This window comes from Nicotiana tabacum, chromosome 2 (assembly GCF_000715075.1).
Source record: "Nicotiana tabacum cultivar K326 chromosome 2, ASM71507v2, whole genome shotgun sequence".
NCBI lineage: Eukaryota > Viridiplantae > Streptophyta > Magnoliopsida > Solanales > Solanaceae > Nicotiana > Nicotiana tabacum.
Genome location: NC_134081.1, coordinates 84,365,018 through 84,437,106, shown reverse-complemented (window position 1 = coordinate 84,437,106; position 72,089 = coordinate 84,365,018). Strand labels below are relative to the sequence as shown.

Sequence of the window (72,089 nt, the reverse complement as noted above, 5' to 3'; positions counted from 1 at the left end):
CCTCGATTTCTCTAACAATGTGCTCCCCCACGTTCACAAGTAACCCATCCATGATAGCAACAATTATCAGTGCCCTCTCTGGTGTCACATCAGTGTCATTTGTAGTAGGCAAGACTCTTGTACAGATAATAGAGAGCCATGTCTTTGCCTCTACCGTGAAATCATAAGAATCAACTCCCTTGTGCACTGTCATCCACTTTGGGGTCACCCCATCATGTAATTTGTCCACTAACCACTGGTTTCCTCCTGCTTTAGCTCTGTCTCTGTAGACCTCATTATCGGCATTGGGAAGGCCATAAATTCTGTCGATTACCTCAGGGATGAAATGGACTTGCACACCCCGCACAGTAGTAACTAAGGTACCTTGGAAGTCGGTCCTCGAGGTGTTTGCATAAAATTCCAAAACTACTGTATGATTGGCATCATTTGGTTGCTCGGCAAAACAAATCCACCTGCTTTCTACCAATCTTGTGTAGAAGCTTTTTAGCTTCAACCTTTTCTATATTTATGCCTCTTTCCCGGACGATGGTCTTTGACAAGAGTTCATCATATTTCCGCTCACATGCTGCAGATAGAAACCGGTCATGATCAAAGGGTTCCTTTTGTTCAGCTTCAAGGACATGTTCTTGCTCAATTTCATTGTGTACCAGATCCATTTTATGCCCAAAGTACCTACAAAATAGACCAACAATGTTAAAAGCTCATATATACACTTAAAACAATGTATTAGGAAGTATTTAGGCCGAAGAAATTGGCGAAAAAGGTCCGAGGCAGAGCTGTGCAAAGTTACTATTTTTCGCCAATTTAAGGACTGCCAGTGATTGCTCTTCACGTTCGCGAGAGAACAATCGCGTTCGTGAAGAGTAAATTTTTTTTGCCCAGATTTAGGCCTTCGCGTTCGCGACCGTACCATCGCGTTCGCGAAGGTCAAAAAAAAATTTGCCCAGAATTTGGCCTTTGCGTTCGCGAGCAGACCATCGCGTTCGCGAAGGTAATCTTCTTTGCCCAGGCCTATTTTTCGTTCAGGCATTTCGTCAAATAGTGTGTGTGCCCTCTTTTCCTTCTCGTTTTTCAATCAACTTCAGCATACATCTTGCCCAAAATTTTACACTAAAAATCACACACACACACTCAACCAACCTCACCCAGCAAGCACAACCAATTTCACACACGAATTTGACATTTAATACTCAAAATCTGAACCCTAAGGACCAAACAACCATGGTTGTTCTTCTATTGTTTTACACCAAGAAAGAGAAGAAAGAGTTAAGAGACAAGAAAGGAAATTACATACCTTGTAAATGAGCTTGAATATTATGGACTTGAAGATTATGGAGAATTGATTTTTTTTTGAAGGTTAAGGAAGAGTGAGAGTTGTTCTTGATCCAAAAAGGGGTAAAATTCTTCGTTTCTAGTGTTTTAACAATTTTAAAACTTACCTGACCCTACGCGTTTGCGAGGGTTTGGTCGCCTACGCGAAGAGTAACTCTGGCCAATAGTCGCGAACGCGAGTGGAACCACGCGAACGCGAAGATTTAGAAAAGGCCACTAGCCGCGAACGCGAGGTTCTATCGCCAACGCGAAGACCTGTTTCTACAATTTCCCAGCAGCTACTGGTTTGGACTGCCTGGACCATGCCACCTGCTCAAAACAACTCCAAAAAATATGAAACTTGGCAGATTAGTCAAAAACAATATACTAAGCTATTCTAAAAAAGAAAATTTCAAAAACGACTAAAAATTTTGAAAACGATGGGTTGCCTCCCACCAAGCGCCGTATTTAACGTCGTGGCACGACGCGGATCAACTTTACCATTTTTTTTGCCACTTGGACGATATGAATTGGGAACCTAACTTGGAATCAAGCTTTGACCACGAGCAACGGGAGGTGGTGGTAAGTAAATTATCAAGACAAACTTTAATTTCTTCATTTTGCGTTTCTTGGCTTTCATGTGAGGAATGTCATTTTGCCTTTTTGAATATGCAAATTGCAAAATGTATGGCTCTTGTTTTTCTTCTTTGCACTTCCATATGGATTCGCACGGCTCAATTCCCATATCACCATGAAATTCCAAGGTTGAAAAATGCTTGGAATGCAACTACAAGCCTTCAAATTGCAAATCTTCCCGGATTTTGACATTATCTTTTTCCCCCGAACTTGAGTCGACTTCAACCATATTTTCACTTACACCGGTTGACTCTAATTTCATTTTTTTCTTGGCATCATTAACACTCATGGAGTCGGTTGGCGGAAGTTCAATACTTGATTCCTCAAAATAAAGCTCACTTTCTTCCTCGATGTCGGACTCTTCTTGATCTCTTTCCATACTTTCAAGTTGGTGGGCATAGTGAGCCTCAACCAGTATTTTTATTTGATTTTCCAAGGTGCGGAAATTATCATCATTTTGAGTTAGTACTTGTTTTACGTCCTCGAGTGCCAAGCTTTGCTTCTCCTCATTTTCAAGAATGGCCTCCAACATGAGCATCATCCTTTTATTTTGAGCATTTGAGAGTTCTTCTTGGTTTTGATCAAGTGCCAAGGAAGGATTTTTGGCTTCCACATCTAAGGAAGGTTCTTGGCTATCATCCACTTCCGAGGCTTTTTGGACCTCTAAAGCTTCAAGTATCTCTCCCATTTGTAAGTTTAACCTTTCAAGCACCAAATTATTTTGGAAACTATTTTTTAAAATCTCCTCCAAGGCATTTTGCTCTTTGTTTCCTCCTTCAAGTAGGCATTCTAACATGAGATTAAACTCTCCATTTTGACCATGCTCCATTTCTTCCACTTCCATATCCCTATAATTTTCATCACAAAAGTAGAATCATCATAGCGGGGGCTTGGGGAAGGGAAGGACAAATAAGCACAATCATCCTAATGATCATTTTGACGACCACACTTTTCACAAATATTCCACTCGTGGGTTTGAGATTATGCGCACAATCCACCCCCGGGAGAATTTAAATAATTTTTCCACGAGTGTGGTTCTCCACAATAAGGACAAAGGTTATCAAAGTATGAACAACTACTATCCGACCAATTTTTGTTATATGATGCCATTTTTTTTCAAAACTAAGAAAATAAACAAGAAACAAACAAGAAAAAAAATAGACCAAGGTAAGAATGATAATTACACAAATATTCACAAGTTTGGACCAAATCACTTACGCTTATTTCTCAAATAACCTAAATTACGCCAAATTATTCCCCGACAACGGCGCCAATTTTGATGACGTCCAAATCCACTACTAAAAAGTAAATGGACACGGTCACATGCAATATAATTTACAAAACTATGAGTCGGGGTCGAATCCCACAGAGAACAATGTATAGGTGATTAGGAATTTAAGAGAATTATCACTTATTATGCAATGCCAAACACTTAGAATGGTGGTTGAGAAAATATTATAGCTAAATGCGAAAACTTAAACTAACCTAGAAAGCAAGTAAAATGATCAATGGCTACAAGCATGGGTGCATCGGGATTTACACTCAAGTAACGATCCAATATATTTCACAATTTTATAAATATGAACGAGTTTATTATTTATTAGCCTCGGATAATAATTCTATATTAGCTTCTCTCGAAGACTAACAAGACTTCCTAATTGAATTATTCCTAAAACAATTAAGAGATTAAGCACACCCGAATATGGCTATAAGTAGTTCATTCCTATCCCTAGGTAGAATCTATAAAGTGGGGGTTAACGCCTCAAGTTTTTGTTAATTAATCTTTCCCAACCCCAAATTATTTTTTCCAAAATTAATCCGAAGTGAATGGGTGAGTCCTAGGGTTGGCTAATCCCTTTGGAAACATTTAAGAACAAGAATAATTAAAGAAACAACAACTCGCTTCATAATAAATAAAAATCGTTCAATACATAAGTACAACAAGGTATTTAATCTACACTTTAAATATGAATATTTCCACAAACAAGATTCAAGTAATGGAAATAAATATTACACACTTAGATATATAATACAAAGCAAGAAAATGAAGAAATGAGCAATAAGGAGTAAGAAATTCTCAACCAAAAGCTTCAAATCTTCAAGACCCAAGTTTGTGTGCAAGAACCCTAGCTTCCAAAACTTGTTGTCTCTAGTATATGGACTGAAAATAAGCCAAAGATGTTCCAAGATAAGATTAGATTTTCCTACAAATGAGTTAGGTCGTGTATTAAATAGTTTGGGGTCAAAATTGTGAAATTTCAAAACTGCCCAGTTTTTCCGCCCAGTTTCTTCTTCGCGTTCGCGAACAATACTTCGCGTTTGCGAATGTTTGATTTCTGCTTCTTTCGCGTTTGCGAAGGTTTGTCTCCTGCTTCATCGCGTTCGCGAAGGTTGGCTTCCTCCTTCTTCGTGTTCGCGTAGAGCATCTCGCGTTCACGAATGCTTGTTGTCCTGATGCTTCGCGTTCGCATCTAACCCTTCGCGTTCGCGAAGGGTAATTCACTGGGCAGATTTCCTTTGTCCATTTTAGCTTCTTTTTGACTCGTTTTCACTTGGTTTCTTCACCATCACTTCTAAATCACTTGATACCTGAAATATGCCAATAAACCTCAATAAATGCCTTAGTTTCTCAACAAAATCATACAAAAGCCTAAGTATCAAGAAGAGATAAGTGGGTAAAATACCAACTTATCAAGGCTGCACGCCTCAGCGGGTATGGTGCATCGCTGAGTGTTTGAGTGTGCTGAGTATAGTGAGAGAAAATGCGAGACAGTGAGATTGAGTACTCTGAGAGTGTGAGTACATGAGCTCATCATCGAGATGCATTGTATTTGACATGCGTACTTGAGATATATGCATAGAGGTGCATTTCCTTCTGCCACACAGTTTTGGGGACATTTATGATTTTACATGTATCTTGACATGTAGGCATAGAGAAGTACTTTCCTCATGTTATCTAAAAATGAAACATCTTACTATTTGTTGAAAGGTGTTTTGGGAAAGATCACAGTTTTCAAACTTACTCGTATATTGGCATTTCGGTAAAAGGTTTGGATTTTCACTAAGATACTTGAAAAGAAATGCCTAATTTTCTGGAACTGTGAACGAACTGAGCCTTTTATTTCTGAGATACTCGTTTGTTACTTGTACTATTCTGTTATAAACTGTTGTGAAATATTGGTGTTGGACCCGACCCCCTTTTTGTTAGCTCGACACTACTTTCAACCTAAGGTTAGGTTTGTTACTTATTGAGTACATGGGGTCAGTTGTACTCATACTATACTTCTGCACCTTGCGTGCAGATGTTGGTTGCTGATGTTGCTGTGTTCGATGGGAGCTGGATTGAAGATGTACATGCATTTCGGTTGTAGCTGCTTCTTGTTCGTGGTAGCCTTAGATCTATAAATCTTTGTTTATGTGCTTTTCAAACAGACTATGTATTTATTTCATTTCGGCTTTGTAAACTCTATTCTTAGAAGCTCATGATTTGTACTACCAGTTTTGGGGAATGTATTAGATTCAAATATTTCTTTACTTAATTGCTTTATTAATTATAATTAGAATTGGTTAGTGGTTAATTGGCTTACCTAGCTGGTTGGGTTAGGTGCCATCACGACTAGTCGGATTTTGGGCCGTGACACGTACATGGTTTTCAATCACACAATTTTCACATAAGATTCAATGTCTAAGGGAAAATTTCCCCACATAAGGTTAGGCAAGATACTTACCTTTTTGAAGTTAGGCCGATATTCCAAAATAGCCTTCTTGCTTGAATTGACCTCCGGACAGCTCAAGTATATCCAAATTAATTGTATAACTTCATTAAAATTCATCGAAAATAATTCCAGACAATAAAACGTCGACTTAAAATTTTATTCTAAAAAGTCAATACGGGGCCTGCCTCTCGGAACCCGATAGAATTTTCACGAAATACGAACACTCATTCCGATACGAGTTCAACCATACTAATTTTATTAAATTCCGATAACGAATCGACCTCCAAATCCTCAATTTAAGGTATAGAATATTTCTACTATTTGCAACCCAAATCACTAATTTCATGATAAAAACAGCAATAGATTCATGCATTTTAACCAAAATCGAGTTAGGAATTCTTACCCCAATGTTTTCCTTGAAAAACTCTCAAAATATCGCCTCACCCGAGCTTTGTTCACCCAAAAATGGAAGAATGAGATGAAGTCTCATTTTTTTTACTTTATTCTGCTGCCCAGGGGTTTGTTCTTCGCGTTTACGATAGACAAATTCTTCAACAGCCATTTCCAAACTCTTCATAGATTGCCTCTAGTATAATTGTCATAACGTTTTGTACAAAATTCCAAATTACATATGGTTTGACTTTTTGAAAACTAGACATAAAGTGCTACAACTTTCATGCTCATCTCCCAATTCTCTATAAATTTGGAGATATAAGCTTCCAAAGTCAGACCTGTGCAGCAAAAATTTCTTTTTCGCGATTTCCAAACTCTTCCCAGATAACTTGTAGTGTATCTACCATAATATTTTTGTACACAACTCCAAATGCCAAACGGTTTGATTTTCTTAAAGAAAGACACAAAGGGCTACAACTTTCATTTTTGGATCATCTCCAAATTCTTTATAGATTGCAAGATATAAGCTTCCAAAGTCGGGTGACGGACAACAGGAATTCCTTCTTCGCGAACGCGAGCGTCTCTTCGCGAACGCGAAGAACAATATCCAGAAGCCAAATCCTTCTTCATGAACGCGAGTGGCTCCTTGTGAACGCGAAAAACAAAACCAGATATCAGAAAACCAACATCCAAAGTGGCCCAAAATGATCCGATTACACCCGAAACACATATGAGCCCCCCGGGACCCCAATCAAATAAACCAACAAGTCCTAAAATACGATACGAACTTATTCGAGGCCTCAAATCACACCAAACAACACCGAAACTACGAATCGCACCTCGAATCAAATTTATGAGTTTATGAAATTTCCAAATTCTATAACTTGTGCCGAAACATATCAAATCAATCCAGAATGACCCCAATTCTGCACACGAGTCATAAATGACATAATGGACCTGTTCCAATTTCCGGAATCAAATTTCGACCCCGATATCATTAAAGTCAACTCCATGTCAAACTTTCTAAAAAATTTCCATTTTCCAACTTTTGTCAAAAATGCGTCGAATTGTCCTATGGACTTCCAAATCCAAATTCGGACATGCGCCTAAGTTTGAAATCACCATACGAAGATATTAACTCCATCAAAATCCCATTCCAGAGTCATTTGCTCAAAAGTCAAACTCTGGTCAACTCTTTTCATTTAAGTTTCAAAAATAAGAATTGGTCTTTCAATTAAATTTCGAATCTTCTGAAAATTAAACTCGACCACACACGCGGGTCATAATATATATTATGAAGTTGCTCAGGACCTTAAATTGTTAAACAGAATATTAATTCTCAAAATGACTAGTCTGGTCATTACACATGCATTACTTGCAAATATCGTATCAAGAGGTATGATGTTGTTAGCAATAATAGCAAGTGGTGTACCAACAACAATTTTATTGTGAGGCTACTTACTTTATATTTGATATACCTCTTCAAAAAAATTAAATAATCATCACAAATATATTAAAGCAAAGCAATAATGCTAAATTTATAAGGAAAGCAAACTTGATAAAATGGGATGAAGCACTTATGGCTAAGTGTCAAACGATTGAAACAATTGCCCGGAGTTCTAGAGATATATTGGTTATTAATGAACTGTTTGGTAAAAAAATAATGGTTTGGGAGGTGATTTCGGTCAAGTACTACCCGTAGTTCCAAAATCGACAAAATCAGAGATTGTAAAAGCTAGCTTGCAAAAGTTATACTTCTGGCCTCAAATGAAAAAGATTCAACTCACAAGAAATATAAAGTAAGAACATATCCAGTATTTAGTGTCTTCTTGCTTCGTGTCGGAAAAGAAGAACAACATCCAATAAAAGATGATTTGGTTCTACCAGAACACTTGATTATCAACCCCAATGATAATAGTAGTGCATTTAATAAGAGAAATCTTCTATCACTAGATTAAAATGCAATTCGTGCAAATCGCATGACAGAATTAAAAAGCTATCTTAGCTAGCATAAATGAATATGATGATCAACTAAATAAAAGGTTGATTGTAAAATTTTATAGTAAAAATAAAATATTTTTCAGTTTTTGACTTGGCAAAAAATAATACTAATAATTACTACCAAGAAGAATACTTAAATACTTTAATATCAAATGACCTTCTACTCAAATGGCCTTCTACCATACATGTTTGTTGTCAAGTTTATTATTTTTTATGTATGTTAGTGTCATCGTATATATAATAGACTAAATTAAAATTGATCTTGCATTGTAGTATGCTACAAAAAAACTTATATACGCCGAATAGCTTATATAATAGCACACATATGGTATATAGAAGTTTTGACAATAACGCCATACATGTAAAAATTATGATACTGGTCAATGTGCTTCTAAGTATATTCTTATCCCTGAATTCAACTTTGGTCTTTCGAAACTAAGGATTATCCTTTTGAATTTATGTGAAAATAATTTTTAGTATGTTTATATTTTGCAAATATAATAAATAAAGTACAAGGAAAAATATTCTAAATATTGGACTATATTTATTGTAATATATTTTCTTGCACGAACAACAATATGTTACACTTTCAAGATGGATATCAAGATCGACAACAAGAGTTCTGGTTAAGGCAGAGTAACCAAATCATTAGGAGGAAATATACCACAAAAATATATCGTCCATAAAGAAATGTTCGGTAAACAACCATCACATTAAATACTTTAAAACTATACTCCCTCTAGTCCACCTTAAGGTTAATATAGTTAATTATATTGTTAATTAATACTAAAAGGTGAATTTCTTAATATGTGTGAAAACAACCAAAAAATTACTTAAAGTGGACTAGAGGAAGTAATACATAATTATCTAACTAACATGAAAAATTGATCATTTATGTAAGTTTTGATGATGTCCTTTTATTTAAATAAATGTATTATGCTAATGTAATAATATTTTCGGCATTAAGATGATTGTTGTATTATTATACATAAAATATTTCTCATTAATTAAGTTTTATTGTTCCTTCATATAATTAAATGTTTAAACTATCACGCACCATTATTAACGTACAACGCACGTTCATAGATACTAATTATTATAAAAGCGTGAATACAATATCGGTTTACAAAAATAACCTTATAATATTAAGCATAATAACTCATAATAAAAGGATATAACCGGAATACTAGATATTAACCTTATAATCCTATTAGTTTTAGGACATAATACTACACGTTAGGAATCCTACAAGATTACCTTTAGAAATTCTATTAGTATAATTACTTTCGGGATGTCAAATTCATATAAAATTGAGCAAGTAAATATCTTTAGTCATGTAATCCTATTACTTTTTGTCACGACCCAAAATCTATTAAAGGTCGTGATGACGCCGGACACCACTGTCAGGCAACCCAACCATAAATCTTCAATGTGGTTCTCGTTTTAATATTTTGAAACCATATTTTTCCTTCCATTAAACAGTAGAAGATAAAATTTACAGAGTAAATGATAATATTTTTAACAAATTGCAATACAAAACAACTCGAAGTCACCCCAGAACCCGGTATCACAAGTGCATGAGCATCAACTAGGAATGTAAAATAAAATACAGCATCTGTCCGGAATACAAATTTCGACAGGAGAAATATAAATCTTTGAAGGAGACTCTGCCGGCCGCGGGTCATAATGTGGAATGCAGCTCACGTAAGTTCCCGTATGCAAACACGCCTCTGCTCTCACAAGGCCACTAGTCACATATGTACCTGCACAAAAATGTGCAATAAGTGTAGCATGAGTACGTAAGCAACGTATACCCAGTAAGTATCTAGCCTAACCCTAGAGAAGTAGTGACGAGGGGTCGACATCGACAGTCACTAGTGGTCCAACAACATAAGGTACAGTAAAAGAGTTAGCAAAAATGAGGCAGAGTAAGTAAGTGAAATAAACAAATATAGATCACGTGGTACAAATCCCCTCTCTTTACGAGGAACTCAAGCTCTTCATTAGAAATTCCCTCCTTAACCGGAGCATATATATAGGTATAGTGAAACTCATCAAGTGGCTACCATAATTCAAATCCGGAATTTACAGATACGCTGGCTTCTTGCCAAGTTTTACGCACGATTCCATGGGAATGTGATATAGGAAATGCCGAGGCGTATGACCCGATCTAACATAATAATAAAACTATACACTGCCGAGGGTCGAACGGCCCGAACCATATGATAAATCAATTAACCTGCCGAGGCGAATGACCCGTTCCCATGAGAGTGTAGTTCATAAATCCTGCCGAGGCGAACGACCCAATCCCATAAGAAGTGAAATACAAATTCCTGCTGAGGCGAACGACCTGATCCCATAAGAAGTGAAATACAAATTCCTACCGAGGCAAACGGCCCGATCCCATAAGAATAAGAAGTTTTAACGATTCCTTGACTCAACTCACAAATAAACGTGTGAGTTGTAATTCATTTAAAGAAAACCTTTCGATGAAACATATATGTATATATATACTGGAGCCATGCCGTAAGAGGAGGAATATTATCTGATAGCTAATCATGAACCCATGAAGTATCTACTATAGCGAGTCTAGTCTCAAATAGAACATAAAGCAGGGGAATTAATAAGCGAGAGACTACTCAAATAGTACAGCTATAGTATGATGTGGAACTAAGTCTACCCGGACAATAACATGAATGTAGCTACGTACGGGCTCTCGTCACCTCGTGTGTACGTAGTCCCCACAACAAGTAGCACACATCAAACATATCACCTAGGGGTAATTTCCCCCTCACAGAGTTAGACAGGAGACTTACCTCGCTCCGAAATTCCATAACCGGTTCCAAAGCCTCTCTAACACCTCAAACTGATGCCCGTCGCTCCAAACAAGTCAATTAAGATGCAACCCAATCAAAATGTATTATAATACTCATAATTAATCAACTTATAATAATTTCCAACTCCGCTTGAAAAATCGATAAAGCAACCCTCGGGCCCACGTGCCCGGATTCCGAATTTGTTTTTGAAGATAAATACTACCCATAGCATTACGAACTCCAATATATAATTTATTCTCAATTTCATGCCCAAATTCGTGATCAAATTTCTAGGTTTTTCAAATTCCAAATTTCTACAAATTTTTCATGTCTAAATCAGTATATAATCCAAGTATTTAACTTGCAATAGGTGGGAATCACTTACCTTGACATAGATGACGAAAATCTCCCTCCCAAGAGCTCCAAAAATTGCCCAACCAAATGAAAAAAGGAGGAAAAATGGCCAAATCCCGTCTTTAAAACACTCTGCCCAGCCAGGCCCTTCTTCACGTTTGCGATTTAAGCCTTGCGTTCATGAAGGCTGCACACACCACTGTTTCGCGTTCGCGGCTGGAGCTCCGCGTTCGCTAAGGCCAAACTACTCCAGGCCCTACTCTATTTTTTTCTTCTTCGCGTTCGCAACCCCTGTGTCGCGTAAGCTCCCTTAGGCAACCCTCCGTGTTCGCGACCTCCGCCTCGCGTCTGCGAAAGACAAATCCCAGCTGCCTCAAATTCCTCTTCGCGAACGCGGGACACCCTTCACGTTCGTGATGAAGGAAACCAAATACCAGCAACAACAGTCCAAAAACAGCCCGAAATGATTCGAAACCATCCCGAAACACACCGGAGGCCCCCGAGACCCCGTCCAATGACACAAACCAGTCCCACAACATAACACGGACCTGCTCGATGCCTCAAATCACATAAAACAATATCGAAATCATGAATCACTCTCAAATTCAAACTTAGTGAACTTTGAAACTTCAACTTCTACAATCGATGCCAAAACCTATCAAATCACGTCCGATTGACCTCAAATTTTGTGCATAAGTCATAATTGACATTACGGACCTATTACAACTTCCGGAATCGGAATTCGACCCCGATATCAAAAAGTCCACTTCCGGTCAAACTTCTCAAAAACCTTCAAAGTTCCAACTTTCACCAAATGACCCCGAAATGACCTACGAACCTCCAAATCCACATCCGGATGCGCTCCCAATACTATAATCACCATACGGAGCTATTCCCAGACTCAGAAATCCCAAACGGACATCGATAGCATTGAAATACAGTCCAACCCAAATTTATGAAATCCATCCAAAATGCCAACTTCCACAATAGGCGCCGAAACGTTCTCGAGTCATCCAAAACCCGATCCGGACATACGTCCAAGTCCAAAATCATCATACGAACCTATTGGAACCTTCAAATCCTGATTTCGAGGTCGTTTACTCAAAAATCACCCTTTAGTCAATTCCTCCAACCTAAAGCTTCCAAAATTAGAATTTTTCTTTCCAAATCAACTCTGAACTTCCCGAAATTAAATTCCGACAATGCGTACAAGTCATACTACCTGACGTGAAGTTGCTCATGGTCTCAAACCGTTGAATGTCGCGCTAGAGCTCAAAACAACCGGTCGGGTCGTTACACTTTTATGATATACTTCTTAAATTTTCTTATTACTAATTTAATTTGAAAACGTATTATAATGTCATATTACTAATTTAATTTGAGAATGTATTATATTGTACAAATTTATTTAGAAAAAGGAGAGCCTATATTATTATAAAAGTATAAATGCAATATTAATACACTAAAATAGCACTAAAATATTAAGCGGAAGAACTCATATGGAAATGACATAATTTTAATATACTATTTTTGTACTACAATACCTTTTATGCTAATTTTTGATTTTTAAAATTTTAAAATTAATAAAAATTTATCTATTAAACTCTTATTAAAAATATGTAGGAAGGTTTAATAAAACTAACTTCTTAAGAATCCTCCGTATTGGCAATACATTACCACTCTATAATGTCCAATACCAAGAAAAAATAAAAGTAATATTAAATGGACTGCATAAAGAGTTGAAATTGAGAAAAAGATACCCCCACATTAATATATTTTTATTTTATATTTAAACTATTTTTCCACTCAAATAATATTTTTTATTAATTTTTCGTGTAATATTAAAAAATACCCAATTATTAAAAAACAACTAAGGAAATATTTAAGAATATAAATGTGTGAGAAAGAGAAAAAAATATTTGGTAAGAGTCAATACCACTAATGATTCTACAAACATAACGACTTAAAAGTGAAATATCATATCAATTTTTTACTCTTTGAAAATAAAATTTATGGTGGATAAATTATAATTAAGATTAAATATTCAAAAAAAGAGATGAACTAATATTAAGATCTGAAACAACATAAAATAAATTACTTTTATGTTAAAACCAAATAATTGAATCTTTTAATTAATTATTTAGCAAGTGAATCCAATTTAGTTATTTTTTAAAATCATCATACGAGTAAAATTCTTATTCAAGTTAAAAACAATCTTAGGGTACATAAATTTATTTCATAAAAAGAGCGTTAGAACACAAAGTAAAAAGGATAGTATATTATTAAGAACCAAAATGTTATACAAGTGTCTGAGAAAGCATAATCAAAACTAAATCCTAATCAAGAATAAGTTTTCATGACTATATTATAAAGAGTCGAGTCTGGTATAATGGGATTATTCTCTGTAGATGCATCTGGCGGAATCGAAATAGTATTTCTATGTCATGCATTACTTGCAAATATCATATTAAAATGCATGACACTATTAGCAATAATAGCAAGTGGTGTACCAATAATAATTTTATTGTGAGGCCACGCACTTCAGATTTGACATACCTCTTCAAACAATTTAAATAACCATTAAGGAAAACAAAATTGATAATATGGGATGAAGCGTTTATGGTTAAGTGTCAAACGATCGAATTAATTGTCTGGAGTTCTAGAGACATATTGGATATTAATGAACCGTTTGGTGGAAAATTAAAGGTTTGGGAGGTGATTTCTGTCAAGTACTACCATTCCGATGGTTTGGGAGGCATTACATCGCCGACTATGTAAAGCCTCGAATGGAACCATCTCGATGCTAGACTGATAACTTTTGTTGTAAGCAAACTCGGCCAAAGGCAAGAACCGATCCCACTACCCTCTGAAGTCAATCACACATACTCGGAGCATATCCTCCAAGATCTAAATTGTCCGCTCCGATTGCCCGTCGGTCTATGGATGAAAGGTGGTGCTGAGCTCTATACGGGTCCCCAACTCATTCTGTATTGCTCTCAGAAAATGCGAAGTAATCTAAGGGCCTCTATCTAATATGATAGAGACAGGCACACCATGCAACCGAACAATCTCCTGAATATAAATCCGGGTCAACCTCTCTGAAGAATACGTGGTCACAACCGGAATGAAATGTGCCGACTTGGTCAACCTGTCGACAATGACCCAAACAACATCAAACTTCCGCAAGGTCCGCGGTAACCCAACTACGAAGTCTATAGTAATGCGCTCATATTTCCACTCAGATATAGTCATCTGCTGAAGTAGGACACCTGGCCTCTTGATCTGCTGGCAATTTAGACATCTCGCAACATACTCAACTATGTCCTTCTTCATCTGACGCCACCAATAATGCTACCTCAGGTCGCGATAAATCTTCGTAGCACCTGGATAAATAGAATACCGAGAACTGTATGCCTCCTCTAGAATCTTCTCCTTCAAGACATCAACATTAGGAACACATAGGCGATCATCAAAACCCGCTCCGGACATACACTCAAGTCCAAAATCATCATATAAACCTGTTGGAACCTTCAAATCCTGATTCCGATGTTATTTACTCAAAAATCAACCTTGAGCCAACTCCTCCAACTTAAAGCTTCTGAAATTAGAATTTTCTCTCCAAATCAACTCCGAACTTCCTGAATTTCAATTCCGACCACACGTACAAGTCATAATACCCTAAGTGAAGCTACTCAAGGCCTCAAACCGCCGAATGATGTGCTTGAGCTCAAAACGATCGGTCGGGTCGTTACAACACCCTCGTCCTCTACCACGAACTGGAGCCTTCCCTCGACCTCTAGCAACAAGGGGAGCAGCTCCTCTATGGTCTGGTACATCCGCTGCGCACGTTCTCACCATCTGTGAGAGAATGAGTGAAAATTACTTAGTACTACATCAACTGCACGATAGGAGATGAAGAAAGACTAGTTTCCTAACACTCTATAGCCTCTCGAAGATAAGTACAAATGTCTCCGTACCAATCTGCAAGACTCTATTAGGCCCGCTCATAACTTGTGAGACCTAAGTGAACCTAATGCTCTAATACCATGTTGTCACGGCCCAATTTCTCCTATAGGCAATGATGGCGCCTAACGTCGCCACTAGGCAAGCCTACGATGAATTTACTACGTGATTTCTTCTTTTAAACAATTTCCAAGTATTTAAATCCTATTTCTTTTAGAAATTTGAGAAATAGAGAGTCAAATAATTAAAATGAAAGCATCTGAATGCAAGAATAAATATGTAAATACCCCAAAACCATAAAGGCTCTAAGCGTTGCAGAACGACTCAGGATGCAGCTCACCACTAGGCCTCCGGGTAACGAGGGTGTGCGTCGGTATGTCCACTAGATGCACCTGCCTCAGATTCTGCACGGTTAGCGCAGAAGTGTAGCATGAGTACATAAACAACATGTACCCGGTAAGTATCAAGTCTAACCTCGAAGAAGTAGTGGCGGGGAGTCGACATCGACACTTACTATGGGCTATAAATAAAATGCGGAAATCATAAATAAGCATGGATTATGTAAGCAATTAATACAACATATTAACAAGTAGTGAATAATAATTTCCTTCACTAACAATAAATTTCGAATCAATTCATTTCTTTTAAATAATTATAACCGCTCAAGTCATAAATTAAATCAAGTAAGAGTTAGGCTCTGAGTATTGTCATGCACGATTTATGCTGAGGTAGTACGGCCCGATCCATAAATATACTGTGTACTGCCGACGGTCGAACGGCACGAACCATAGATGGATCTAAACCCATGGTTTCACAAATTTTACATGTTAAATCTACCCCTAATCTATGTATTAAACTCATATTGCATAGAAATTACTTACCTCAATTAGCTAGGTGGAAATCCCCCCTCTTTGAAGCTCCAAAATCTCCCAAGTGTGAAATAAATGAACTCAAAATAGCCTAAGTCCCGTTTTAAAAGAATCACTCTGTCTCCAGAGATTCCGCACCGGCAGTCACTGGGCCGCATCTGCGGCATCGCCTCTGCGGACCAAGGTCCGCTTCTGCGAAAGTGCCTAAGGCTGGCTGGTTCGCTTCTGCGGATGGGATTCCACTTCTGCAGTCCCGCTCCTGCACTTGTTTCCCCGCTTCTGCGGACCACAGGCCAATGCCCAAAGCCGCTTCTGCGATCGTCTTCTTTGCACTTGCGTCTCCGCAGGTGCGATCCCTTTGCCACTTCTGCAATCACTGGGCAGCCTGTGCTGCGCCGCTTCTGTGAGCTCACACCTATAGCTAGCCCTCTGCAGGTGCGATTACACCAGAAACCTGGTGCTTCAGATGTCCTTCCAAGTCCAAATGAGTTTCGCGCCTCGTCCGATTAACACCTGAGGCCCCCGAGGCCCTACCCAAACATACCAACAAGTTTGAAATCATAAAACGAACTCGCTCGAACCCTCGGAATGCATAAAACAACATCAAAACTAAGAATCACACCCCAAACCAAATTGAATCAACTTATGAACTTTAAGTTCTTCCAACTTACTCCAAATGCGCCGAAACATACTTAAACTACTCGGAATGACACCAAATTTTGCGTGCAAGTCTCAAATCACCATACAGAACTATTCCCAGGCTTGAAATCCCAAACGGACCTCGATAACAGCAAAACCCACTCCAAACCAAAGTTAAAGAACTTTAAAACCTTCAAGGTGCCAACTATCAATATTAAGCACCGAAACGCTCCCGATTCGTCCAAACCCCGATCCGAACGTATGTCCAAATCTAAACTCATCATACAAATCTATTGGAACCATCAAATACCGGTTCCAAGGTCGTTTACTCAAAATATTGACCAAAGTCAAACTTAGCCTCTTAAAAGTCAACTAAGGAATTAAGTATTCCGATTTCAACCCGAACCCTTCCAAATCCCGGACTAACCATCCCCGCAAGTTATAAAATAGTAAAAGCACATATGAGGAGTCTTATTTAGGGGAACGAGAATCTAGAAAGCGAAACGACCGGTCGAGTTGTTACATTCTCCACCTCTTAAATAAATGTTCATCCTCGAACGGGTCTAGGATCATACCTGAAGTGCCGAATAGGTGTGGATATTTGCGCTGCATGTCCTCCTCGGCCTCCCAAGTCGCCTTCTCGACTTGGTGTCCCCTCCACTGAACTTTTACCATAGAAATCTTCTTGGACCTCAACTGGCGAACCTGCCTATCAACAATGGCATGATACCTCCGGAGGATAGATACGTGGAAAACCAGATGAACTCCCGATAGACTGAGAGACCTGCCCAACTCGTCTCAATACCTCAAATGGACCTATAAACCTTGGGCTCAACTTGACCTTCTTTCCGAACCTCATGATCCCCTTCATCAGCGAGACCTTCAATAGAACTTTCTCGCTCACCATAAAAGATAAATCACGTGCCTTCTTATCCGTGTAACTCTTATGTCTGGACTGTGCTGTGCGAAGTCACTCCTGAATCAAATTTACCTTTTCCAAGGCATCATTCACCAAATCAATACCATACAACTTAGCCTCACCGGGCTCAAACCATCCGATGGGAGAACGACATCGCTGACCATATAAAGCCTTGAATGAAACCATCTCGATGCTGGACTGATAACTGTTGTTGTAAGAAAACTCGGCCAAAGTCAAGAACCGATCCCACTACTCTTAGAAGTCAATCACACATGCTCGGAGCATATCCTCCAAGATCTGAATTGTCCGCTCCGACTGCCCATCGGTCTGCAGATGAAAGGCTGTGCTGAGCTCTACACGGGTCCCCAACTCACTTTGTACTGCTTTCCAAAAATGCGAAGTAAACTGAGGGCCTATATCTCATATAATGGAGACAGACACACCATACAACCGAGCAATCTCCTGAATATAAATCTGGGCCAACCTCTTTGAAGAACAAGTGGTCACAACCAGAATGAAGTGTGCCGACTTGGTCAACCTGTCGACAATGACCCAAACAACATCAAACTTCCGCAAGGTCCACGACAACCCAACTACGAAGTCCATAGTAATGCGCTCCCATTTCCACTTAGGTATAGTCATCTGCTGAAGTAGGACACCTGGCGTCTGATGCTCATACTTGACCTACTGGCAATTTAGACACCTTGCAACATACTTAACTATGTCCTTCTTCATCCGACGCCACCAATAATGCTGCCCCAGGTCGCTATACATATTCGTAACACCTGGATGAATAGAATACCGAGAACTGTGTTCCTCCTCTAGGATCTTCTCCCTCAAGCATCAACATTAGGAACACATAGGCGACCTCGAAGTAGCAGAACACCATCATCACCAATAGTAACATCCTTGGCACCACCCTATAGTACCGTCTCTCTAAGAACCAACAAGTGAGGATCATCAAACTGGCGAGCCTTGATCTGCTCGAATAGTAAGGACTGAGCGACGATACATGCAAGAACTCGACTAGGCTCTAAAATATCCAACCTCACAAGTCGGTTAGCCAAGGACTGAATGTCCAAAGCTAGTGGCCTCTCCTCCGCTGAAATGAATGCCAAACTACCCATACTGTCTGCCTTTCTACTCAAGGCATCTGCAACTACACTTGCCTTGCCCGGATGATAAAGGATGGTAATATCATCATCCTTTAGTAACTCAAGCCACCTAAACTACCTCAAGTTGGGATCCCTCTGCTTGAACAAATGATGTAGGCTGCGATGATCCGCGAAGAGTCTTATCTAGGGGACTATCCATCCCCGCAAGTTATAAAACAGTAAAACCACATATGAGGAGTCTTATTTAGGGGGAACGAGAATCTAGAAAGCAAAACGATCAATCGGGTCGTTACATTCTCCACCTCTTAAACAAACGTTCGTCCTCGAACGGGTCTAGAATCATACCTGAAGTGCCGAATATGTGTGGATATCTGCTCTGTATGTCCTCCTCGGCCTCCCAAGTCGCCTCTTCGACTGGTTGGCCCCTCCACTGAACTTTTACCGCAGAAATCTTCTTGGACCTCAACTGGCGAACCTGCCTATCAACAATGGCCACTGGCTGCTCCTCATAACCCAGGCTCTCATCCAACTGAACCGTGTTGAAGTCTAAAACATGCGGCATGTCGGCATGATACCTCCGGAGCATAGATACGTGGAAAATCGGATGAACTCCCGATAGAATGAGAGACCTTCCCAACTCGTATCAATACCTCAAATGGACCAATAAACCTTGGGCTCAACTTGCCCTTCTTTCCGAACCTCATGATCCCCTTCATCGCGAGACCTTCAAGAGAACTTTCTCACCCACCATAAAAGATAAATCATGCGCCTTCTGATCCACATAACTCTTCTGTCTGGACTGTGTTGCGCGAAGTCGCTCCTGAATCAACTTTACCTTTTCCAAGGCATCCTTCACCAAATCAGTACCATACAACGTAGCCTCACCGGGCTCAAACCATCCGATGGGAGAACGACATCGCCGACCATATAAAGCCTCGAATGGAGCCATCTCGATGTTGGACTCATACCTGTTATTGTAAGCAAACTCGGCCAAAGGCAAGAACCGATCCCACTGCCCCCCGAATTCAATCACACATGCTCGGAACATATCCTCCAAGATCTAAACTGTCCGCTCCGACTGCCCGTCGGTCTGCGGATGAAAGGCTGTGCTGAGCTCTACACGGGTCCCCAACTCACTCTGTACTGCTCTCCAAAAATAAAAAGTAAACTGAGGGCCTCTATCTGATATGATGGAGATAGGCACACTATACAACCGAATAATATCTTGAATATAAGTCCGGGTCAACCTCTCTGAAGAATGCGTGGTCACAACCGGAATGATATGTGCCGACTTGGTCAACTTGTCAACAATGACCCAAACAACATCAAACTTTCGTAAGGTCCGCGACAACCCAACTACGAAGTCCATAGTAATGCGCTTCCATTTCCACTCAGGTATAGTCTACTACTGAAGTAGGACACCTGGCCTCTGATGCTCATACTTGACCTGCTCACCTCGCAACATACTCAACTATGTCCTTCTTCATCTGACGCCACCAATAATGCTGCCTCAGGTCGCGATACATCTTCGTAGCACCTGGATGAATAGAATACCGAGAACGATGTGCCTCCTTTAAGATCTTCTCCCTCAAGCCATCAACATTAGGAACATATAGGCGACCCGCGAGGTCGCATAACACCATCTTCTCCTATAGTACCGTCTCTCTAAGAACCAACAAGTGTAGATCATCAAACTGGCGAACCTTGATCTGTTCGAATAGTGAGTACTAAGCGACGACGCATGCAAAAATTCGGCTGGGCTCTAAAATATCCAACCTCATAAGTCTGTTAGCTAATGACTGAATGTCCAAAGCTAGTGGCCTCTCTTCTGCTTAAATAAATGCCAAACTACACATACTCTCCGCCTTTCTGCTCAAGGCATCTTCAACTACATTCGCCTTGCCCAGATGATAAAGGATGATAATATCATCATCCTTCAGTAACTCATTCCATCTGCGCTGCCTCAAGTTGAGATCCCTCTGCTTGAACAAATGATGCAGGCTGCGATGATCGGTGTAAACCTCGTAGGACACCTCATAAAGATAATGCCTCTAGATCTTAAGAGCATGAACAATCGTGGTCAACTCTAAATCATGTACAGGGTAATTCTTCTCGTGAGGCTTTAGCTGACGTGAAGCATATGCAATAACTCGACCCCCCTGCATTAGTACACAACCCAAGACAACGCGTGAAGTATCGCAATACATAGTATACATCCCTGAACCGGAAGGCAACACTAACACTGGTGCAGAAGTCAATACAGTCATGAGCTTCTGAAAGCTCGTCTCGCAATCATCAGACCATCGAAACAGAGCACCCTTTTGGGCCAATCTAGTCAAAGGTGCTGCAATAGATGAGAAGCCTTCCACAAACCGACGATAATAACCTCCTAACCCTAGGAAGCTCTTAATTTTAGTTGCGGTGGTAGGACAAGGCCAACTCTGAACTGTCTTGATTTTATTGGGATCAACCTTAATACCCCCGCTTGATAATATATGTCCCAAGAATGCCACCGAATCTAGCTAGAACTCACACTTGGAGAACTTAGCATATATATTCAAATCCCGCAAGGTCTGAAGTAACACTCTCAAATGCTGCTTGTGCTCCTCCATGCTACACGGGTAGATCAAAATGTCATCGATGAAGACAATGACAAACAAATCAATATATGGCCTGAACACCATGTTCATCAAATCCCCAAATGCCACCGTGGCATTAGTCAAGCTAAAGGACATCGGAGTCACGAATCTTCAGCTGATGGTACCCCAATCTCAAGTCAATCTTAGAGAACACCCTGCAACTGGTCGAACAAGTCATCAATACGCGGCAACGAGTACTTTTTATTAATGGTAACTTTGTTCAACTAACAGTAATCAATGCACATCCGCATAATCCCATCTTTCTTCTTCACAAATAACACTGGTGCACCCCTAGGCGATACACTCGGTCTGACGAACCCTTTTGCTAGAAACTCCTCAAGCTGCTCCTTCAACTCTCTTGGAGCCATGCGGTACGGTGGAATAGATATAAACTGGGTACCTGGAGCCAAATCAATATAGAAATTGATATCGCTATCTGGTAGCGTGCCTGGAAGATCAAAATGGAATACATCAGAGAACTCCCAGACTACGAGCACTAAATTAATTGTCGGAGTCTCTGTGGCAGTATCCCGAACATAGGCTAGATAAGCCAAGCAACCCTTCTTGACCATGTGTCGAGCCTTTAGAAAAGAAATAACTCGACTAGGTGTACTGATAGATGAACCCTTCCACTCCAATCTAGGCAACTTTGGCATCGCCAAGGTAACAATCTTGTCATGGATATCAAGGATGGCGTGATATGGAGATAACTAATCCATGCCTAGGATGACCTCAAAGTCGGTCATATCAAGCAATAGAAGATCCACTCAGGTCTCATAACCACAGAAAGTAACAATGTAGGATCGGTAGATCTGATCCACAATAATAGAATCGCCCACTGGAGTGGACACATAAACAGGAGTACCCAAGAACTCCCGAGAAAGACCCAAGAAATGAGCAAACAGAGATGAAACGTACGATGGATCGAATGGTACCGAAGCATCCCTATCGCAAACAGAAATAATACATGTGATCACAATATCTGATGTCACTGCATCTGGTCTGGCCGAAAAAACATAGAATCTAGCTGGAGTGCAACCTGACTGGCCTCCTCATGTCTGGCCTCCACCTCTAGGACAGCCCCTACCCACCTGCCCTCCGCCTCTGGGCTATCGGACGACTGGTGTGGTAGCTGGTGCTGTAATCATAGGCTGCTGACCTTGCTGTACTGCCTTGCCCCAAAGTCTGGGACAAAACCTCTTCATGTGGCCAGGATCCCAACACTCATAAAAACTTCTCGGAACGGCGGACTGCTGACTGGAAGCCTGACCTTGATGGCCTGAATACCCACCAGAGGAACCCTGAATGGCTGGTGGACGGTAGGAACTCTCTGACATGGCGCTAAAATAGGGTCGCACTGGAGCACCCTGAGGAGGCGGCGGTGCTGGATATGTATGCCTGCTAGACTGACCCCTCACGATCTGACCCCTGCCCCCATCCAGGGCACCACTGAACTCTCTAGAATGCTGAAACCGCTTATCCCTCCTAGACTGCTCCCGACCATGCTGATGTGCACCCTCGATCCTCCGAGCTATCTCTACAACTAGCTCGTAAGAAGTCCCCATCTCAACCTCTCGGGCCATAGTGGCCTGGCTAGCTGAGTGCAAACCTGCAACAAACCTACGCACCCTCTCTGCATCGGTCGAAAGTATCATAAGTGCATGGCGAGAAAACTCCGAAAATCTTGCCTCATAGTCGGTCACCGACATCTGGCCCTGCTGGAGCTGCTCGAATGGAAATCGCAACTTTTTCTTCTGAGAGGATGGAATATACATGTCCAAGAAGAGGCGTGTGAACTGGTCCCAAGTCATGGGAGGAGAACTTGCTAGTATGCCGAGAAGATATGACTTCCACCACCTACGGGCCCTACCCTCCAGCTGGAAGGTAGTATAATCCACCCCATGGGACTCCAATATCCTCATGTTATGCAATATGTCCCTGCACCGATCAATAAAGTCCTGGGGGTCCTCGTGTCGCTCACCTCCAAAGACAAGAGGCTGTATCCTAGTCCATCTGTCTAATAGCCTATGCGGATCACCGGCCGCAGCTGGTATAGGCTCAGGTATGGCTGTTGCAATTGGCTGAGCTCCGTCCACGGGTAGTGCACCCGGGGTCTGATATACGACAGTTGCGTTCCCTAAAGCCTGAGCGGTAGGGGTTTGTGCTCCCCCTCCCGCCTGAGATATGTACTGGAAATTAACCAGCCCGAGTCATAGAATCCATGAACTGTAGCATACGGCCCATGACCTCCTAGAATCCCGGTACGGACATGAAATCCACTGGGGTTGGTCCTGCCGCAGGCACCTCACCGTGCTCCTCAATAACGGGATCCTCTACTGGATTCACTGGTAGTGTAACGGGAGCAACTCTAGGATGCCCTCGTCCTCTACCACGAACTGGAGCCCTCCCTTGGCCTCTAGTAACAGGGGGAGAAGCTCCTCCATGGTCTGGTACATCCGATGCACGCGTTCTCACCATCTGTGAGAGAATGAGAGAACATTACTTAGTACTATATCAACTGCATGATAGGAGATGAAGAAAGAGTAGTTTCCTAACACCTTATAGCCTCCCGAAGATAAGTAGGGACATATCCGCACCGATCCGCAAGACTCTATTAAGCCTCCTCATAACTTATGAGACCAACATGAACCTAATGCTATGATACCATACTGTCACAACCCAATTTCTCCTATAGGCCGTGATGGCGCCTAACATCGCCGCAAGGTAAGCCTACGATGCATTTACTACGTGATTTCTTCTTTTAAACAATTTCCAAGTATTTAAATCCCATTTTTTTAGAAATTTGAGAAATAGAGAGTCAAATAATTAAAATAAAAGCATCTGAATGCAAGCATAAATATGTAAATACCCCAAAACCACAAAGTCTATTAGAGTGTGCCAAGATCTGGTGTCACAAGTGTTTGAGAACTAGTAGAATATACAAAACTCTAACTACTGTATGAAATAACATAGATAGAAAATAAGTACAAAAGAAAGGCTCTAGGTGCTGCAGAACAACTCAGGATGAAGCTCACCACTAGGTCTCCGGGTAACGGGGGTGTGCGCCAGTATGTCCACTAGATGCTCCTGCCTTAGATCCTGCACGGTTAGCACAGAAGTGTAGCGTGAGCACATAAACAATATATACCTAGTAAGTATCAAGTCTAACCTCGAAGAAGTAGTGACGGGGGGTCGACATCGACACTTACTATGGGCTATAAATAAAATACAAAAATCATAAATAAGCATGGATTATGTAAGCAATTACTACAACACAGTAACAAGTAGTGAATAATAATTTCCTTCACTAACAATAAATTTTGAATCAATTCCTATCCTTTAAATAATTATAACCGCTCAAGCCATAAATTAAATCAAGTAAGAGTTAGGCTTCGAGTATTGTCATGCACAATTTATGCCGAGGTAGTACGGACCGATACATAAATATACCGTGCACTGCCGACGGTCAAACGACACGAACCATAGATGCATCTATTAACCTGTCGAGACAAACGACCCGCTCCCATTAGAGTAGAGGAAATTTTTACTTCGCTCGTGGAATTACTTATGACGCGAGTGAACATAGATTAATCAAAGTTACTATAAAATTCTTCCATCATTTCCCACACATAAGAAATTTTAACGGGAGACTTTAAATCTTAGAATCCTTAATCTCATCTCTAGTTAGGACGATTAATAGGTACGACCAACATAATAGAGACTTACCTCATTCCCAAGCTCACTCTCGATCCACAAATATGCTTTAAATCATCAACATGTTGCCAAACAACCCGAAACTAGTCATATATTATATAAATTAATCAATACATACTCAAAAGTTCATAATTAAACTAATAGAATAATTACCCAACCCAAATTGGAAGATTCATAAAATTCACCCTCGGGCCCACGTGCCCAAATTTCGAAAACTTTGGAAGAAAGTCGTTACCCATAACCTCAAGAACTCAAATATATAGTTTTCACTCAAGCCTGTCATGACCCAATTTCACCTATAGATAGTGATGGCTCCCAACATCACCGCTAGGCAAGCCAACTAGTGAATTAAACATATATTTCCTCCTTTAATAAAATTATGAGTAATTAAACTTTCCTTACTTGCTAGACTTAAGAAAAATAGAAGGTCTAAATAGATGAAAAATAAAATAATAATTTCAAGACCACAATTCTATTGGTGTATATGCCAAGACCCGGTGTCACAAGTGTATGAGTGTCTACTAGATTATACAAACTTCTAACCACTGTCTGAATATGAAATTGTTGGCCCAAGAAAGAGGATAGTTTTGAAGATTGACAAAGGAACTCAGATATGAACCAGGTCCATCACTGGCAGACATAGACACCGACAGACTCAAGGCACGTGAGGTACACATGCATGAGATAAGCGTATTCTGGTAGAATGAGATATCTCCTGATTGAAAAGATTGCAAAAACGATAAGGAGAAGGACTCCTTATTTAGTAAGAACAGTATCTAAGATAAGGAAGGATTTAGGAGTTGAGTTTAACTAGAACTCTTCCACCAAGGAAGAGTAGCATTAGGATTCTAGTTAATTCTTTATCTACTAACTCCTATATATTGCAGAATATTCTTATTGTACAGCAACGCACAAAAGCAGAAGTTAAGCAAGAATTGAGAGCAAAATAGCGAGGCAATTTTGCAAGCAGTTCGAGTGATATTTGAGTGTGTGAATCTGACGCTACTTGAACCAGCTAGAAGAACCAGTTCCAACTATTGTCTTTTAGCCTAGTTATTTGTAGTAGGTGGTTTTAGCTTGTACCTTTTCAGCTTAATCTAGAAGCGTCTGTAATAGGTACTTTGTGTTTTCAAGTTAGAGTTAACTTGAAGTTTGTCGCAAATAGCTAGAGGCTAGTTTGCTACAAGGGATTAAAGGTAATCTTAGGTTTACAAAAGAGTTTTTGTAAAGGCTGTGTTGGCTCACTGATTTAGTAAAGAGTTTTGGAAAAATCCTATTAGGAAGCAGGTCGTGGTTTTTTCACCTTTTGAGCCAGGTGTTTTCCACATAAAAATCTCAGTGTTATTTATTTTCTGTACTTATTATTCTGCAACAGTAGTAGTTGGAACACATAGAAGAACCAGGTCTTTCTATAATCTTTGCACGCAAAACATTGGACACCACACAAATCACCCCCCTTCTTGTGTGGTATTGACGTATAAAACATCAATTGGTATCAGAGCGGGTTATCCTTGAAGAGGCTAACACCTTAGGAGAAGATCAAGATGAGTGCACCACCTGGGAACTGGGAAGGACAATCAACTGCTAGGCCTCAACTCTTCAATGGCCAGTACTACTCCTGGTGGAAGAAGAGAATGAGAGACCACATAATTAGAGAAGACTACGAGCTATGGGGCATTGGTACTGATGGTCCTTTGGCTACCATGAATAAGAATGCTGAAGGAGTAGATGTGCCAAAGACGAGCTGACTGCACTACTGAGGACTTGAGAAAGTGGGAGAAGAATGCTAAGGCCAAAAAATGGCTTATGTGTGGACTTGGTCCAGATGAGTACATCAGAATTCAAAGATGTACTACTGCTAAGGAAATTTAGGACACCATGCAAGTGGCTCATGAAGGAACTGCTCATGTAAAGAGGTCCAGAGGTACATTACTATATTCTCAATATGAGAATTTCTCTATGAAGGAAGGAGAGACTATCCAAGAGATGTATACAAGGTTCACCACACTGACTAATGAACTGAAGTCTCTTGGAAGGACTCTTCTTGAAGAAGACAAAGTTGAGAAGATTCTGACTAGGGTTCTACCAGTTTCTTGGAAAAGCAAAATTACTGCATTTTAGGAATCGAAGAACATTGCAACTCTTAAACTGGATGAGCTGATTGGAAATCTCACTACCTATGAACTTAGAAGGCAGACCATGAAGATGGATGTGCCCAAGAAGGAAAGGAGCCTGACACTCTGAATCACTGAAGGTGCTGATCTGGAGGAAGATGAAATGGCTATGATCACCAAGGACTTCAAGAAATATCTTATGGGAGGAAAAGGTTTTTCAAGAGGTGGAAATTACAACAAAGCAAGGGTTCCTGAAAAAACAACCAATGAAGGCTGCTACAAGTGTGGGAAGACTGATCATCACATCAAGAACTGCCCTCAATGGGAAATTGAATGGAAGAAGGAAATATCTGAACAAAGGAATAAGAAGAAGGAACATGCTCATCCCAAGAAGAACAAAAGATCAACAAAGGCTATGGTTGCTGCTTGGGGAGAAAGTTCAGATGAGGAATCAGATGATGAAGATAGAGATGAACAAGCACTTATGGCAAATAGAGAATCAGATGGGGAATCTCATGAGGAATCTGAGGTAAGTATAATTCATCTCAAAGACAAGATTAAGGTTTTGTCTAAAGAAAAACTCTCTGAATTATTGCTAGATTTCATTGATGAATCTGAGGTAATAAATAAAGAAAAAGAACAGTTGTCTAAGGATTGTGTGATTTTAAAAGCAAAGTGTAAGAACCTCGAACTCAGAGTTAGTGCGACTGTGAGTGAAAATACTGTTTTGAAGAACCAGGTTCACACATTTGAAGCAAATGTTCTTGAGTTAAAAACTGAAAATCTAAAACTAAAATTAGGAACCAGTAAGAAGACAACTGATTGCACACAACTCACTTTAGAAGAAAATATAGGCAAACTGAAAGATGAGTTGTATAGGAAGGATGTGCAGGTAAAAGTGCTAAAGGAGGATCTAGGCAAGGTCAAGCATGAACTAGACAGAACTAGTAAATGGAACAGGTTCTCCGATGCTTTGTCGTGGCTACAGGAACATCACAGTAGCAATAGAAGAGGACTTGGCTTTGGGAATCAGCTACCTAAGTGGGATCCTAAAAGCAAGTACCTCACTCTTCCTGAGAGCAAGATTTGTACTCACTGTGGTAAGACTGGTCACTATAAAAGTGAATGTAACGCAAAAGAAAAGGCCAGTCAAAAGAACAAAAATTTTGTTCAAGGGAAGAATTGGTTACCAAGTTGGGCTAAAAAGAATTTAATTCATCCTTTTGCTTATAGAAAGGGACCCAAACTAGTTTGGGTTCTTAAGACTAACCCCTGATTTCCTTTTGTAGGTTCAAGTGAAGGGGAGCAGCCAAATATGGTACATGGACAGTGGCTGCTCAAAGCATATGACAGGAAGCAAGGACCGGTTCCTTTCACTTGAGGACCTCAAAGAAGGAAATGTCTCCTATGGAAATGGAAAGAAAGGTGAAATCATTTGGGTTGGTAAGGTAGGTAAGGATGACCCTCATTCCATTGAGAATGTCTACTTGATAGACGGCTTGAAGTATAGCCTAATCAGTGTGTCACAATTGTGTGATAGAGGTAACTTGGTAGCATTCACCTCTACTAAATATTTTGTGATAAATCTTATCACTGAAAAGATTGTTTTGCAGGGTAAAAGAGTGAATAATATATATATTATAGATCTGTCCACACTCTCAGAGAATCTTAAGTGTGCTGGATAGTGATCCCCTCCTTTGGCATAAGAGGCTTGGACATGCAAGTCTAAGTCAACTCAACAAATTAGTCTCTGAGGACTTGGTGATAGGACTGCCTAACATTAAGTTCAAAGAAGATAAAGTTTGTGAGGCTTGTGCAACGGGGAAGCAGGTAAGATACACTTTTAAATGCAAGAAAGTGGTAAGTACCACCAGAATGATGGAACTGGTTCATATGGATCTCTGTGGTCCAATGAGAATATTAAGTAGAGGTGGTAAGAGATATGTGATGGTGCTTGTTGATGATTATTCTAGGTTTACCTGGACACTATTTTTAACATCTAAAGATGAAGCATTTGACACGTTCACTTCCTTTGTTAGAAAAATTCAGAAACAATTAGGAAATCAACTTGCGTCAATTAGGTCTGATCATGGTAATGAATTTGAAAATGCTAAATTTGCTGAATTTTGTGATGTGCATGGCATATATCATAATTTTTCTGCCCCTAGAACTCCACAAAAAATGTAGTAGTTGAAAGAAAGAATAGGACTCTTGAAGATATGGCCATGACTATGCTTCTTTCTAGTAAGCTGCCCCATAGCTTCTGGGCAGAAGCTGTAAATACTGCATGCTATATCATAAATAGGTTCATGCCAAGACCTCTAGTAGAAAAGACTCCCTATGAGTTACTTAAAGGGAGAAAACCAAACATATCCCATCTTAGGGCATTTGGACGCAAGTGCTTTATGCACAACAATGGTAAGGACTCCCTAGGTAAGTTTGATCCCAGAAGTGATGAGAGAGTATTCTTGGGATATTCTTCACATAGTAAAGCTTATAAAGTTTATAACAAAAGAACTATGTGTGTTTAATAAAGTGTACATGTGATTTTTGATGAAACTAACATTCTTTCTGAGAGACATGAACAAGATGATGAAGCAATTAGGCTGGTTAAACACTTAAATGAAACCACAGCCCAGACTGAAGCATCTCTGGAGGAAGGAACAGGTGATGGAACAGGTTCATCTATCCCCCGTAACATGACAGGGGGAATAGAACAAAACAATTCTCAAACTTCAGTGGAACCTGTACCTGAACCTGTTCCACAACAACAAAACACTGAAGGGAACATCAAGGGGTAACCAGTTGGTTGTGAAAACTTATAGATATCAAAGTTCTCATCCTATTGAGAACATCATTACTGATTCAACCTCTGTAATCAAAAACAGATCTTCTTTAAAGAATCTTTGTGCTTTTGATGCTTTCTAATCTCTTATCGAACCTAAAATTGTTGCTAAAGCTTTGCAGGATGCAAACTAGGTAAATGCAATGCAAGATGAACTCAACCAATTTGAAAGGAGTTAAGTTTTGCATCTGGTACCAAGACCCTTGGATAGATCAGTAATTGGCACTAAGTGGGTCTTCAGAAACAAACTTGATAAAGATGGAACCGTTACAAGAAACAAAGCAAGATTGGTGGTTCAAGGATATAGTCAGGAGGAAGGCATAGACTATGATGAGACTTTTGCCCTAGTGGCAAGGCTGGAAGCTATAAGGCTCCTCATAGCCTTTGTTGCCTACATGGAATTCACCTTTCACCAGATGGATGTCAAGAGTGCCTTCCTAAATGGCTATTTGAAGGAAAAAGTGTTTGACAAGCAACCTCCAGGGTTTGAGAACAAGGAAAATCCTGATCATGTGTACACACTTGACAAAGCACTCTATGGACTCAAGCAAGCTCCAAGAGCATGGTATGAAAGATTATCAAAGTTTTTGCTTGAGTATAACTACAAGAGAGGTAAAATTGACAGCACTTTGTTCTTGAAAGAAAAAGGTAAAGATCTCTTGGTAGTTCAGATATATGTAGATGACATAATCTTTGGAGCAACTACTGATAAACTAAGTAAAGAATTTGCTAAACTAATGGGGAGTGAATTTAAAATGAGCATGATGGGTGAGCTTAATTTCTTTTTAGGCTTAAAAATTAAACAAAATTCAAATGGAACTATTATCCATCAGCAGAAGTATGTAAAAGAGTTGCTTAAAAGGTTTGAAATGGAAGATTCCAAAGAAATCGACACTCCTATTGCAACAGCCACAAAGTTGGATATAGATGAACCCGGTTCATCTGTTGATCAGAAGTTGTATAGGGGAATGATTGATTCATTATTGTATCTCACTACTAGTAGACCTGACATTGTTTTCAGTGTAGGAATTTGTGCAAGATTTCAGGCAAATCCAAAGGAATCTCACTTGACTGTTGTAAAGAGAATCTTGAGATACCTAAAAGGCACCACTGATCTTTGTCTTTGGTATCCAAAAGGTAGTAATTTTAATCTTGTGGGATATGATGATGTTGACTATGTAGGTTTTCTAGTAAATAGAAAGAGCACCTCAGGTATGGCACACTTTCTTGGCTCATGCCTTGTGTCTTGGGCCACTAAAAAGCAGAATTTTTTGACCTTATCTACTGCTGAGGCTAAGTATGTGGCTGAAGCCTCATGTTGTGCTCAACTATTGTGGATTAAACAGCAATTGAGGGATTTTGTAATCGATGTTGGATGTATCCTTATCTTTTGTGATAATACTAGTGCTATTAGTATGACAAAGAACCTTGTTCATCATAAAAGAACAAAGCACATAGATGTTAGACATCACTTTTTAAGGGACAATTATGAGAAGGGATTGATCACTATAGAGTTTTGTGCTACTGATAAACAGATACAAAAGCACTAAGTAGAGAGCACTTTGAAAGGAACAAGTTAGAATTAGGGATGATTAAGATCACCTAAGTGAACCAGTTCAAATTGTACATGAAAAAAAATGAAAAACAAATTTGGTTAGAAAATCTGGAACTTGTGTAAATAACTAGATTAATTGTTGCTCAGTCTCATACTGTAAATAGTATACTCCTATGCCATGTTTTAATATGAATCACTGGTCTCTAATGAAATTTTTTTTATTTTTACAAATTGAGACATGGTTGAGAGGATTCTTAGTGAAAAACCTGGTTCATCAGTGCTAGTTCATCTGAAAAATGAGGTATGTGTTCTACACTCTGCACATTTTGAAATACTAATATTTAAATCATGAGCAGAACTCTACCCAAGTCCAAAATCTTCCAAAGCCTATCTAATAAAGATTTGAACCAGTTCTGTTTCAACTAAAGAATCCTCACCGAATTAAAACACCTAGATTCTAGGGGAGCTGTAACCGTCATTCCAAACTGAAAATTACAGAGTGATTAGACTTCTAATTGACCACAAAAAGCTGCTTTTGTGTATTAATTACACTTCTCTTTTAAATCCCTCATCATCAACTCTGCAAATTCTTCATTATTTCTGAAAAACCGTCGAAACCCTTTCTTCTCTCCTTGCCTTCGAATTCAATCCAAGCTTTTTCCTTCATCAAAAATCCATAACAAAAATGTCTAACCCCTGGAATAACCTTGTTACTCCTCCACCCCCTACTCCTTCATCTTCCTTTACAACCCCTCAACCTAGTTCTACCCCCCAACCTAGAAAAAGGAGAGTCAAAATACTTGCTAGAAAAACAGTGGCCGGCGGTGCTTTATCTCAAAAATTAAATGCCCAGCTTCAAGCAAGCCAAGCCCAAAACTCACAAAATTCGAGTGATTCCTTTAAATCAGCGACTGAGAGGGAAGAAATTGGGTCTTCCGATTCTGAACAGGTAACTTCTATCCCAAAACCTTCATTTGAGGTTATTTCTGAGATCGCTAAAAATTTAGAAACTAGGTTCATCCTGGTTGGGTCTTTGATAGATGTGGAAATTCCTGAGACAAGAAGGAGAGGTGGTAAAAACAAAATTGAAAAATAAAAGGAGAAAGAGGGATTGCGGAGTGAATAGAGGGGAATAGGGAAATAAGTGGTAGATTCTTCACTCACCTCTGAATTTGTTAGAATGGCTATTTGTGGAGCTGAGCCAGAGAAGGAGGAAGAAGGTGGTAGGCACACAAGGGGAAGTGGATCAGGAGAAACCGCTGAAGGTCTAGTAAATCTTGGAAAGCAAGCAGACGAACCTGGTTCATCTGCTGAGGAACCCCTGGTTAATCTCTTGAAAAAGTTAAGTGACAATTATCAACCCAAGAAGAAAAGAACTTCTAAAGCTACAACCTCTGGGACAACAAGAGCCAATAAGAAACGGAAAGTTGCTCCTTCTGAGACCTCTGATATTCCTCTTCAAAGAGGAAGAACTACAAGGAGCAAGCTAAAGCAGAGTGAGGAGGAGTTGCAGAGAGCTTTAGAGGAGAGTAAGAAGAAAAGAATGGATAAAGGGAAAGAAAAAGTGGTTGAGCCTGTTGAGTTGGATGATATGGACCTGGTCCATCAAAGTGAAAAAGTGGCAGAGGTAGAGGTTCAGACTCCTAAGCCAAAGAAAGCCAAGACTTCCTCAAAGAAGTCTTCATCTGTTTCTAAGTCTGATGAACCCTCTATCTTGGCTAAACGAACCAGGTCTGCAGTGAAAGCCAAGCAAGTAAAAATTCTGAAGAAGATGATTGGAGTGGTGAAGAGGAGGATGTGTCTGATGGTGAGGATAAGCTGACAAAGTTTAGTAAAAGAACAATTCTGAAGGGGAGATAGTTGAAGGACTTAGAAGAAGCAGGAATGATTTTCTGCTGGAGAAGCTTGAGATACAGGGGTGGAAGGACATGGTCCTTCAGTTGGATGGGAGACTGGCTAGGAATGAGATTGTGGAATTCATGGCCAATGCTGAGGTCAAGGAAGGCAGAGTCACTAGCCTAGTGAAAGGGGTCCAAATCTCTTTTGATGCTAAAGAACTGGGTGAAATCCTTGGCATACCCTCTGAAGGCTATGATGACTATACTAGGCAGAAACGGCCCAGTCTGGATTCTCTTCGAACTTCCCTGGCTATCATAAGGAAATTTTGTGATAATGAAGAAGAGAGTGAGCATAAGTCAGTCTATAAGAGTGAAATAAAGCCATCCCATAAGGTGATCTTTGAATTCATCAACAAGTGCATGTTGCCAAGGCAGGAAAGGAGGCATATTGAAAATTACATGGACTTGGTCTTGATGGAGTGTATGGACAGTGGAAGGCAGATAAACTGGCCTGGGTTCATCATTCAGCTTTTGGACAGAGTTGTCAATGGCTCCAAAGCCCATGCCATTCCTTATGGTTTCATCCTCACTTCTGTTCTTGCTCATTATAAGGTGCCATTGAAGAAGGCGGAGATGGCCACAAGAAAAGACCATTTTGGGATCAATACTCTTCTTGCTTGTGATTATGAGATCCATGCCGTCCCCAATGAACCTGGTTTATCGAAAAGGATACCTGTAAACAGCAAAGTCAGAGCCCTAGTGCAGGAGAGTGGGGCAACGGATGCTGAGATAGCAAGGCTGAAGACTCGTTTGGATGAGGTTGAATCTGAGAGGGATGTTCTCGTAGTTGAGCTTACAAAGGAAAGGGAGAAGAATGAGGGAATTCTTCACGATATGTTGAATCTTCTCCAAGCCAAAACCCAAGCCCCTAGTTCTTCCAAGCCTTAGTGCCTAGCCTGCCTAGAAATTCAGTGACCCAAATTCGGGACATTTTATTTTTGTTGCTCATGCTTTAAATATTTTTGTTTCATTTTGTGGATTGTGGAAGAACCGTACTTTCTATAAATGAAATTTGCTGCTCTTGTTCTTATGCACTGTCTCTATTTCTCTGATAGTTTGAATTCTTAGTTGATTACTGATGATTGATCCATGAATGCATTTGCAGTTGCCCCAGTGGCCATGAGTAATTTTTATAAAATCTGGGACTCACACATCTTTTTGCAACTTTTCGATGATGCCAAAAGGGGGAAGATGTGCTCTGAACAAGTGATATTTATAACCTAAATGACCTTGGCTATTTATGATAAGTGCTTAATACTCTAATATATGTTGATGTTGGATTAAGTTGAAACATGCCTAAGCTTATGGACGCACAAAGTTTGTCATCATTAAAAAGGGGGAATTTGTTGGCCCAAGAAAGAGAATAGTTTTGAAGATTGACAAAGGAACTCAGATATGAACCAGGTCCATCACTGGCAGACATAGACACCGACAGACTCAAGGCACGTGAGGTGCACATGTAGGAGATAAGCGTATTCTGGTAGAATGAGATATCTCCTGATCAAAAAGATTGCAAAAACGATAAGGAGAAGGACTCCTTATTCAGTAAGAACAGTATTTAAGATAAGGAAGGATTTAGGAGTTGAGTTTAACTAGAACTCTTCCACCAAGGAAGAGTAGCATTAGGATTCTAGTTAATTCTTTATCTACTAACTCCTATATATTGTAGAATGTTCTTATTGTACAGCAATGCACAAAAGCAGAAGTTAAGCAAGAATTGAGAGCAAAATAGCGAGGCAATTTTGCAAGCAGTTCGAGTGATATTTAAGTGTGCGAATCTGACGCTACTTGAACCAGCTAGAAGAACCAGTTCCAACTGTTATCTTTTAATCTAGTTATTTGTAGTAGGTGGTTTTAACTTGTACCTTTTCAACTTAATCTAGAAGCGTCTGTAATAGGTACTTTGTGTTTTCAAGTTAGAGTTAACTTGAAGTTTGTCGCAAATAGCTGGAGGCAAGTTTGTCGCAAACAGGTAATCCTAGGTTTACAAAAGAGTTTTTGTAAATACTATGTTGGCTCACTGATTTAGTAAAGAGTTTTGGGAAAATTCTACTAGGAAGTAGGTCGTGGTTTTTTCACCTTTTGAGCCAGGTGTTTTCCACGTAAAAATCTCAGTGTTATTTATTTTATGTACTTATTATTCTGCAACAATAGTAGTTGGAACACATAGAAGAACCAGGTCCTTCTATAATCTTTGCACGCAAAAAAATTGGACACCACACGAATCACCCTCCTCCCCTCTTGTGTGGTATTGACGTATAAAACATCAGAAATAGACATAATACAAAATACAAAAGAGAGAGATTCTAGGACTACAAAATGACTCATGAAGCAGCTCACCACTAGGCCTCGGGATATCGGGGGTGCGCACCGGTAGGACCTCCTGATGCACCTGCCTCAAACCCTGCACAAAAAGTGTATCAAGCGTAGCATGAGTACGTAAACAACGTGTATCCAGTAAGTATCAAGTCTAATCTCGAAGAAGTAGTGACGAAAGGTCGACTTCGACACTCACTATGGGTCAATAATATAAAAATAAAGATATTTAAATAAACATGGTTTGTGTGATTTACAATAATCTCCTTAACAAGCAGAAATAAATAATTCTTTCATAATTTAATAATTTTCAATAAATCGTTTATCTTCACAAGCTGCAATAAAATGTCAAATTATCGTGCAATTGTTATTATTGAGCACATTTTATGCCAAAGTCATACGACCCGATCCAGAGTGTCGTGTACACTGCCGAGGGACATGCAACACGATCTATAGATGCATCTATCTACTGCCGAGACGTTCGGCCCGCTCCACAGGAAGAGAAGGATATTTTATAAGCATTTGACTTAAACATTATTAATGAATTATATCCAAGGTAATACAAATTTCATTAACTACCTTTCAAAATTTCTCTAACAAGTTCTAATATAATTTAGGCATTTTAATTTAACAAGTACAGTGCCAAATTCCAAGTAATTCATGAATTGGGTCCTAAAACTACCCGAACAATAGCATAATAGTAGCTACGCATAGACTCTCCTCACCTCGTACGTACGTAGCCCTCCACAATTAGGAACAAATATTTATTTACAACACCTATGTGGTAAATTCCCTCTTATAAGGTTAGACAAGAGACTTACCTCATCTCAAAGCTCACTTCCCGATCACAATTTCGCGTTAAAGCCTCAATTTGCTGCCGAGAAATCTGAAACTAGCCAAATATTATATAATTTAATCAATACATGCTCAATAATTTGAAATTAAATCATTAGGTTAATTAACCAACCCAAATTGGTAAAATTCTTAAAATTCACCCCGGGCTTACGTGCCCGAATTCCAGAAATTTTCGGAGGAAATCGTCACCCGTTACCTTAGGAACTCAAATACACAATTTGCATCCCATTCCATAACCATTTTCGTGGTTAGAATCTCATTTTTATCAAAACCTAGATTTTTCATCTAAACCTTTGATTTTCACAATTTACATGTTATAATTTACTCATAATCTATGTATTTAACTCACAATAGGTAGAATTAACTTACCTCCAAGTTGCTAGGTAAATACCCCTCTTAAGAAGCTCCAAAATCGCTCAAGAATGATGAAGAATGGGCTAAAAATACTCAAACCCCGACTTAAATGAAAGTTCTGCCTTCTGTGATTTTCGCACATGCGGAGGTACGGCCGCTTCTACGGTCCCGCATTTGCAGCTAATCCTCGCAGATGTGGTCTCCTCCAGTTGATCCAAAATACGCACATGCGGACCACTTGTTCGCTTCTGCGGGTCCGCTTCTGCGGCTCTAGCACCGCTTCTGCAGCTTGGTCGCTTCCGCGGCTTCCTCCATCGCACCTGCGCGCCCGCAGGTGCACCCAATATCTCCGCTTCTGCAACTTCTGAGCTGCTCTCGCTGGACCGCTTCTGCGGTTTCTTGCTCGCTTCTACGAGCTCGCACCTGCGGCTGTCCATGCGAAAAGGTGCGGTTATACTAGAAGCTAGAAGCTTCAGCCATTGCTCCTAAGTTCAAACTTGGTCTGAGCCCCGTCCGGTTAACACTCAAGGCCTCCGGTGCCCCGCCCGAACATACCAATAAGTTTGAAATCATAAAACGAACTCGCTCGAACCCTCAGAACGCGTAAAACAACATCAAAACCATACCTCAAACCAAATTGATTCAACTTAGAAATTTCAAATTCTTAAAACTTACTTCGAACACGCTGAAACATACTTAAACTACTCGGAATGACACCAAATTTTGTGTGCAAGTCTTAAATCACCATACGGAACTATTCTTAGGCTCGAAATTCCAAACGGACCTCGATTACTCAAAAATCTACTCCAAACCAAATTAAAAACCCTTAAAAGCTTCAAATAGCTAACTTTCACTATTAAGCGTCGAAACGCTCCCGGGTTGTCCAAAATCCGATTCGAACATACGCCCAAGTCCAAAATCATCATACGAACCTATTGGAACCGTCAAATCCCGATTCTGATGTTGTTTTCTAAAAATGTTGACCGAAGTCAAACTTAGCCTTTTTAAAGCCAACTAAGGAGCCAAGTGTTCCGATTTCAACCCGAACCCTTCCAATTCCTGCACTAACTATCCCCGCAAGTCATAAATAATAAAAGCACATACGGAAAGTCTTATCTAGGGGAACGAGGTTTTAAAAGGCAAAATCATCGGTTGGTTCATTACAAAGCCTATAACCATTTTCGTGGTTAAATCCCATTTTTATCAAAACCTAGATTTTTTTTTATCTAAACCCATAATTTCACAAAATTTACATGTTAAATCTACCCCTAATCTATGTATTAAACTCATATTGTATAAAAATTACTTACCTCAATTAGCTAGGTGGAAATCCTCCCTCTTTGAAGCTCCAAAATCACCCAAGTGTGAAATAAATGAACTCAAAATAGCCTAAGTCCTGTTTTAAAAGAATCACTCTGCCTCCAGCGATTCCGCACTTTCAGTCGCTGGGCCTCATCTGCGGACCAAGGTCTGCTTCTGCGGAAGTGCCTAAGGCTGGCTGGTTCGCTTCTGCGGACAAGATTCCGCTTCTGCAGTCCCGCTCCTGCGCTTGTTTCCCCGCTTCTGCGGACTACTGGCCAATGCCCAAAGCTGCTTCTGCAATCGTCTTCTTCGCACCTGCGCCTCCGCTTCTGTGATCACCGGGCTGCCTGTGCTGCGCCGCTTCTGCGAGTTTGCACCTGTGGCTAACCCTCCGCAAGTGCGATTACACCAGAAACCTGGTGCTTCAGCTGTCCTTCCAAGTCCAAATGAGTTCTGTGCCTCGTTCGATTAACACCCGAGGCCCCGCTCAAACATACCAACAAGTTTGAAATCATAAAACGAGCTCGCTCGAACTCTCAGAATGCATAAAACAACATCAAAACTAATAATCACACCGCAAACCAAATTGAATCAACTTATGAACTTCAAGTTCTTCCAACTTACTCCGAACGCGCCGAAACATACTTAAACTACTCGGAATGACACCAAATTTTGCGTGCAAGTCTCAAATTACCATACGGAACTATTTCCAGACTCGAAATCCCAAACGGACCTCGATAACATCAAAACCCACTCCAAATCAAAATTAAAGGTGCCAACTATCAATATTAAGCGCCGAAACGCTCCCGGGTCGTCCAAAACCTGGTCCGAACATATGTCCAAATCCAAAATCATCATACGAACCTATTGGAATCGTCAAATCCCGATTCCGAGATCATTTACTCAAAATGTTGACCAAAGTCAAACTTAGCCTCTTAAAAGTCAACTAAGGAACCAAGTGTTCCGATTTCAACCCAAACCCTTCCAAATCACGGACTAACCATTCCCATAAGTCATGAAACAGTAAAAGCACATACGGAGAGTCTTATTTAGGGGAACGAGAATCTAAAAAGTGAAACGACCGGTCGGGTTGTTACAAGTAGTGCATTTAATAAGAGAAATATTTCTATCATTAGATTACAATGCAATTTGTGCAAATCGCACGATAGAATTAAAAAGATATCTTAGCTAGCATAAATGAATATATTGATCAACTAAATAAAAGGTTGATTGCAAAATTTTATAGTAAAAATAAAATATTTTTCAGCTTTTGACTCAGCAGAAAATGATACCAATAATTACTAGCAAGAAAAATACTTAAATACTTTAATACCAAATGGCCTTCTGCCATACATGTTCGTTGTCAAGTTTATTATTTATCTCATATGTTAATGTCACCGTATATATAATAGACTAAATTAAAATTGATCTTCCATTGTATATAGGTTAATTTTGAAGAAATGTCCATCATGCTACACAAAAACATAGATACGCCGAATAGCTTATGTAATAGCACATAAATGGTATATAGAAGTTTTGATAATAACGTCAAACATGCAAAAATTATGATACTGGTCAATGTGCTTTTAAGTATATTATTATCCCTGAATTCAACTTTTGTCTTCCGAAACTAAGGAATATCCTTTTAAATTTGTGTGAAAATAATTTTTTGTATGTTTATGTTTTGCAAATATAATAAATAAAGCACAAGGACAAACATCATAAAATATTGGACTATATTTATCGCAATATATTTTCTTGCACGAACAATTGTATGTTGCACTTTCAAGATGGATATCAAGATCGACAACAAGAGTTGTGGTTAAGGTAGAGCAACCAAAGCATTATGAGAAAATATACACAAAAAAATATTGTCCACAAAGAAGTGTTCTTTAAGATACCATCACATTAAATACTTTTAAACTATAATGGATAATTATCTAACTAACATGACAAAATTGATCATTTGTGTAAGTTTTGATGATGTTCTTTTATTTTAAATTCATGTATAATGCTAATGTAATAATATTTTTCGGTATTTAGATGATTGTTGTGTTATTAAACATAAAATTTCTCTCATTAATTAAATTTGATTGTTCCTTCATATAAATAAATGTTTAAATCATCACGTGTCATTATTAACGTGCAACGCACGTTCATAGATACTAGTTTATTAAAATATACTTATGGCATCTGTAAATAATTTAAATAAAAAATATAACAGTAAATACAGAGAAATAATTACAAACTAATACTCCATTTTGTTTAATTTTGTCAACAAAGACAAATCCTTTTTTTTTTTTGGGAAAAGGTTTCTTTACCATAGAAAAACTTGGTACAATTTCTTTTAAAAAACCAAAGTCAATGCGTGCGTTCATAAAGTTCCATCTCTCGCACAACAAGCATCTGGACAATCTTTGACTTTGTGTCATATGAACAATTAATAATTTTTAACATTTTCCAGCCCAGTTTTCAAACGTTACCTGCTTCAAAAGTTCAAATTTTGAAGTCACTTACATGGCTCCAATGAACAGAATGATATGATCGTTAAGGATTGTTACGTTTTTCGTCTTGTTCTCCTATTGTTCCTTTTTAAAAATTCACTAATAGTATTTTTAACGGTATTAGAATATACTAGAGAGTTAGATTACCATGAGTACATTATATTTTGTGCTTAATAGTGTAAAAAAATATTTAACTTTAGATTAAGTTGATCCATAAGACATTAATTATCTATGCATATCATAATATCCATTTCATGTAACTTAAAAAATAAAGTGATAACATATTGTAATTTATAACTAGTTAAATTTTAACATAAAAAAAAAATTGCACAAAATTGCACAATCACGGTAGGTAAATTATACTCTTATGGGATGTAACGCTGCTATATCTCTCAACATATATTCGAAAGCAGTACAGAATTATACTAAGGGGAAAATACACAGTGGCAAAGGATACCTCACACCTTTGCTCTAGCGGTCCATGCCTGACATTCATTCCTTATAGAAAGCATTTTGCATAAATTTATGATGCACAATTATGTTGGATAGGAACTATTGCAGATCCATTTGTAGGCATGGGTGGGCGTTCGGATTGCGCGTGAAAATTTCGGTTCGGATTGAAGAAATGACAATCCAAATCCAATCCAAATAAACTCGGATTGAATCGATTTTTTTAAGTTCAATTTCAGATTAATCGGTTTGGATATTTTGAATTTTCGGTTTTGAGCTTATAAGTTGAGATGTTTCTTCTTTTTACAAAAATGAATATCCAAATAAAGTATTCATTTTAAATTGCCTAAAAAGTTCCTCATTCTTACCCCAATCATCCAAATGAAGTATACAAGTAATGAAATTATTATAAAAAAAATACAATAGCGACATTAATACGGCCGATAAGAAGTATAAATAATAAAATCATGTCCAAATAGAAAGTATTCTCACAATAACTTAATAATTAATATTAAATATATGAGATAATTATCTAGTGGGTAGGGTATTGAAGTTATTACTATTGACATATGAATAATTGACTAAATATAAAGTATAAGAATTTCGGATATCCAAAAATTCGAAATACCAAATCCAATATCCAATCTGAAATCCAAAAATTTTAAAAATTAAATCCAAAATCCAAACCAAAAATCCAAAAAATTCGGATTTCGGGTTTGCCCAAACTATGCTCACCCCTGTTTGTAGGAGTTTGGTCGTAGGTATAATTATAAAGAATCTTATTAAATTGACTACAAACACAGGTGACACCATGCTTGCAGCTATTATTGAAATGTTGATGGTTCGAAAATTTAAATGAAAAGATATTGACATATTATTCAGATATGTTTGATAATAAGAAATCAAAATGAAAAAGGTACTAGCGTATTATTCAAATGTTTATGGTTAAATTAGATATTCGAAATGAGAGTGTGAATGGTGTCTCGAGCTGATGTTGAAACACAAAAACAGTATTTGAGGTGAATCTGGAAAGAAAAATAAAAGGTTGGAATACACCACTCCCATAGGGAATCAATGTCTTTGCTAAGGTTTTTTTCACTATTTTATAGGAGTGTCCGACCTCTAAGTATTTTTCGCTTTGACCTAATACATCTCACAGATTTACCTCTCGGGTTACACCATCATCAATTACGTGAATTTGTAATGTGTCATATAAAGTTTTTTACTTTTCTTTCCCATTTCGATGTGTGACTCTTGGACTAAGGTATCATGCGCACTCATTCTTCAGAAGCATGTTAGTCCTTCTTTTTGTTCGTCCTCTTCAGGCCACCTTTCATCATGAACGTCACATAAATTTCACTTAAAAAAAATTGACTTTTTTCAAATACACATTTTCCCATTTTCAATATGTCATTTAAAAGTTCAGCAATCAGCAAATGCTCATTCTCAAACCAAAAATTGTAAATACTGAAATGTTTTTTTTATGCCAAACGGGATATTATCGGACTCCTGTCCTTACCACGAGATGCTTGAAAGGGATTGCTCATAGGCCATAGCGATAAAGCTAACTAGCTAAGGATATTCCAATATGATTCCATTTTAGCTATGAACACCATTAGGATGACTATTTTTTTCTTAATATCTTTTTACATTTTATTTCGGAATTCGCTTAAATATTTTATAGATAGTACCTTCTATTTGAATATCAGGAAGCCAATCAGGTTAGTATTTTTCCTAACAGAATTCCCTGACATAGATGATCAAATTTACACTTGTAATAATATTTCTTAATGTCTCATGAGTTCTTTGAGGAGGAATATTTGCCTCAAGTTCTTTTTTTTTCTTTTTTCCCAAAGGTTATTATAACTTCCATTTACATCATACTTATACAAGCTAAGCATTATCAGTCTCCTGCCTCGGAATAAAAAGAGTCGAAGTGACACTACACAACATAAGACAACTCAATAAGCTACAAAAACAGCAAAATGAAAAGCAACTAGCCACAAAAGCAGGAAATTCCCTTTTCAGCTTTACAAATTTGAGTAACCCCATTACTATAAGGTAAAATTATTGAGTATGCCAATATCTACAGAACTCTTAGTAATTTGACCTGTATATATCCTTTAAGTACTTACAGGGTAGAAAATATTAAATAATAGATGATAAATAAATTAATATATAACAGTACATGAATTTTAAATTTTAAACCTTGTATAGACATGTCGAATAATAATGTTTATAAAATAAATTTCAAAATAGAAAGAATAAAATATGCTTTGAGCAGGACGTAAAACGGAAGAATTATTAGATTGAAACCTGTCGGCTCGTTTGGTACAAAAGATAAGAGATAATTAGTTCCGAGATTAAATTTGAGATGAGTATCCTACGTTTGGTTGAGATAAAATTACGGTATAACTAATCCCGTGATGACGGAATTGTAGTATTCTTTTATCCCTATGGGAGGGTGAGATAACTAATCCCGAAATAATTAATCATGGAATAACTTGTTTCTCAACCAAACGACCCCTTAGGGCTCGACTAATATAGAAACGTGCGGGGAAGTCCCACATACTTCATATGAAATGCAACTTTATTCTTTGTGTTCGAACTCGATACCCTTAGTTAAGGATGAAGGAGTATTTACTAGTCCGCGATAATCTTTGGTGATAGTACACATAGTCTTATATCATATCATATCCAATATAAAATAACACATATATTTTCGCATAACTTAATATAAATATTATCGGAAAAAACCTCTTTACCTTCTAGGCTAAGGTATGCGTACCCACTACCCTCCTCAAACCTCACTTATAGGACTATAATATGTTTTTTTTTTGTTGTTAATATAAATATTATTTAATATTATCATTCAAATACTGCATAATTATATGGCTAATCAAATATTATATTAATTATGCAAGATTTATTTTTTCTGATTCCTCCAACCAAACATTGTGGTTCGGTGGAATACATAATCCATTATAAATATGTTTTTTTAGTTATATGACCATTTTCATGGAATTTTTATGTAAGATATAGGAGATTGATACTATAAAACACATGAAATATTTGCATACTCATTTTCTTTATTTAAGTTGATTCCATTTTCTCCCAAACTTTATACCAAGCTACATGAAAGCTTATGCTGGAATTAATATCTCTAACCAAACAGCCCCTATAAGTGTAATTAGAGTGAGCTATAGGACCAAATTTAGATTCCACAATATGTCCCATTTTATCCGCTTCCCTTTCAGATGTCTCTGTCTGCCACCTCAAAATTTCAGGTCTACGCTATTTTAGCAAGTATATTAGCACTACTACGTGTATATCCAGGCCCCCACTAAATTCAAATTTATTTAAATTTCCTCTATCTAAATCCAACGGTTCCTTCAATCCAAATCATCCTACTACGTACTCGACCAAAAATGATAAATTTTCAAAATCTCATATCCATTATTTTCTATTTTGGTTCTATCTGAACGGCAGTTTTTGTTTTTCTAAAAATAAAACCAACCAACACACGGCACACAAAAGTGAACATCCTTTTCCCCTTTTCTTTTTGATAAACCAGAAAAAAAAAAGCTTCTTTCTTCATTAGATAAATCTATTTATGGCTTTAGACAATTTTGCTTCTCTTATTCTCTGTCTTCCTCAAAAGGCTTGTTTTCTCGACATAATGAGCCACCCCATGTTCTTGATTTAGCCTAAAAAGAAGTTCCCTTTTATTTTCCTAATTGGAATGAGAACATTTTTGTACATATAATTCTTGCTTCTGAGGAAAAAAAGGATGTTGTCCGTTTCGCATAATTCTATGGCACGTAGTTCGTTAGAGGAAATGCTGGAGACTCTCCGGCAAAGGGACGAAAGTGAGAAGCCCAAAGACTTGCCACCGGCATTACCGGCTCGGCCCAAGCTTAAATCCAAGACTAGGCCTCCCTCACCTAAGAGAACGTTACCCAATAGCTTCGGAATTGAAGGCGAAGTTGAATTGGAGAAGAATACTAGCAAGAAATTAGAAGAGTCTAAAGGGTTGCAAAGGAATGCTAATTTTGGGGCTTATAAGAAGGTTAAAGGAATGGAACCTAACATCAATTATTTTATTAACAAGGTAAAAAATAGTTACTGTCATTAGTGCATTTGTCTTCATTTCTGTAAATTTACTGTCTTTATTCATATAACTCTAGTTTTAGATTGATCCGTTGTTTTTGTAGTTATTCTTATTAATTGCCTTGATTCAATGATTGATTAGTGCGTAGTTTTTTAGCTCCACGTGTTTTGTCAATTGTGTTTGCTTTGTTTACTAGTGTAACATTTCAAGGTTGTTCTAAGATGATTTTGTTATGTAACTTAGAGCTATATTTGTGTTTATTTGTGTTTCAGAAGCTTCGCATCTGGTGTCGCCTAAGGAATGGACAATGGGTATCAGGACAGATTCAATCATCTTCAGGAGAGAAAGCTACAGTACTCCTATCTGATCACAGTGTGAGTTCACGTATTCCTGTTATTTCCTAATGATGAATATTTAAATTTAACAGCTGCATCTGACTTAAAAGAACATTGTGTCATACTATAGATTGTGACAGTGCCTGTAGGAGAGCTTTTACCTGCTAATCCAGATGTTCTTGAGGGTGTGGATGATCTAATGCAACTTAGTTATTTGAACGAGCCATCAGTTCTTCACAACCTTCAACACAGATATGCACAGGACATAATATATGTGCGTAACACTAAACTGCATATATGCCTCGTTTTGTAATTTCATGTATCTCCACTTTTAATTTTTTCCTGTCCCGCTATGCTTGCAGAGTAAGGCAGGGCCTGTCTTAATAGCAATCAATCCCTTCAAAGATATCCAATTGTATGGGGACGAATTTGTTACAGCTTACAGACAGAAGCTCTTGAATGATCCTCATGTTTATTCTATTGCTGACACTGCATACGATCGAATGATGGAAGGTTTTCCACGGAACCATACTCATTGTTATTATACAAAAAAAGTTGTTAGCTCTTTTAAAAACTTTAGATGCAAGCTGATCCTAATTTCTTTGCTTTTACCTTTTGAATCGTGCAGATGAAACAAGTCAATCTATTATCATAAGGTTGGTGAAAATGTCTCTTTGTTATCTTTAGTGATGCGAGATACTTAATGTGTATTTCTACTCTGGTTCAATGATTGATGTCTTAGATAGTAATTATCAAATCATGGTGATTTTAATGACTGGGAGGAACAAATATCTCTTCATATCATACAGTGGGGAAAGTGGATCTGGGAAGACGGAAACAGCAAAGATTGCAATGGAATACTTGGCTATGATTGGTGGAGGCAGGAATGGAATAGAGAGGGAGGTGCTGCAAACAAGCTACATATTGGAGGCCTTTGGGAATGCCAAAACTTCCAAGAACAACAACTCTAGTCGATTTGTCAGTCTCTATGGCTGATTCTTTTCTCGTTTACTTTCCTTTATTTCCCCATTTGTTGCACTTGTTCTGACAGTTGTCCCTGATGGATGCAGGGAAAGTTGATTGAAATTCATTTTAGTGCAACAGGGAGGATATGCAGTGCTAAAATACAAACCTGTAAGTGTGCCTACGAAGTTTGATTCAAAGAATGCAATTTATTGTAATTGTCCTTTCATAACTGTTTTAGCATTGTTACTGACTTTTATACTTCTTTGTGCATGTCCAATGTGCTAATGCGAAAACTATGAGTAGTACTTCTTGAAAAGGTGGGATTTTCTTCTCCTCTCTACCCTGGTTTTTGTTGTTGCATTTATATCAGTACAATTGCAATCTAATTCTCTTGAAACATAATGTCTTCTTTGGGCAGTCAAGAGTAGTTCAGCTGGTCAATGGAGAGAGGTCCTATCATATCTTTTACCAACTATGTGCCGGGGCTCCAACTACTTTGAGAGGTCTGCAATTGATACCAGACCTTCTATTGTGGTTTTTTTGTTGCTTATTTCACTCGTAGGACTTCACATGGCTTTAAATATTGCCGTCTCCATTGGTTGTGATTGTTCAATTAATCAGCGATGTAACTTCATTGCCCAAACAACTTCTGTTTCTGATGCTGTGTGGTTACAACTCCTGAGATGTTTTCTGCATATCTTTCCCTGAACTGAAACTTCTGTGATCTTAAAGATGAAGCGAGGGCTGTGATTTTGAAGTTGTAAACATCAATATAATAGGATACAAGAGTAAATTAGTAGTCACAAAACTTAGTAATCCAACAAGATGTTCCTAAACATGGAAGTGGGACTGCATCCGAAGGTGGTCTAAGCTGAAAAGAAAACCATGAGGACCAAGCGATTGAATCCCAGCAGAGGCGACAAAATTAGGTGGTGTCTTCCATCCCTAAGCTTTGTGGGTAGAGTGACCCAATAACGTATGTTCTGGTGGGAGGATGCACCCAACCTGTGAAATATGAGAGCTGTGCAAGTTAGCCTGGACAACACTGTTATTAGTAAAAAAGATAGAAGTGGAACTCCGGAGCAGGAAAATCTAGAAGTTAGGCATACAGCTTATGAATCATTTATAAAGTGAGAAATTTTATTGGAGTAAAAAACTCTGTTTAATGGAAGTTCTTTCTATATTATGTGTATATAATTTTTTGTTTTACTAGAAAAGAGTACATTTAAGAGATTGAACTGACTTTTTCTTGATTTAAAAAAAAAGAGATTGAACAGACTCTTTTATTTCTTTCTGGTGCTCTATAAATTTTCTATTTCTCTTCTTTAGGAGGGCAGGGGTGTTAGTTAAGGATTTTTTTTTTTGTTGATAAATTAGTTATAGAAGTTGCGGAAAGATTTCTTCTTGAGAACTTCTATGTGATTCATTCTCAGATAAACTTAAGTTAAAAGGTGCATCAGAATACAAATATCTCAACCAGAGTGACTGCTTGGTGATCCATTATGTCGATGATGCTGAGGAATTTCATAAGCTTATGGTGAGCCTTCAGGGATAAGACATGGTCAACTTATGTTTGATTTCTGTTCTTTCAGTTCAATGCCGTGCTGGATCTTTTTTGTAATTATTTCCTTTGTTTCTCTTACTTTCACCAGGAAGCCCTAAATACTTTTAGGATTTCTGAAAGGGATCAAGAGCATGTTTTTCAGATGATTGCTTCAGTTCTATGGCTGGGAAATATAACATTCCAAGTAATTGACAATGCAATCCATGTTGAAGTTGTGCAAAGTGAAGGTGTGCTATCTTGTCAATGTAGCATTAGCTAATGTTGATCCTCTTCTACTTTTGTTCAATCTGAAAGTAAATACAGATATGATTTTCATAATCTTATACATATATAAGTAATTGTACACTTGGTCAATTGTAAGTTAGCTTTCCAACTGTGAATCTCTTGACTTAGCTTTTGCTCAGCATCCATATAATAGGTTTCAGCTTAAACACTTTCTTCCATTTTGAGTAAAGGACAGTCTATCATATTTCTCATTGTCAGTTGGCTGCTTTTCTCTGGAGTAGTTATGTTAACTCCAGGAGTACTCTTGTTAACTCCATTTCTCTGCAATTTTGAGGGTCTCTCTTAGGCTTGTCCACTTTTTGGGCCATGAGTGTTTTACATTGTTATAGAGCCTCTGTTGTTGTGATTCATGCAAATCTCTTATGCTTCTTATGATAATTCTTTCCTGCACCTCTTGTATTGTCTTACTTTGTAACAATAATTGTGAAGTTTCTTGCTTCACTTTGTTCGCAAGGTCTTCAACTTTTTAGTATTCATTTATATTCTGTGCTTCCATGGAGGCTGTTTATCTGTTTGGTTTCTCACCATCTTTTATCTTGCAGCTGTTACAAATGCTGCTAGCTTGATTGGATGTAGTGTAAGTGACCTCATGCTAGCTTTATCAACACGCCAAATACAAGTCGGCAAGGATAAGGTTGCCAAGAGTTTAACTATGGAGCAGGTTAATCGAAGTGCTTATATTCCATCTCTTGCTGATTTTCTTTCTTCACATTTTCATCCTGATATTTACCAGAAGATGTGCTATTTTCATTAATTATTCTTATATATGAATTTATCACTCCTATTTCTTCTCTTGAGAACGTGACTCATGTTGAATCTGATTCAGGCAACTGATAGAAGAGATACATTGGCAAAGTTCATTTATGCAAACTTGTTTGACTGGATAGTTGATCAAATGAACAGAAAGCTTGCAATGGGTAAAGAACAGACGGGTAGATCCATAAATATTCTGGATATTTATGGTTTTGAATCATTTAAGGTAAACTTATTTCTGTTTTAAAAAAAAAAAGAACTATTATACTGCATAGGAAGATTCCTTGTATCCAACTTGACCGTCCCATTCCCACTTTTCAGAGAAACAGTTTTGAACAATTTTGCATAAACTATGCAAATGAGAGGCTCCGGCAGCATGTCAACCGACATCTTTTGAAACTTGAACAAGAGGTAAGCATATCATGATCCTTCCAAGTTCATTCTTATTGCTTCGTCCCTTTCCTCTACTAACTTCTTTAACTGAAAGGAGGTAAAAAGAAGTCTCTTTACCGGTTTTGCATAAGCTGACTATAATGAGTGAAACTTTTTATGAGAACTGGAGCTGAGAAATTGTAGTTGTCAAAAATAGCACGTGCCTTACGCGTGCTAAACTAGCTAAGCCCCGGACAAACCGTCCCTCTCCAAGGCTCAAAGCCTGTGACCGCCTCCTCGCATGACTGACTCAATACGACCAGTTCCGGGATAAAATGTCCATTCTTAAACCGTCCCTTACGAGCCGGAACAATGATACGAGCGCCCTATATTTACTGGCCATGACTTCAATTTGTTAAGCCCACGACGCCCCCGCGCCAATTCCTCTGCCCGAATCTTAACGGATAAGGTTGAGAGTCAAGAAACTTCTCAATCAACCCCGAACAATCTGGGGGAGATTTGCACCATAATGGTCCATGACCTCATTCGTGTCTCTTCAATGGAGACTCCACCTACACTTGGACCCTAAGAGACCCATGTCCTATATAATTCGGACTAATGAACGAGCGAAGGCATCTAATCCAATCTTTATCACCTGTCATCAGGGCAATCAAACTTCAAGCTTACTACTTCCAGCTCTCAGCTTACTTTCCATACTTAATGCTGTTTCCATTTTCACTCATAAGCTTTCTTAGAATTTCATCTCGAGCCGAGGGTCTCTCGGAAACAGCCTCTCTACCTCCCCAGGGTAGGGGTTAGGTCTGCGTACATACTAACCTCCCAGACCCCACTTGTGGGACTCCACTGCGTTGTTGTTGTAAGCTTTCTTAGAATTAGCCTTGTACAACAACAACAACAAAAAACCCCGGACAAACCGTCCCTCTCCAAGGCTCAAAGCCTGTGACCGACTCCTTGCACGACTGACTCAATACGACCAGTTCCGGGATAAAATGTCCATTCTTAAACCGTCCCTTACGAGCCGGAACAATGATACGAGCGCCCTATATTTACTGGCCATGACTTCAATTTGTTAAGCCCACGACGCCCCCGCGCCAATTCCTCTGCCCGAATCTTAACGGATAAGGTTGAGAGTCAAGAAACTTCTCAATCAACCCTGAACAATCTGGGGGAGATTTGCACCATAATGGTCCATGACCTCATTCGTGTCTCTTCAATGGAGACTCCACCTACACTTGGACCCTAAGAGACCCATGTCCTATATAATTCGGACTAATGAACGAGCGAAGGCATCTAATCCAATCTTTATCACCTGTCATCAGGGCAATCAAACTTCAAGCTTACTACTTCCAGCTCTCAGCTTACTTTCCATACTTAATGCTGTTTCCATTTTCACTCATAAGCTTTCTTAGAATTTCATCTCGAGCCGAGGGTCTCTCGGAAACAGCCTCTCTACCTTCCCAGGGTAGGGGTTAGGTCTACCCCACTTGTGGGACTCCACTGCGTTGTTGTTGTAAGCTTTCTTAGAATTAGCCTTGTACAACAACAACAATAAAAAACCCCGGACAAACCGTCCCTCTCCAAGGCTCAAAGCCTGTGACCGACTCCTTGCACGACTGACTCAATACGACCAGTTCCGGGATAAAATGTCCATTCTTAAACCGTCCCTTACGAGCCGGAACAATGATACGAGCGCCCTATATTTACTGGCCATGACTTCAATTTGTTAAGCCCACGACGCCCCCGCGCCAATTCCTCTGCCCGAATCTTAACGGATAAGGTTGAGAGTCAAGAAACTTCTCAATTAACCCCGAACAATCTGGGGGAGATTTGCACCATAATGGTCCATGACCTCATTCGTGTCTCTTCAATGAAGACTCCACCTACACTTGGACCCTAAGAGACCCATGTCCTATATAATTCGGACTAATGAACGAGCGAAGGCATCTAATCCAATCTTTATCACCTGTCATCAGGGCAATCAAACTTCAAGCTTACTACTTCCAGCTCTCAGCTTACTTTCCATACTTAATGCTGTTTTCATTTTCACTCATAAGCTTTCTTGGAATTTCATCTCGAGCCGAGGGTCTCTCGGAAACAGCCTCTCTACCTTCCCAGGGTAGGGGTTAGGTCTGCGTACATACTAACCTCGCAGACCCCACTTGTGGGACTCCACTGCGTTGTTGTTGTAAGCTTTCTTAGAATTAGCCTTGTACAACAACAACAATAAAAAACCCCGGACAAACCGTCCCTCTCCAAGGCTCAAAGCCTGTGACCGACTCCTTGCACGACTGACTCAATACGACCAGTTCCGGGATAAAATGTCCATTCTTAAACCGTCCCTTACGAGCCGGAACAATGATACGAGCGCCCTATATTTACTGGCCATGACTTCAATTTGTTAAGCCCACGACGCCCCCGCGCCAATTCCTCTGCCCGAATCTTAACGGATAAGGTTGAGAGTCAAGAAACTTCTCAATCAACCCCGAACAATCTGGGGGAGATTTGCACCATAATGGTCCATGACCTCATTCGTGTCTCTTCAATGGAGACTCCACCTACACTTGGACCCTAAGAGACCCATGTCCTATATAATTCGGACTAATGAACGAGCGAAGGCATCTAATCCAATCTTTATCACCTGTCATCAGGGCAATCAAACTTCAAGCTTACTACTTCCAGCTCTCAGCTTACTTTCCATACTTAATGCTGTTTCCATTTTCACTCATAAGCTTTCTTAGAATTTCATCTCGAGCCGAGGGTCTCTCGGAAACAGCCTCTCTACCTCCCCAGGGTAGGGGTTAGGTCTGCGTACATACTAACCTCCCAGACCCCACTTGTGGGACTCCACTGCGTTGTTGTTGTAAGCTTTCTTAGAATTAGCCTTGTACAACAACAACAACAAAAAACCCAGTGTAATCCCACAAGTGGGGTCTGGCGAGGGTAGTGTGTACGCAGACCTTACCCCTACTTTACAAAGGTACTTAGAATTTGCCTTGTACTTTACATATTCAAAGGAAACATTGTACGATCGTGGATTTGGACTGTTGAATAAAACAATACGCTCTCTCTTCCTCTCTATTCACTTTTTTCTCATTTCAATTGTATTGATTATTTTGTTTGTACTGCTAGTACCCTACTTCCTTATCAACCGTAGAGTAATTACCTTCTACAGAAACTATTAGGGCATTTAAGATCAGTGGCTGCTGCAGAAATTTTTATGTTACGCAGAAAAACACAAGATTGTTAGACTCAGATTTTTCCTGTCTGTAGTTTTCCTGTGGTATTTTCGGGCTTTATTACTCTCCTGAAGATATTCCTTACAGCATCATTTTTTGATGTCGATGCAAGAACTGATGGTTTTCGTATCAGGAATATGAATTGGACGGAATTGATTGGACAAAAGTAGATTTTGAAGACAACCAAGAGTGCCTGGATCTTTTTGAAAAGGTATTTCTGCCTTTTGGTTCTTTTTCCTATTTACTTGGCGTCAGGAGTTTATATAATCTGCTAGCTTTCTTCTGTCCTGGATTATGCGTTTACTTTCGTTCTTAATTACGCAATCACACTGTTGTTGCTCTTTTTCCTTTTTGGCCTTTTACATCTTTTTCCCGTTTAGTCTTACTCTTTCCATGTTTAATTGTTGAGTTGGATGCAAAGGATAAAAATGCATCTGTTCGTATTGTCACAAGTTCTATTTGATATAGCTGCCACCACAATTTTCTTGTCGTTGTATTCCTTCTTATGGGTTAAGTAGTGAAAATGCAATATATCGAGTCAATCATAAAGAAGATCTCTGTATTTTGGCTACGCAATTTACCACATGTATTTGAATGGACATACCAGTTGATCGATGAACTGTCATTTTCCATTTTGCAGAAACCCATTGGGCTTATATCTTTGTTGAATGAAGAATCAAATTCCCTAAAGGCCACTGATTTGACCTTCGCGAGTAAACTTCAGCAGCACATCAAATCGGACCCTTGCTTTAAAGGCGAAAGAGAAGAATTTCGCATTCGCCATTATGCTGGAGAGGTCAGTTTCTTTTATAAATGCATCTTTTCTTGTCATGTGCTATAGTTCTACGGATATTAAGTAGTATTTTCTTGTCATCTAGTACTTAATTACTCAGTTTGTCTAACTCTATGGAATCTCCGAGTTAATTACTCATTGTAGTTGTCTAACTCTGGACAAAGTAATTATTTGTATTTGTTTCTTCCAGGTTACTTATGATGCAACTGGCTTCTTAGAAAAGAACAGAGATGCACTGCATTCTGACATTATTCAGCTACTCTCATCAAGTGGCGGCCAGCTACCTCGGCTGTTTGCCTCTATTTCTGCTAATGAAGATACAGAATTCTCAAGTCCATCAACCTATACAGGGGTGCCAGATTTTCAGAAGCATAGTGTTGCAACTAAGTTTAAGGTGGTTATTTTCTTAACTTCTCTATAGAACTTGATCATGCTAACAAACTGAACACTTTAGAAAATAAAAGTTTGTATCTTAGGATACCCCGATAGTTGCTCAAGGTTGTCCTTTATCAAAAACTTCTGGCAGGATCATTTGTTCAAACTGATGCAGCATTTGGAAAATACAACACCACACTTCATATGCTGCATAAAACCAAATAATAAGCAGGTTCCTGGCATGTGTGACAAAGATCTTGTCATACAACAGCTCAGATCCTGTGGTGTTCTTGAGGTGGTTAGAATATCAAGATCTGGCTATCCTACTAGGTTAACACATCAAGAATTCACAAGCAGGTGACATACTTGATCCTTAGTTTGTCGCTGACTTGTTTTTTGGTTGCTTTTCGACTTATATGAATGCGGTATTTTAGGTACGGCTTCCTTCTGGTGAAGGATAATGCATGTCAAGATCCTCTAAGTATGTCAGTTGCCATTCTTCAGCAGTTTGATATTCTTCCGGAACTGTACCAAGTTGGATATACAAAGTTATATTTCCGAGCAGGACAGGTGAGCTCATAGTTCCTCGTTTTCTGACATGAAGATAGGTTTTCTTTTCAAACAATAATGTCATTGCCCTAATCATCAAAAAGACACACCAGAAAGTTTAAGTCTTTTCTAATTTTTACTACTATATAGTTGAAGCAAATTATGACAAATAAAAGTGTGGTGCGTTGATATGAGCGCAAGCTGGCCGGGACACCATCCTTTTTAAAAAAAAAATGTGTTGTGTCTTCCAAACTGGTGACATCACATTGAGGCCAAAATGTGTTATGTCCTTTTGAAGAAGGCTTGTGAGTAGTCCCATGCATATTGGAAAGGACAACAATCAGAAATGAAGGAAAATATGGTTTATGGCTAACATATTTCCTCTGATATGTATGACCTATACAGTCTTCTAATGAGGCAATGGGTTTATACTATTGAAGATTGGATTTCCTTTTGTGTGCCTATCTTTGAACTTCTGTCTCTCTAACATGTAGATTGCTGCATTGGAGGATGTGAGAAACCAAGTTCTGCAAGGTACTCTTGAGGTGCAGAAGTGCTTTCGTGGTCATCGTGCTCGTCGTTACTTCCATGAGCTGAAAGGAGGAGTAATCACACTTCAATCATGTAAAGCGGATCCCTTTGCAACTCTTTTTTCCTTTTTCTTTTGAATACAATAGAAGATGATATTCATGAACAATGTTGTGTCTATCAGTTTTTTATGAGTATTTGTCCATTTGAAGACCACATTAGATATCTTCAAAGTGTTCCAGGGCTGCCATTCCGATGATTTTAGAAAAAGAATAAATATATAATTTCCTGCTATTTGAAGCAATGCTGAAAGTTCCAAAGTAGCTAGTGATATAAACCAGTTCAATTCTGAGCTGATGCATCAATATAGTAAAATTTTAAGACTTCCAATAATGCTGAATTTTACCTGATATTCTGACTCAAAATTCGTTCTTGTAGTTATTCGGGGTGAAATAGCAAGAAACCGGTATAATACTTCGGTGGGATCTAAGGTGAAGGTGGCTCACAAAAATGATGAGCAGCTGGTGGCTGTTGTGCAGATACAATCAGGTAAAGTTATTTGTATTGGTATCTCTGTGATTATGAAATCAAATAGATTTACACGTCTTTTTTATTGCAGCTATTCGTGGATGGTTGGCTCGAAAGGATCTTAATAAACTGCAGAGTGCAAAAACGTTAAATGTAGACATCCCAAAAACAGGCAGAAAAATGGAGGTCAAGGTACTCTATCATAAGGATTCAAAGATATCCTTACTAGGTCACTTTGCCTCAGTTTTTGTTCTCTTAATTGAACATATAACAGAATAATTGGTTTTCTATAAAAGCTTTTCCATACATTTTTATTGAACTTTTCTTCTTTCTTCGTTCAGAATTGTAAAATCTGCTTCGGGACTAATATCTTTAAGAATTTGGTGGCCTGTTTGATGAAGCCAACTTTAGGTATTCCTTTTTTTTTTTTTCATTTTTTTTGGAATCCAATTTTGGGTATGCAATTGCATTTCTGATTTCAGGGTTCGGGGGAGTCTTTTTCCTTGTTTTATTCTTACTTTGGAAGATGAAATGCATTGGCATCTCGAAAATGCCGAGTATTTCATTATTAAGATTGAAAGAAAAAGACAGTGAGGGAAAACTGGGTAGGGAGGCCTTTTTTGGTTTATACATTAGTCCTTCCCCACTCCCCTTGTAGAAGCAAAAAAAAAAGAAAAAAAGAACAGCTTGCGAAGAGTTACTGACTGATCAATCAGGATAATGGCTTCATTTTCTTGCTTTCCTTTTTTCTTAATTCTTATTGCACTATGGCTTCTCAGTCTTGAAGTCTGATATTAGCCTAAATGCAAACAGTGGAGGCAACACTGTAGTCTTTAATATTTTTTTTTGACTGCTTGAGAACCTGATTGATGCTGTAGTAAGTTTGAATTTTTTATGCAAGCAGGAGTTGCCTCGAGAAATTTTACCTTCTGCTGTAGAAGACCTCGAAAGGCGGGTTTTAAAGGCTGAGGCAACCCTTGGAGAGAAGGAAATGGAAAATGTTGCCCTGAAGGAACAAGTAAACCTATTCGAGGCCCGATGCCTAGAATATGAGGTCAAGATGAGGTCAATGGAAGAGATGTGGCAAAAGCAAACGGCATCATTGCAGGTGAGTAAGCTGCAATATGATCCTAGATAGTTAATCCGTCCCAATTTATGTGATACTTTTCATTTTGTCAAGATTCAAACTTTTTTTTCGAAATAAATTTACATATATGGAAACTACGTAAAAAGTAATATAAATCGCAATAATTAAAATTTTAAAATATTTAAAAGGCTTATGAAAAATTATAGTTAAAGAATAATTATCTGACTCTCGAAATCTGAACATTGTCACCTAAATTGGGACGGAGGGAGTACTTGGTATCCGTTGTTCTATGGAGCTCTACTGATATTGCTACTGCTTCTTCTCACTTCTCTGGTCCAATTGAGAATTAGTTTGAGAAATGATAATTTTTCCTGAGATAGGCAACATCCTTTTTCTTTACCGTGTCTCGTGTCTGGAGAGATATCGGGTATAAAGATAGCATCCTTACCATTTCTTTTAATAAGAAGATTGAAGCCTGATGATGGTAAATGAAAACAAAAATTTTCCTTCATTGGCTGGTCTACTTTGTCCCTTTCATCATTCGCATCAGCAGATCTTCTTTTGTTTTGAAACAATATTTTTATTGCTTGGCTGATCACCATGTCCCTTTCATTGGCTGAAAACAAAATTGAAGCCTGATGATAGTAAATGAAAACAGAATTTTCTTTGATTGGCTGATGGTATTTTATATTTCTATTGGAAATTGAGTTTATACTAAGGTAACTGTAACATTGAATGATGAAATTTCTAATTTGGTGATACATCAATTGTTTTGCCAAAGCAGGCTAGTCTGGCTGCTGCCAAGAACAGTCTTGGTGCTGGTGATACTACTGGTCGACCTGGAAAGCCTGAAGGTTCCCCATCTCCTCGCTATTATGATTCTGATGACGCAACATCTATGGACACTCCTGCGGGATGCACTCCAGTTAAATTTACTAACAACAGCTTAGGTGTTGGAGCTAATAGAGAGGTTAATGGTGGTTTAGCCATAGTCAGCCACCTCACACTGGAATTTGAGCAGCGAAAGCAGAATTTTGACGATGAAGCCTTGGCAATTGTTCACTTGAAACCAGGGCAGTTACATTCTACTAATCCTGCAGATGAGTACCGAAGACTGAAGTGCAGGTTTGAGGAATGGAAAAAAGATTACAAGGTCCGGTTAAAGGAGACAAAGACAAAAGTACACAAACTTGGTTGTTCTAAAGCAGGGAAGAATCGTAGAAAATGGTGGGGTAAGAAGAGCAAGTGATTTTAGGTTAAGATCAGTCGTTTTCTTCCTTAGGTATTAAAATATATAGGTGAAACTAATTCTCCCAACTTGTGGTTGGTAATATAGCAGCGTTGGTGGAGATTGGGAAATAGTGTGTGCGCTCGGTTATGGATCCCCTGATCCCTCCCCTAGATAGTTAAGAGCTTGTTTGTAAATAGCCTGCTGTAAACAATGCTAGGTTGTGGAATTACACATTAGATAGCTTTGCCAGAATAGGACTAGAGTTTTCTCAGTCCACATGCTTTTGCATTTAGCAAATGTTGTAATTAGTTGTTACTGAAAGATGGTGATGTGATTACTTGATTGTTTACAACTCCATAATGAGTTGCCAAACGTAATAGAGAGCGTTTGTTATTCTCATCTCATATCCTGTTTCTTGTGAGCTGAAGGAGCTCAAAGTCCATACAGAAAGATAGCATATGCATTCTTCTTCTTGTTTCTCCCTTCAACTCTTTTCGCCATTGTTGACCTACTTTATTACGTATAGACTATTCGTGTAACAAGCCCCTTAGTTTTGGTCATGTTAACACGAATTGCTTTAGGTTCAGTATTTTTAGGAGTTTTTAATCTATGTCAGAAATTTATATGCTAGTAGAAAATATAGAGATTGCGTTGTGCTTTTACTTAATAATTTATATTATATTGTATTGACATGATTGGTGAAGATTCATACAGTTAATTTTGGGAGAAATTAAAAAATAGTCAGATTTACAAGTGGTCATTCAAAAATAGCCACACTTTCAAAGTAATCGAAATTTAGCCACTTTTCATGTAAAGATAAATCTGAAAGAAAACACTGTTCAAAATCCGGAAAATACTCCAGTATATTATACTGGAAGCTCCAGCATAAGTATATTGGAATTCTAGCATAATATAATGGAGTTTCAGCATAAGTATACTAGAACTCCAGCATAATATAATGGAATTCTGGAGTTCAAGCAAAGTATACCGGTCCTGTATAATATGCTGGAAGTTCATACACAGGTGCTCGAATCTCCTGGAACTTTTCGCGTGTTGGAGTTCCAGCATAATATGCTGGAAGTTCATACACAGGTGTACCGAACCCCAGTATATTATGCTGGACCGGTTTCTGTTGCAGTAAAATAGTGGCTATTTTTCAATAACTTGGCAAACACTGGTTATTTATGAATGACCAGTCCGAAAACTGACTAGCCTGTGCTATTTTTACGTTAATTTTACGTTGCTTGGGATTGAGGTGTAGTCATTATCACAAGAGTTAAATGAAATTCTAGTGGCTTAAAGAGTATTTATCACATGGTAAAATAGTTTTCATCTGCCCAATATTTGCATTCTGAATGAATCAGTGGTACAAGCCTCTTGTGGAGGAAGTCAAAATGTAAAATTTAAGAGCCAGGAACAAACTTAGTTGCATAAAGCCATGCATTGTTAGCAACAGGGTTGTCAAGGTGATCCAAAAGGTTCTCAAGAGGGCCTTTGCCAGTGACAATAGCTTGAACGAAGAATCCGAACATGGAAAACATAGCCAATCTTCCATTCTTGATCTCCTTAACCTTGAGCTCGGCAAAAGTAGTTGGGTCATCTGCTAGATCAAGTGGGTCAAAGTACTGGCCACCTGGGTAAAGATTGTTGCCATCACCAACTCCAGGAAGCCCATTAATTCTGAAACCTTCTACAAGGCCCATTAGCACTACTTGGAAGCCCAAAACTGCTAGAATGCTCTGAGCATGGACAAGGTTTGGGTTGCCCAAATAGTCCAGTCCTCCTTCACTGAAGATTTGGGCTCCAGCTTTGAACCATACTGGTTCTTTGAAATCCACTTTCACCCATTTCTCAAGAACTTCTGGAGTAATGCAACCCAGTGCCCCAAGCATGGCCCATCGCCCATGGATGACCTGGAATTGTTACAATTTTAATCAGCATCAATCTATTAACTACGTCTCAATCCTAAATTAGTCGTCCTCAGTTATACAAATCTTATGTAACATTTAGAAGATCAATTATCCTTTTTTCCATAATTGTTCGATAACTTTTCTCTTTTATACGGACTTGAAACTTACTAGTAAAAGAAAAAGAAAGTACCTCAAGAGCTCTATTCTTTGCAAAGGCTTCAGGATCAGCTAATAAACTAGCTGTGTCCCATCCGTAATCACCGGGGAATTCTCCAGTCAAGTAGGAAGGAGTTTGAGCAGAAAAGGGTCCCAAGTACTTGACACAATCAGGTCCATACCACAATTCATTACTCTAACAACATAGAAGAAAATGACAAGACAACACATCTTAGCATAAGCGGATGCAATATAGTTGTTCAACTGATCAATTAAGTATTTTCTTACGCGATACATAAAGAACGAGATGAAAAATTTACCATGGTGAATTTGGCAGAGCCCATGGGAACTACATCTCTAAGAGGGTTGGCATATTTGGTCTGGCCCAAGAATGGAGTTGCTCTAACAACAGTGGCTGAGCTACCGGTTGCTGCCATTGATGCCATTGATGCCATTCTCTTTCTCTCCCTTTCTTGATTTCTCTCTCTTGGACCTCACATTTGACTAAGTTTCTTGCACAATGTATATATACAAGTGCTGGAAAAATATGGAGGGTCCCATCCCAAAGGATACTACTTCTTGTGTTTAGAAAGTGACAATATTACGTGGGTGGCTAAGGTTGCAGGGACAGAAAATTGTGGTCGGATATACTTTTAAGTTTCTGCATCAACCAATGAGAAGTGTTTAGTAGATTTTTGAGTATCTCCAAGTCATATCCTCCTATCCAGATTATTATCCTTCTGTAGCAAACTGTTAATAACTGAGTAATTACTACTGTAAAACAGAGTTAAGACTACTCATATATAGTGTTGCACAATCCATCATTACTCGCGTACAAGCAGAGATAATCTACAAATTTTAAAACGTTTTAATTTAAAATCTCTTGGAAATAATTACCAACGACGATACTTGACTGCTTACAAATAATGAAAACTTTTTGCACATAAATATTACTACTAGATTTGAAAATTTTGGATAGTTTGGCATATTCCACTTTAATTAGTTTTTGTCAAAGCTTAGTTTATTTCAAACCCGATGCACGCCACGGCGAGCTCTAATTATATTTAAATAGTTTCTCCTCATCTAGAATCCTCAATAAGCGTTGATACGGGTAAAATGGGGATAGAGCATACCCCTGTTTTTCGGTAAAAAACGGAAGAAGGGCATGGACGCTCGAGACCGAAGTCGATGCCGGGAACCTTTCGAATCGAGACCTACGTAAGAAGGACGATGTGTGTTCGTCACCGGGCGTGATAAAGCGACGCTCCCCGAACCCAGAACGAGTTCTAAAACCTTGGGGAACACGGTAAGTGATTACACACGATGGATAAAGAGCCGTGATATTAGTACCTGACCGGATATCACGGCGCGGATCTCGCTCGATGTCGGTTACGGATCAGTAATTAACGAGAAATGAAGATTTTTTACCCATTTTAGACTTGTACTAGTGATAGAACTCTCCTACTATATAAATGGGAGGTTTTTTTCTTTTGAGAGACACATTGTAACACGCAAGCCAAGGCAATACAAATTCATTTTTTGCTTTCTAGCTATTGCGAAAGTTCTTACATAACTGTTTGTTCTTCATCTGATTTGGGTTCGAACTAAGGGTTCGATCGAGGGCGAAACTAATGTTCAACCTAGGTTCAGGCTGGGCCGTAACATTACAATTGGTTTGATTATTCATTTTGTCTTTAACTCATTATTCTAATATTCTTGATTATTTGTGTTGAATCAATCCAAATATCCTTAAAATCGCATACAAATTAAATTGTTATATATTTTAAGGATAAATAGTTTGGGTCCCACCACGAGGATAAGGATAATAGTGGTTATTTGATATAAATCTCCATAACACACTTTATTTTACGCTTGTTCTTTAAAGTCTTAATTTTAGGCCAGTTTAAAAATATCAAATTCTCAGTCTGCCCACTTGAACGTTGACGCTGAGTCTGGCCATCATGGCGAAAACAATAATCTGGTACCTAGCAACGAGGTGCCTCATGCTGATCCCAATGGAGTCGCAGTTGTGGATCCAATCGATTCTAACTCACAGGTGGCCATCGACGTCAATCTGCCAACTGATCCCGAAAATAACGTTTGCGGAGGATCCCGACTAGGAGCTCGAGAAGCGCCCAAAGGCGATAGGTTACGCTTACGGTTAATCTTCGAAATGTTGCAGGCTCACTGAACAGGTGGCGATATCGCAACTACAAAATTAAAGCCACGCCCCTAGCAGGGTTGAGCCCGAACAATCCCAGGAAAACATCCGAAGAAATGAACGGATCACCGAGAGACCGGGTGAAGCTGAGCCCGGGGTCAATTTCCAAATAATGAAAATGCTTGAAGCATTAACGAAGCGGGTGGAGTCATGTGAAAAGAAAATTGAGACCAATGACAAGAAGGTGAAAACATACAATTCAGGGTCGATCAAATCCCGGGAGCACCCCTGATATTGAAAGGGCCGGATTCTAAGAAGTTTATCTAGAAGCCTTTTCCTCCGAGCGCAACACCGAAGCTGATCCCAAAGAGGTTTTGTATGCCTGATATCCCAAAATATAACGGAACCACGGATCCGAATGAGCATATGTCCTCCTATACATGCGCAATCAAAGGGAACGACTTGGAAGATAATGAAATCGAGTTGGTGTTACTGAAGAAGTTTGGGGAGACTTTGTTTAAAGGAGCAATGATATGGTATGACAACTTAACCCAAAATTCTATTGACTCGTTTGCTTGCAGATGCTTTCGTAAAGGCCCATGCCAGGGACACCAAGGTCGAGACCAGAAAGTCGAACCTTTTTAAGGTTAAACAAAGAGACAACGAGATGCTCAGGGAGTTACACGTCGAGTATCCAAATGGAACGGATGGACCTGCCTCCGACTGTAGATGATTGGGCCGTTTAGGAATTTACTCAAGGGCTTAACCTTTGAAGCCCCTTGGCTTCACAGCAGCTAATTTTTTTTTTGGTAGAGTACCTTGTGGTAACTTGGGCCGACATCCACAACAGGTACCAGTCAAAGATCAAGGTCGAGAACGACTAACTCGGAGCCCCTTCTGGGTCTATTTATCCCATCAGGGCCGACGATAGGTCTAAGAGAGTCACCGATCATGAGCCAAGACCGGTCCGGGATCGATACCAACCATACAGCGCGGATCGAAGGGGAAATGGGTCCGGGCGTCACCCCACAAGGAACGAAAAGAGAGGTGATCGAGGGCTTAGTAGCCAAGCTCTGATGAGCAAAATGGTTTTGACAGGCCACTCGGGGGTAGGGAAGCACCGAGATTATCAGAGTATAACTTCAATGTTGATGCTACCAACATCGTATCAGCCATCAGGCGTATCAAGGAGACCAAGTGGTCCCGACCATTGTAGTCCGACCCTACCCAAAGAGATCCTAACTTGATGTGTAAGTATCACGACATTCATGGCCAGAGGACCGGGGATTGCCGACAATTGAGAGAAGAAGTTACTGGTTGTTCAATAACGGACACCTTCGAGAATTTTTGAGTGATCGAGCAAAAAACCACTTCAGGAACAGGGACGCCAATATACATTCCGAACAAGAGGAGCCTCAGCACGTCATCAACATGATCATTGGAGGGGTCGATGTCCCTCAAGGGCCAATGATAAAGCGCACTAAAGTATCTATCACAAGGGAAAAATGCACCCGAGATTATGTCCCGTAGGGAACCCATTTCGTTCAGTGACGAGTATGCCAAGGGAATTGTACATCCTCACAATGATGCGCTGGTAATATCCGTACTTATCAATTAGTCTCGAGTTAAACGTATGTTGATTGATCTAGGTAGCTCGGCCAATATCATCCGATCGAGGGTCGTAGAGCAATTGGGGTTACAAGACCAAATAGTGCTGGCAGTACGGGTGTTAAACGAATTTAACATGTCATGCAAAACCACTAAAGGGGAGATAACCCTGTCGGTGAACACCGCCAGGACGATCCAAGAGACAAGGTTCAACGTGATCGAAGGGGACATGAGGTACAACGCCTTATTCGAAAGGCCGTGGGTACACAACAAGAGGTCGATACCCTCGACCTTGCTCTAGGTGTTCAACTTCCCTACGCTGGAAGGAGTCAAGACGGTCTACAGAGAGCAGCCGGTTGCAAATGAGATGTTCACAGTCGATGAGGTAATCCCGGTGCCCGCAGTTTCAACATCAAGGAATGCAGAGCCAACCAGAAAGAAAGAGATTAAATAGCAATCACTGATGCCGGTCTCGGTCGAACCAGAGGAATGATGAATAGACGAGGATGATGATTACGGAGTTCAGGGATCGTTCATAGCTCCTGATGACACCGACGCCACTAAATCGACGGTCGAAGAGTTAGAGCAAGTCATATTAATCGAACACCTATCGAATCAAAAGGTATAACTGGGCACGAGATTAACCCCCCTAGCTCAGGAAAAAACTCATTAATTTTCTTAAAGCTAACATAGATTGTTTCACTTGGTCTCATCTTGACATGACAGGGATCGCACCGGAGGTAACCACTCATAAGTTGAGTTTAGACCCGAAGTTCCATCCGGTTAAGCAGAAGAGGAGACCGTAGTCTGACGTCAAGCATGCGTTCATCAAGGACGAGGTATCCAAACTCTTTAAAATAGAGTCCATTCGGGAATTTAAATAAACGGACTGGCTAGCTAACGTAGTGGTAGTGCCTAAAAAAGGGAATAAGTTAAGAATGTGTGTAGATTACAAAGATCTAAATGAGGCATCCCCCAAGGATTCTTTCCCTTAACCTAACATCAATCGGATGATCGATGTGACGACCGAGCATGAGATACTCAGCTTTCTCGATGCCTATTCCGGGTATAACCAAATTCTGATGGACCCGAATAATCAAGAAAAGACTTCTTTTGTCACTAAACTTGGCACCTACTGTTATAATGTAATGCCGTTCGGATTAAAGAACGCTGGTGCCACCTATCAATGCCTAGTAAACCAGATGTTTAAAGAACAAAGAGGAAAATCAATGGAAGTTTATATTGACGATATGCTAGTCAAGTCCCTGAGAGAAGAGGACCATTTTAAACATTTGGAGGAGACCTTCAACATACTGAAGAAATATAATATGAAACTGAACCCGGAGAAATGTGCATTCAAGGTCGGATCAGGAAAATTCCTCAGGTTCATGGTATCCAATCGAGGGATCGAGATCAACCCCGAAAAAATCAAAGCCATAGAGGACTTCACTATGGTGGACAATGTCAAGGCCGTTCAAAGACTGACCGGGCGTATAACCGCCCTATGTCGGTTCATCTCGAGGTCCTCAGACAAAAGCCATCATTTCTTCTCACTGTTAAAGAAGAAGAACAACTTTTCCTGGACCCCAGAATGCCAGCAAGCTTTGGAAGAACTCAAACGGTACCTTTCGAGTTCGCCCCTACTGCACACTCCGAAGACAGATGAACAAATGTACCTCTATTTAGCGGTTTTTGAGGTGGCGGTAAGTGGAATCTTAGTCCGGGAGGAAGAAGGTACGCAAATTTCTAATTTACTATGTCAGTAGAACTCTAGGCGAGGCCGAATCAAGGTATCCTCACCTGGAAATATTGGCGCTTGCTTTTCTAAGCGCCTCCAGAAAGCTAAAGCCATACTTTCAATGCCACCCCATATGTGTCGTGACCTCTTACCCACTAAGAACCATCATGCACAAACCCGAGCACTCGGGCCGGCTGACCAAATGGGTCGTTAAAATTAGCAGGTATGATCATGTTGATGTCACGACACATATGGTCGTTAAAATCTCAGATTTTGGTAGACTTTGTGGCCGACTTTATGCGGGCCTTAATACCCGAAGTCGGAAAGGGAATTACTATTAACCTCGGGGACCATTTCGAGAATCTTGACACTTTTTACACACGGTTTCTCGAATGTGAAGGGGTCCGGGATCGGCATCGTATTAAAATCGCCTACGAGAAATGTAATTAGGCAATCTGTTAGAGCTGTGAAATTGACTAACAATGAGACCGAGTATGAGGCCATGATTGCAGGTCTAGAATTGGCTAAAAGCCTTAGGGCCGAGGTGATTGAAGCTAAGTGCGACTCCCTCCTCATGGCAAATCAAGTTAACGGAATGTTCGAAGTAAAAGAAGAACGCATGCGAAGGTACTTGAAAATATTGCAGGTAACCCCGCATCAATTCATGGAATGGACCCTAGAGCACGTACCCCGAGATCAGAAAAACGAGGTCAATGCACTGGCAAACTTGGGGTCGTTGGTCGATGCCGATGAACTCGATTAGGGAATAGTAGTGCAGCTAATGAATTCGGTGATAGAAGAAGGCCACGCCGAAGTGAACTCAACGAGTTTAACTTGAGATTGGAGGAACAAATACATAGACTACTTGAAGACATGAAAATTGCCACCGGATCCCAAAGAATAGAGGGCCCTACGCACCAAGGTTGCCAAATTTAGCTTGGTTGAAGGGGAATTATTCAGGACAACCTTCAACGGCCCGCTAGCCAGATGCTTGGGACTGGGAGAGACCGAATATGCTATGAGAGAAGTTCACAAAGGCATTTATGGGAACCATTCAAGGGCGGAATCTTTGGTTCAAAACTAATTAGGGCCGACAATTAATAGACCGAAATGGAGAGAGATGCAAAGGACTTTGTACGAAAATGTGACGACTGCCAAAGACAAACCCCGATGATCCATCAACCGGGAGAAATGCTCCACTCGGTCTTGTCCCTGTGGCCATTTATGAAATGGGGAATGGACATCGTCGGTCCCGTGTCATGGGCACCCGGTAAAGCTCAATTCATACTATTCATGACCGATTATTTTTTCAAATGGGTCGAGGCTCAAACATTCGAGAAGGTATGGGAGAATGAAGTCATTGAATTCATCTGGGACCACATAATATGTCGATTTGGGATACCGGCAGATTGTTTGCGATAATGGAAAATAATTCGTCGGCAACAAGGTGAATAAATTTTTCGAGGATCACAAGATCAAGAAGATATTGTCAACACCTTAACACCCTAGTGGGAATGGGCATGCGGAATCAACAAACAAGACGCTACTTCAAAAACTAAAAAAGAGGTTGACCGGTGCGAAAGGGAAATGGAAGGTGATCCTGCCCGAAGTCATGTGGGCATACCGTACGACTTTAAAATCTAGCACTGAGGCCACCCTATTTTCCTTGGTATATGAAGCCGAAGCCTTAATACCAATCTAGGTGTGAGAACCGAGCCTCAGGTTCCAGTATGCGATCGAAGAGGTAAACGGCGAGGCCATGATCACGAGCTTGGAACTATTGGATGAAAGGTGGTTGGTCGCCCTGGTTCGATTGGCCGCCCAGAAACATCGAATAGAAAGGTATTACAAACGAATAGCCAACCTCCGACACTTTCAAGTCGGGGACTTGGTGTTGAGGAAAGTAACATTACACACCAGCAACCCGAACAAAGGGGAAGTTGGGACCGAATTGGGAAGGACCGTATCGAGTTGTCGGAATAACCAGCAAATGCTCGTATAAACTTGAAGCGGGAAATGGGGTACAACTACCGAACAACTAGAATGTGACACACTTAAAGCGGTACTACTGCTAAGGTACAAACTCAATTACTTTTTAATCATGTTATAAATCGGACGAACGTATACAGGTAATCGGCCAAGTACAGATGTGGCTATTAGGTCTGAAAGCACGTGTTGCACTCTTTTTTTCTTGAACCGGTTTTGTCCCAAATTAGGTTTTTCAAAAAGGTTTTTAATGAGGCAACAGTAAAATGTGCTAACTTAGATTTGAAGACCGACTTCAAACCGGAGTCAATGATGTCTGCTTCAAGTCCACAGTATTTGAGCCCTCAGGAGTTCGATCTCGACTACTGGGGGACATCACCCTCGGATTAAGGTCTTTAGCAAGGGAAAAAGAAAACTTTGTGTGCTAAAAGCTAAGGCTTGGTGGTTAGGATTCATTGTAAGGGCCAAACGGTCGCATGAACCGTGCCCACATAGTCCACTCTAGCCGTTGCACAAGTTTTTATACGCTTTTGATCGTGTACCCTGCATACTAAGAAATGAAAGAAATTTCAACTTCCCTTACACTTTGTTACTGCGCATTTTTTCTTCTTCGATCCCGAATCCTAAAGCCCACGGGCTACGCCTACTCGGGGACTATCGAGTCCCGGAGGCACCAAACCTATTAGGCGGTGCCCAAATATAAAAGGCTACGACCACTCTAAAAATAGCTAGGAGACATCCGAAGTCCGTAATCAAAAATTAAGGCCTTTACGAAAATTTAAAACCTACCAAAAGGTTACCCTCGGCAAAAACATTGTCTAAAAACACTTAAGCATCTTGGAAACATCCGGTCTCACTGAGGATTTGAAGCCACAGGCAAACAAATTGCATCAAAGTCGGGCTTCGTTTGAACCTCCGAAAAATGAATGCCTCAGAACTACATCTGATTCTATGCTAAGGCATAAAAAACAATACACAAATAGAAATTGCAAGAAAATGATGGAAAAGTAAAGACATGATATTGCCAAAAAGAGAAAAGTTTTATATATATTTCAAAATATATTTACAAAGGCCCGATAGGACGTCCTCAAAATAAACAAAAAAATACATAAGGAAAAATAAAAAAAAATGGAAAAGTACTAAGGCATCTACGCCTGGTCTTCACCGGGGCCCGACTCGTCGCCAGAACCGTCGGATCTCTCGGAGCCCTCGGAACCCTCAAAGACATCGGGAAGGCTTGTAGATCTCCTTTGCCTCGGCCTCGAGCCTCCTAGCTTCCATGATCTTGGCCGATAGGTGAAAACCTCGAGCGTGGATCTCTTCGAGGATCTCTCTCTGGGATAGCCGCTTTATATATCCAGTCTTTGTCTTTAAGTGGGTCTTGGCCACCTCCGCATCAACCTTGTACTGGGCTATAGTTTTCTTGGCATCAGTAGAGGTTGTATCCAATTTGGACCTCAGTGCCGCATATTCTATTCCAAGAGCATCACGTTCCGTGATGGCCGAGCTCAGCTGTGCTCGGAGATCATTGTTCAATCAGGACCACTTATTGGCTTTGTTCTTCGCCACCTGAAGTTGGTTCTTGACCAATGCAGCTCTGCCTTCGCATCTTCCTTCTCCAAAGCCAGCAGGTCCATCCTGCCCTTCCACACTTCGGTCGTGGCCTTGACCTCGTCTATCTCAGCCCGCAATTGGTCGATCAGGTCTATCCTTTGTTGGACCTGCAAAGTTTTGTTGTTAGTCACCACGACTAGATGTTCATTTTTAGCTTCAAATATCTTAAACTTCTCAACTAGGTCAGCGTGCTCCTGCTTCAGAGTCGAGGCCTCATTTTGATCTTTTTCCAGCTCGTCCTGGAGAATCGGGAGATCTTTAAAGGCCTCGTCTTGTTGCTCACTAAGAGCCCTGTACATGTCCTTCTTCTGGACCTTCTCCTTAAGCTCGAACTTGATCTGGATAATCTCCAAGTAGTACCGGAGGAAGCTTTCATGGTGAAGCACTGAAGCCTAAAAAATAATAAAGTTAGTAAAGGACATCAAAGTCTAAAGAAATATTCACAAAGGGATACAAAGGGATGATGCCTTACCCAGTTCAACTCTTGTTACGCCTCATTGAAGAGGCTTGACGTGCCCACCTCATTCATCTTTGCCTGGTCCTCCTTGGTCACCAGTTATCAGAGGTATCTAGCTACGCCTATCAGATCATACATGACCTGGGCATCCTTCGGGATTGTGAGAACAATTGTTCTCTTGTGCTTGAGGTTCATGCTCAGCGTAGGAAATTGCTTCACTAGTTTTGGGCTCGAACTCGGCCTGCCAGCTCCCGATGGCACATCTTTCTTCAGGACCTCCAGGTGACCAAGCCCGAACAAATCCTCATGTGCGGCCATGTCCATGCCGCCGAAAAATGAGTTGAGGGGATCATCTGGACCCTGCGCTCCCTTACTTGAGTTTTCTTTACACCCTTGGGCCACTTCGAGCATGGTCTCGGTATAGGAGGGCTTCTCCATGATGTAGATAACACAAGTCACCTCCTTTGGAATGGGAGCGGCTTCTTGGGAGGCCGTAACCTCCATCTCCGCTTCAGGTTCTCGAGTTAGAAGGGGATCGACCTCGTGGTCCTCTTCCTCAGACGTCGCCTGCTCCCCCTCATTAAGGGGCGACCCATGAGCAACGAAGAGGTCGTCTTCTTCAGGCTCATCCCTGAGCCGGTAGAGAGAGTCAGGGTCCGGTACCCTGGACTTGGTACTCTTCTTGGGCCTTCGAACCCGGGTGGCCGCTCTTTTCTTCCTCTTCGCCTCGGGGTTCAGGGAACCTATTGACTTTCTCTTTTTATTCTTCTTCTCGTTCTTCGCGGAAACCCCAGACTGTCCCGAAATGGTGGGCTCAACAAGGAAGCACAAATCCTTGTCCTCATCTAGCGGCCTAAATTCGGAGGTCTTAGGCAGACCTGTAAGAAAAGAGAAAAGGTTAGCACTTTATATGTTAAGAGCATGGTGGTTACTATTCAGGGAAGAACCTCACTATGAGAACGGGGCTGCCATTTGCCCTTCAAAAGTTTTCGCCATTCGCTCGGAGTATGACATCTGGTTACAGATCCCCTCGATCCACTCCTTGAATCGGGGCATTGTATCGGGAACTTGGGCAATAGCTGCACGACCACAAACACAGGCGATGGGAGAAATAATAAAAAAAATACCCAAGAAAGACATACTTACCAGATGCGTTCCACTCCTCGATGAGCGACGGAAACTTGGGAGGGATTAGGTATTCGGTTTTCACTCTAACGAACCTCCCCTACCAGCCTCGGTCTCGGTCCTAGTTAATGCTTAAGAAAGGACCCTTGATTGCTCGGTGAACGAGCTTGATCAGCCCCCCTCGAAAGATTCTGGGACTATACATGTGGAGTAGATGGTCGAGGGCGAACCGAGGAGATTTAGTGTTATTCATAAAATGGCGTAAGAGGATCACGATCCTCTAGAAGGATGGGTGGATTTGCCCATGGCACACCTTGTACCTTTTGTAGAAAGAAAGAACTATGGGGTCCACTGGTGCGAGTGTGAAGGGGTAAGTGTAAACACTCAGATACCCCTTCACGTGGGTGGTAATATCGTTATCGAGCCCGGGAATGACCACATCCTTACCCTCCCATTTACAGTCCACTCGGACTATGGGTAAGGTTTCTTCGGTGACGGAGCATATGCATAATCATGCTCCCTTGCCTCGATCTTGTTGGCTAGAGGCCTTCTCGACCTTAAAGTCGTCTCCGATAGAGCAACCCCCGGGTATGAAGCTCTCTATGGGGGGGTCTTGGTCCACCTCGAGAACGACCACCTCGGTATCCGCGGCCATGTGAAAGATGAAGGGGTAGCCTGCTGAGGCACTGACTTGGAATTTTTTGCCATTATAATCTTGAAAGTATAGGTCTAAAGAAAAATATAAAGATTTGAAGATGGTATGAAGGTATGAAGGTTCAAAGAAGGTGTATGAAGATGAAGATGAAGGTATAAAGGCTCAATGAACAATGTATGAAGATCTGGAAAAGATAAAAGCCGTTAGAATGTTCGAAGGTAAAGTCTAGAGACAGAAAGTGGAAGAAGTGAAAATGGTTGAGGCTTTTATAGGGGAAAAATTAATCAATGCATGACGTTTCACATTCAAAGGCAGCCAACCGATGACTAACATGTGTCTAAATTCAGAATGACGCGACTGATGGGATGTTTCGAATTGCCCGTCATCTCAGTTATAACGTACGAAGGAAGAAACCAAGGTTCATCTATCGTTTCCCGTTGTTTCGAAAAACCTACACTCCAGAAAATGAGAGGACTATCTGTATACGGGTAAAATCGGGGATAGAGCATACCCCAATTTCTCGGTGAAGAAAACGGAAGAAGGGCATGGACACTCGAGACCGAAGTTGAGGCCGGGAACCTTTTGTATCGAGACACACGTAAGAAGGACGATGTGTGTTCGTCACAAAGCGTGATAAAACGATGCTCCTCGGATCCAGAACGAGTTC

At 39.7% G+C, this 72,089-nt stretch overlaps 2 protein-coding genes across 5 annotated transcripts; one reads left to right on the top strand and one right to left on the bottom strand.

Annotated features, from left to right (window-relative positions):
* Positions 1-44,623: 44,623 nt before the first annotated feature.
* Positions 44,624-58,416, top strand: LOC107765078 (myosin-2). 4 transcript variants are annotated; one of them, XR_012701545.1, is made up of 25 exons: positions 44,624-45,389; positions 45,662-45,763; positions 45,855-45,998; positions 46,087-46,237; positions 46,353-46,380; positions 46,534-46,702; positions 46,795-46,858; positions 46,994-47,007; positions 47,109-47,193; positions 48,124-48,227; positions 48,343-48,481; positions 49,082-49,200; positions 49,366-49,518; positions 49,614-49,703; positions 53,055-53,132; positions 53,562-53,717; positions 53,905-54,108; positions 54,241-54,446; positions 54,524-54,659; positions 55,133-55,262; positions 55,605-55,715; positions 55,786-55,886; positions 56,036-56,105; positions 56,599-56,802; positions 57,566-58,416. XR_012701545.1 is itself a non-coding variant. In XM_016583683.2 (24 exons), exons 1-24 carry the CDS (start codon positions 45,069-45,071, stop codon positions 58,028-58,030), a joined length of 3,474 nt encoding a protein of 1,157 aa, XP_016439169.1. In that variant the 5' UTR covers positions 44,624-45,068; the 3' UTR covers positions 58,031-58,416. The 4 variants fall into 4 exon arrangements, 2 of the variants coding, with proteins under 2 accessions (XP_016439169.1, XP_016439168.1); XR_012701546.1 differs by having other exon boundaries at positions 57,563-58,416; XM_016583683.2 differs by lacking the exon at positions 56,036-56,105.
* Positions 58,417-59,318: 902 nt separating this feature from the next.
* On the bottom strand, positions 59,319-60,593 carry LOC107765079 (chlorophyll a-b binding protein 13, chloroplastic-like). Its single transcript, XM_016583686.2, has 3 exons — positions 60,399-60,593; positions 60,113-60,274; positions 59,319-59,925 (listed from the first exon to the last, which is right to left on the bottom strand). The coding sequence occupies exons 1-3, from the start codon at positions 60,531-60,533 to the stop codon at positions 59,416-59,418; spliced, it is 807 nt and encodes a 268-aa protein (XP_016439172.1). The 5' UTR covers positions 60,534-60,593; the 3' UTR covers positions 59,319-59,415.
* Between the last annotated feature and the right edge of the window lie 11,496 nt (positions 60,594-72,089).

Excerpts from the sequence above, each read along its gene's own strand:
- LOC107765078 (XM_016583682.2), top strand. The coding sequence starts at position 45,069 with ATGTTGTCCGTTTCGCATAATTCTATGGCACGTAGTTCGTTAGAGGAA. Across the intron at positions 45,764-45,854 it reads TACTCCTATCTGATCACAGT|ATTGTGACAGTGCCTGTAGG; the intron begins GTGAGTTCACGT and ends GTCATACTATAG. Across the intron at positions 49,704-53,054 it reads TTTTGAAACTTGAACAAGAG|GAATATGAATTGGACGGAAT; the intron begins GTAAGCATATCA and ends TTTTCGTATCAG.
- LOC107765079 (XM_016583686.2), bottom strand. The coding sequence starts at position 60,533 with ATGGCATCAATGGCATCAATGGCAGCAACCGGTAGCTCAGCCACTGTT. Across the intron at positions 60,275-60,398 it reads GCTCTGCCAAATTCACCATG|AGTAATGAATTGTGGTATGG; the intron begins GTAAATTTTTCA and ends CTATGTTGTTAG. Across the intron at positions 59,926-60,112 it reads CAAAGAATAGAGCTCTTGAG|GTCATCCATGGGCGATGGGC; the intron begins GTACTTTCTTTT and ends TAACAATTCCAG.